This window comes from Brachyistius frenatus, unplaced genomic scaffold (assembly GCF_029030835.1).
Source record: "Brachyistius frenatus isolate BFR_SWC_R1_liver_20210118 unplaced genomic scaffold, ASM2903083v1 Contig_67, whole genome shotgun sequence".
NCBI lineage: Eukaryota > Metazoa > Chordata > Actinopteri > Embiotocidae > Brachyistius > Brachyistius frenatus.
The window spans coordinates 1,362,209-1,434,297 of record NW_027210666.1 but is presented as its reverse complement, the minus strand read 5'-3'; the positions used below and the strand labels follow the sequence as shown (position 1 = coordinate 1,434,297).

Genomic DNA, 72,089 nt, shown 5'->3' with positions numbered 1-72,089 from the left:
TATCACTTAACTTCAGTAACTGTCAATGCTGTTTGTCCACACAGCTATATACATAGCTTAAACAGAGAAAACAGAGCTGGTATTTGAATTGCTGAGGAGGACTAGGACTGCGTTTGGCTCTTAGTCAGCGACTAGATGACCTTCATTCACATCCATCTCGACAGCATAGATCCCTGTGAAGAGGAGGAAGGGGGTAGAGGTGGGCGGGGTGGGGTGGGGGATTGTGTTGGTGATGTTTCTGTTCAGTTCACTAGCTGCATTTTGATGTGTTCCTAGCTTGAAACAGATACTCTCACAAACAGGAAGGAGGGGGAGGAGGAGAGAATAAGATACTTCTCAAGGTGAACAAAAAGGGATTCAAGGGGGGGGGGAAGAAGAAAAATGAAAGAGACGAAGCAGATAGAAATGAAAATTAAAAAAGATGCAAAGAATGATAATGAAGCATCCAGCCAGATGGGGAGATGTGCAGAGTTAGGAAGCGGAGAGAAAGTAGACTGAGGTAGACATTTCAGGGAAGAGAGTGGAAATGGCAGATTTATTTCTGTCCAATTCTCAGAACAGAATTCAGACAGATTTACCACACGGAAAGTCCATTAATGCATGAAGTGCCCATGTTTAATGTCTAATTAAGAAATATGATTTATGAGTGTGGAGTGGGGGAAATACAACATACTATTTTGAGGCACACAGATGTAAAAATTTGAGAAGTTACATCAGTGGTGATGTAAATGATGTTACACAAGAGACCACTTGTCATGTCACCTCTGAAGACCTCGAACTGTCTGACAGTGATTAAAGCTTGACACACACAAAGGGCATGTGTGCACAGGTTTGCATTAAAAAAAATATGACGCGTGCATAATCAAACATATAAAAAACAGAGTTAATAAAGGGTCACATGCTACTGTGCCCTCCACAGATATTTTAAATTGCAAATGAAGTTGACCATACATTGATGTGACATAATCCACCCCCTCTACCCCCCTCCTCCCCCAACCACACGCATACAGCGTGAAACATGTAGGACGGATAGGTCACACAAGAGCGTCCCATGTCCCTTTAATCATAGCAGCAGGTGTAGTGAAGTGAGAAACTTCATCACACCGCTAAGGAGCTGAGATGGATTTGATGGAGCAGAGAGGGATTCAGTGACAGGCAGAAAAATAATACAGTGACCAGGAGGGAAGGGATATAATTATGGTTTTTTTTTGGTTAAGACGCTGATAATCATGGTACAGATGAGAAAGCAGAGGAGGTTGCCTTCATCCTGGAAGCTTAATTATCAGGCAGATACTTGTATTGCAAGGTCAGCAGGAGAAACGTCTCTGCAGTGTCAGTGTCACTGGTCAGGCTTCATTATGATAGTTAATGTACACACTCTTTTTTTTACTTTATTTTTTTTAAACAGATTCTGAGTTTTTCTTCCTGAGCCAATATTCCTGTAGTTGTTTCATTTAAAACTGTGTGTGTGTGTGTGTGTGTGTGTGTGTGTGTGTGTGTGTGTGTGTGTGTGTGTGTGTGTGTGTGTGTGTGTACACAGGACCAGGTACTGTAGGCTTGAGTATAAGATGATTGTTCCTCATTAGTTGTGTGGATTAGATCAGGACTATAAACCTACTCAAGGACTCTCTGACCCTCTACTTGTAGCTTTCTACTTTAAAATATCGTGTGGCAACAGTTGTTGGGTTCATGTATCCATCTCACTGTCCCCTGCCCTCACCCTGTCACACCTGCTTCTGATTGTTTGCGTGGATCATCTTCACTCGGTTGTTCTTTGTTCTAATGTCCTTGTCAACACCAAGGTTGTAGATACAAACACACAGTCAGCAGGTTTAACTGTTTTATCTTAACGATGTCTGCTGTATCCTTGAGCAAGGCACTTAATCCAACATGTCTCTGTTGACCTGTAATGCTGCTACAGTCTAACTATCTTAATTATTTTTTTAAAATAATAGCACGAAAACTATGTCGTTTTTAATAATAGGATGAATTTTTAATTCTCCAGTGCAACAAATAAGTGAAACCCTCTTAACCTTTCCCTACATTAATTATTTGATCAACTTTACTCACTAATATTTGTTTTCTCTTTCATTCATATATATATATTGCCATTCAACTTACACATTTCTGACAAACTTATTGTAGTTGATTGTCCGAATGCTGGAAGTGAAAAAACTTCATGAACAGTCACTGATATACCTGTTGAACAGATCATCTTTGTTCTGCGTCAAAAGCACAATGTTTCATTACACAATTTGCTGTTGTGTTTGGCGCAATTCTTTGAGGATGGTCTCACCTTCTGTTATTGGTAGTACGGCTCCCCACATGTACTTCTGAACAACTTCTGCAATTGTGTCTGGGTTGGGTTCAGTAGCCTGCTTTTGTAGCCTTTCTCATCGTTTTATAATCTGGTTTCATACAGGTTCAGGCAACAGTTCAGGGCACATAGAGCCATGTTGTATTAGACACAACTCAAGAAAGGTGTGGTAATTTGGAAATTACATAGGTGTACTTACTTTAGTTGCATTGAGGTTGTACATTGTGGCCTGTGTTTTCAATGTAGTCTGTAAACTGTTAAATTTAATATATAGGTAAGATCAAATAACCTTCAGTTTTAGTTTTCAAATTCATTTAATGAAATTGAGCATTGAAATCCTCCAAAAGTCAATATTTTTAAAGGAGACAAAGTGTTTCTTAAGAGAAAGAAAGAGTAGTAAAGGGATAAATAAGTAACATATACTGGCAAATACGGTACAGCGCATTTACAAAACAAAGTGGTTTAGGAAGGCACATTATTGCTCAAGAAGTTAACAGGTTAAAACTAAATTAAATAAACCAATGTATGTCAAGTGTTTCCAATTATGTCTATTTGAACCCTTGTTGTTGGTTTGATTTAGATGAGCATGAAGGTCAGGGAAGAATCATCTGATTCAGATATGATGTAATCCTGCTCCCCAAGCTGATAAAGCAGGGGAAAGACAGGCTTTATGTGCCGATAGTGACTAATGTCCCTGTGAGCACTAAGCTGTGGGGGTCATTGGTTTTGAGATGCGTGACATCCAAGGAAAAGACTCCAATCCCCCAGAAACATTTAGCAATGGTCCCCGCTGTCACATCCCTCATCAGACCAGCTGCTTTTTAAGATTGTTAGTTGGACAGACACTGACACCAATCATAACGATTTATAATGTAAAACAGATCGTGGAAATACAAGCATGAGTTGAAATTTATTTTGTCATCACGAGAGAGAGGGAGAGAATGAAGTGATGGAAACCAGAGATGAAGCAGGATTGAAAGGGACTTTGGTTTTGCCTTCAGGTTACACTCTGACTTCAGCTCTGCTTGACGTTGGGTCCCTATGACAGCCTCCGTTTCAGCTGCAAGACGCTCAACACTGACAGCTGTGTGTATGTGTTTATCAGCTTAATATAACTGGAGTGACTACCCATTCTCCCAACCACACACACACACACACACACACACACACTTAAACGCACACAATTACTACACTTTAATGCATTTATATGTGCAGAAAAGGGAGAATAAAGCCACAGACTACAGGCAAGAGAAGACATGTAACTTCTTAAAGAAACGGCCAACATGTATTTTGACAAGTTTACACTGATGAAGAGAAGGAATTAGTCAAATCAAACATTTGTCCACCCATTTTCTATGCCAGCAAAGCTTAATTACTCACTGAATCACACTCTGCCAGATTCGAGGCTCTCTCACGATTACTGTAACTCAGAGGAGCTTTTGATGTGTCACTTTGTTGGCTGTGCACATGCCTTCACCACAAATATATGCTCAGCTCCTGGCACCACAAAGTAAAAAAAATAAAACCATAGAAAGAAATATGTTGGATGAACTGCTTAAATTACATCCTGGAAATTTGTTCTAAATTTGGCTGTTTGGCCCAGAACTTATCAAGTAGGTCGATAGTATAACAAGATTATTTTACTTGATAAGAGAAAATGACAGCCTCATGGCGGCATTAGAGGAAACGTCAGATTACCAAAGACATCGGGATTCATCATCTGGGAAAGCATGAATGTCTGTACAACAGTTTTTGCCAAACCACCCAATAGTTGGTTAGGCATTTTACTAAAAGCCTCATCGTGGTGTGAGCAGATAAGTCAGTCATTCAACAAAATCAATCGGGTTCATCCTCTGGACAACATGAATGTTCTTGTTGAGATATGTCTCTCAGGTGGGTGACCAAACGTTGCCGTACCTACAGCTGTTAAAAAGTGTAATAGAAAGGATTGTTGACACTAGATAAAACATGATGAGTCAAGCCCTTGTTTTACCAAACCCTTAGCCCGCATGTTTCTGCTGTAATCCTTGTTACCGTAGTTATTAACCAAAATCTGCTTGTATTAATACGGAGACATAGTTTCATTTTAAACCCATTTAATTGTAGCTGCTGACCCTTATATCTGTCAGATGAGCGAGATTTAGGATCTGTGATGAAGAATAATTACTGTCATGCCCTGCAGCTGATGGCTGATGCAATGGGTGTTTTGGATGATCTGGTCTTTTTTTTTTTTGCCATGGCGGCATATTGGTTTGTAGATTTAGCTCTACACAGGCGTCTGCCTGTCTGCCCCTCTCCCCCTTTGATTGGCCATCGGTCAAATATAATGACGAGTCATTTAGACCTAATCTGTCACAGCGCTATGACTGCTCTGCATGTCTCTCAATTCACAAAGAGGAGAGAAAGAGAGAGAGACAGGGAGGGAGCTAGACAGAAGAAAGCAAGTGGGGAGAGACAGAAAGTGAGAGATGCATTTTGATGGTTTTAATGTGTGTATCACTTGGAACCTATAAGCCGCTGTCAGCCCTGATTCTCCAGAGAAATGAAATCCCTGGCTTTAATCCAGAAACCTTTTAAATCTCTCCAGAGGAGCTTGACCAGCTCTCCCCAACTTCTCACCCTCACAGAGGTAATGAGTGCTGGAGCAGGTTACAGGTTCTGGCCCAAACAACCACTATTGTCACTGTCTTCAACACACGAGTGAGTGAAGTGTTGTATGTGTAGATGAGTATGAATGTGCATATCCAAGCTTGCGGTCATGTGAATGTATGCATATTGACACATACAATGTGTGTTTGGGTGTACAGTATGTGCATTTTCAGTGTTCTTTAGGCTTATACGGCCACACACACACGTACTAAAACTGCTTGTTGTGCATTCATGTAAAAGCTATTGATTTTCCTCCTCTTCATTTCTCAGTGGATGAATACCTGTCCAGGACAATGTATGTGAACACACAGCTGAAAATCAGGGAACAAGCCCTTTGATGTCCTTTTTTTTTCTTGGTTTCACGAGAAAAAGACACTAATTGGCGTCTCACATTAAGCGCATTGTCTTGTATTGGCTTCTGTGTTTTCAATGGAAAGATACCATCTCCGTGAAGCGTTAGCATAGTTTAGTCATCAAGAGCTCCTTCACTAACCAGCACAGGGTTTTAGCATACCGATAATGTGTTTACCATCCACTTTTTATTGGTGTTTACTGCAGTTTAGGAATGTAATTAGTGAGCAAATTTATGATAAGAACTCTACATCATGTTTTAAATCCCTCCACCGTTATTGCATTGTTATTTTTTGCCAAGTTTTAATGACTCTAGCATTAAAGGGTCTCACATTGCGATGGCCTGCGTGGTTCGATAATTACAGTTTTTACTCTGCATAGTTGTTTAGTCCCAAACTGCTAAATTTACTTTTACACAATGTCATTACATACTGGCATTAAATATTCATATAATCGGAGTGAAAAGCAGTTGAGGGTAATTAGGTGTTTGTTAATGCACCAACTAATCCTTTGTGCAGCATAAAACACTGACAGACAGCTGTCATCTTGATATCGTCTGTTTACTGTTATTCCCCATACAGCTGTTTCACCACAAGTCACGGTCTTTTGTATGTTTAGTATTTATTTACATAAGAACTGTGTAAAACTGATTATGCATCCTGTGTGTTGTGTTTACTTAAAATCACAGCACTGCAGATTATTCAGGCTCAGGCATGTTCGTTTATTTATCGACTGGTACTAAACATGTTACATGTGGTCCAACTGGCTTTCCATTTGCTCGGCCATTATGGTGAAAGCCTGTTTTTCATTGGACGTCACGATCTCATGCATTTTCCAGCTGTCTTGCTTGACTTGAAATAACACTATACAGCTGTTGCTTGATTACATTCAGGATTTCAACTTTGGTGCGTTCTGTGCTTGCTAGTCTTTTCCTTTATTTCATTTTAAGAAATAACTTGAGGACCTATTTTGTTTGAGTTTCTTCACTTTAGTATATTTATTTATAAGTAAAAATTTTTTTTTTTTTTTTAAATACTCTTCAATCACAGATCTTACAAATCTATCTATCCACTGGAGGGTTCCTGCACCTGTAATTTGATATGCATTTTGGTGGAGAGACTAAAAATATTTTAGAAGTGAGGTGTGCAAAGTAGCGAAAAGTGACAAAGACATGGGGAGTATGGAACAATAAAGATGAAGGGGTAGACAGAGGGAACACAATGGGCTGACAGCACCTGCTGCAGTCTGAAAGACCGCTGTCGCCACTCATATCCCATAACCTCCCTCTCCCTGTCAACACCAGAGGAACGCAGCCACATGCAGTAGCAGGTGACGCCTCCATGACTCATGACAGCACTGCACGTCTACAAACACACACATATTCACATCACCAGCTTTGTAGGTACACGCGGATGTCCTTGCGGGTGCAAGTGCATCATGTCTTTGGCAAAAATCAACTCGCATTTCGCATGTGACATAGTATGAATGTACTTGAGTACTTGTCTGTTCATAGAGTTCAAAACTTCTTTGGTGTTTAATGCATGTCACCTTTGCATTTCTGATATCATCTTATTAGTGCCATAGGAAGACATCAGCATCATGTTTAGGCCACATACAGTACCTCAGAAATGTTGCCCTTGACTTCCTGGCATCTTTGCTTCATGTGCTGCAGAGGGAGCACCAGACTGAATCTCTGATGGCTTGAAGACATACCACCATGTGCCTGACTCGTATGTGCATGGACTGAACAGTAAAGAGCTTCCAGAGACTCCGAATATAAATTAAGGACATTAAGTGGCCTTGTACTTCTTGACAGGCACTTGAGAAGCTCCTCTGTTTCCATGCAGCATTAATGATGCTGGTGGACTATCAGCAACTGCAGCATGTGTGTTTAACACAGTTGCTGCTGTCCTCACATGTGTGCAACAAATACTTAGCAGGATGGTGCCTAATGCAGCTTTCAGTAATGAAACTTTGAAGGAAATAACAGATATTCAGATCAGAGATTTACAGGTGGGCAGCATCTCCAACTTTGGTCCTGGAACAATTGATTTCTTTGGAATTTTAGATACATGAATAGAAAATCTCTGACTAGTTAACTTCCTGTTGTCATGCTTCACGATAAGCAAAGAGATAAGCACTGAATGTATAACTGGTGAGTCTACTTTGATCTCATTACTGAACCATGCTAATATGCAATTGTCTCTGTGGCAAAGACTTTTTATCGCAGCAAGGAGATATGAGCATGTACAAATTTGGTGTCAAAAGTCTTTAATAATAATGTAATACAAAAAAAATAAAAAAAATTCAAGTATTATTATTTATTTATTTTTCACGGTTTTGATGATTTTGGCTCTATGGTTGACTATGTTGGCCTGTCAGTTTACCACTTTGGTCCTCAATGAAATATCTCGACCATCAGGTTGATTGCTCTCAGACAAACCCTAATAACCTGCCTGTATACCTGATTTCCCTCTAACGCTACTGTTTGTGATTTCGAATGAAATGTTTCACTTGAATGAACGTTCCATGGACTTTAGCACAGACATTAATATCCCCCTCAGTTTGAATTGTATTGAATTCGACACAAAGAAAGTTCAAATTTGTCCAGAGCTTTTGTTTCTGGGCAAATACCTGAAAAACTAGTGAACTAGTTACCTGCTAAACATTGCATTGTCAGTCCTGTTTTATATTTTTACTTACAAACTAAAGCAATGTTATGTTGAATGAATTGAGCATTTGTACAGACCATGTGAAACAACCCTGCTTTATGAATGGCCCAATGATAGAGAGAGACGAGGAAACGTAATAAGATGCTTAATTATTGTAAAACGGGACGGACAAGCTAGTCAGTGTTTAAATCTTAGAAACTTGGCAAATATGTAGAGAAATTATTTTAGCCCTCATAAAATGTTGACACTGAAACGTGCCCGTATACAAATCTAAGTGGGCCAAGGTCCAGCCATCCTGTCAGCTTTGCACACACACACCCACCCACCCACCCACCCACACACACACACACACACACCCACCACACACACACACACACACACACACACACACACACACACACACACACACACACACACACACACACACACACACACACACACACACACACACACACACACACACACACACACAAAGAAAGCTGTCCAAAGCTGACAAGCTCAGCAGGACAGGGCCTTCTTCCTCTTCATCATTTATTCACCAACACAGCACACTGTGGCCGGCACATCCTATAGCGCAAACATTTCTTCTCAGCATTCTTCAATTTCCCTCACAAAGCTCTTTTCAAGCTCCATGCTTAGCCTTTTCACTATGCAATGTGCCGGCCATATTGGTTTTGGTTGCTGTTATATTGTGATCTGTTCAGATACTGCTGAGAGGGTATATTGGTGTAACTGAATACATGCAGGCATGGACAGTATTGTGTATGAATGGACAGGATTCATGTATTTAGTCATGTATTTCACAATGTGTCCCCTGAAGGTCTTAATTTGGTCAGCCTCAGACAAAGAGCACTGACCCATGGTAGTTCTGGGAATTGATACTTCTCGCCTGACGGGTTCAATTTGAACCAAAATCAAATAAAAAATGCAGCTTTTTTAAAGGCTGTATTTCAAAAAAAAATTACACTTTAAAAAAATGTTGGCTGAAATTTAACTTGCATCCACACATATTTACCATTTATGAACCTCTGTCTTTTTGTCTTGTTGTTGTCGATATATCTCACCTTTTTGCCACCTTTTACTGTTACACAATGGCTATTTCTATTCTTTAGTAACGCCGTTGCCAAAATTAGGCACCAAAAATGTAAGATTGCACACGCTCCTCCATCTACCAAACTTATTCTGTCCAGAATTTCCTTTCACGGTTGTGATTCATGAATTGCAACCTAATGGTATTCATGCTTTCGTGCCTGCTAGATAATTTGCAAATGGAATTAAAGCAATAGCAACATCATCAGCAACGGCCCATTGGCACTGTGGTGTGTGTGTGTGTGTGTGTGTGTGTGTGTGTGTGTGTGTGTGTGTGGGGGAGTGGGGGGAAGGAGGCAATATCAAGGTTGATGATTTCCTTCATGTGGTTTGGTCATGAATTTTTCATCCGCCTTGTATATTATGAACTGGGACAATAATGTAATTATGTGGAATGACTTAAATTAGCTGCGTTTAATTAGGCTCACCATGACAACCATATCAGAGCCGCAGAAACATTTTTTAAAAACCCCTTACGACATGTCATGTTTTTACATCGAGAGGCAGATGCTGGTAATGTGGGGGGAAATGCATAGTAGGTTATGAATGATTCAATAAAAAAAAAAATGATGTGAGGCAATTACAAGCCTCCATTGTGTGTCTCTTATGTTGGTATTTTCAGAAACCTAAAGAAAAAATATCAATCTCCAAAATGTGTCATCCTTTTTCCCTCAAATGGTCATAGTGAAGGAGTAAGAGACAAGATTTTTTTTTTTTTTTTAAAGGGCTCAACATTTTATTTTGAACACTCATTTGGAAACATTTTGCAAGGTTAGATACAGAATATGCCATAAACAATTTTTCTTTCTTTTTTCTGGGGTTAAAACCACCAGGCTAGTCCATTGGAAGGCAGTAAAGCTGTGCAGGTTTTGTACAAGGCACAATATAATTCAGCCCCACTCAGCCATGTTCATGTAAGCTGGGAGAGTAATGACCAAATTTATGGTTTTCTATTGAAGTATCAATTCTAGCTGAGATGCACTATAAATCAAAAAGGTGGGCAACGTAATGAAAATACAGGAAATGGCTACAGTACTCGATGAACGGCAAAGGAAGCAGACTTGTACGGGATAGTAAGAGAGGACATGCGAGTGCATTTTTATAGGGTGAGAAAAGAAGCCAGCGATATTTGTTGCCTGCTGTCGGTCATTACCTCCACGTGTTTCTACAGATTAAGTATTTCTTCTGTTTTGACAGCTGAACATCTTTATTTTATTCTCAACCCTGAATTATTTTACTATAAGATATCGTCATTGAAGTGATAGCTCCGGCCACTTGAATGGAGGCTTTATAATAAAGAACAGATGATGATCTCTCTTTATGAAAGTCAAAGATTGAGACAAATGGAAACGCCAGGTGTGACTCACAGATTGACGGTCACAGGAGATGCTCCAGAGCAACGTGAGTAAGTTCATGAAATGAAGCGCCTCCATCTGCAGGGAGTTTCATAAGCTCTGCGTCATTCACCCACCCAGTGCCTGTCCACTCCTCAGGGGAGAGCAGGAAGTCCCTTACCCCGAGCTCAAATCTCCCTGCCTGGATACAGTCATGACATTTTCCCCCGACTTGAATACTGCTGCTTATCCTGCTAACTTCTAACCTTGAGCAGCTCAGTTATGTACAAAGGTCACAAAGTTGTATTGGGGGAGGGGGAGGGGGGGATGCTGATGCTGAAGACTTTTGCTCACAGCTCGACTGAAAACTTTGCTGCCTAAGTCACTGTGTACCAGGCGGGCATGTGTGGCAAATGCTGAGAAGGACCACGTTTTGGAAGATTAGTCATTTGAGTTGCAGAAGGATGAAACAGGCTCAAGGCTGCAGTTCTGACATAAGCAAAATAAAGTTGTAAGATGGAGAGAGGCTGGAGCCGGTGGGGGCAAAGGTCATTAGGCTTGACATACTTTAATTTTCTGCCATAGCCAATCCACCATCCTCTGATTCAAATATGCACCCATTATCTATGATTTGATACCAAATCTGGCATTTCAGGGAGTAATATAAAGTTGCTGCACTGGAATCTACACTCATAGTCTAGCAGCAACATAATTACCTTTCAGTGGGATGATAATCTATCAAAGAGAGATACCTATGTTGAAACCCTTTGTTAACTTGTACCAGGTTATCAAACCGTGGTACCTCTATAGAAGAATACTTTAAATAATCCTGCATACTGTTTTGCAGGGTGTGTCACTGTTTCCAGTGAAGATCCCTTGTCCTGATGTGGTTCTGCATCAGGTTGGGTGTGGCACCCCGGGGCTTTGCTGCACGGCTGCTCGACGGTATACCCCCTCTTAAACAGGACAGACGGATATATTGTCAGAAGCCACACACAAACACAAAACCCTCCTCTTATACTGGAGCTGTTCGTGCATACAGCTCACCAGCAGCAGCTTAACTCCTTGTCGACCTTGAGGGATCGATGCAGAGGTGGTACAGCAGCGCTGAGTGGCCATGTGAAAGCTCATAAATAAGAATGAAGGATGGCCCCAGGAGCCCAGGGCAAGGAGGGTGTGCGGGCCAGCACGAAACACCCCAGTACAGAGAGGCGCAACGTAGACACTCGGTTGCCCAGCGCCCCCTCACCCATCTGGAGATTAATTACGCCTGTTTCCACATTACCATCTAGTCCCCTCTCTGGGGAACCTTGACTCCTTCAACCCCATATGCACTCGTCTTCCTCCACCCACCACACCACCCACCCACACTGTAAGCCAGATCAGGGAAACGGCAGGTCACCGTAACTCAATCTACTCTTTTACAGCTCCATGAAAAACCACCAGGCTACAGATTACAGTATGTATACTGCTGAGGCGATGCATCATAGCCCGAGAATTCGTATTCTTGTCTTCAACTGTCATTCAACACAACCTCTCTTCCCACCGCATATCTGTAATCATATATGCAATGCAGGAGCAGGCGCTGGAACCGTCTTCGCATTAGCCTTCCCTGCCTGATGACAGCGCTGCGCTCATCACTCACCACTCTGCCCTCAGACCTTATACTGCCATTGGATATTGATAGGGCCCTTGAAAAATCACCCTCATAGAAAGTATTCTGCCAACAAGACCCATAAAGTAACCTGTGGATCTATACAGAGGGTCAATGGTGCTTAAAACCTGCCGCACTGTACACCCTAATATATATATATTGTTGTTTTTTTTCCCCAGAGATTTCCTCAGAAACATTTTGTAACTTCCAAATTATGTTTATTTTATTGCAGGTTGTGTTGCTCATACCAACCTTGCTTGACTTCTTAAATTAGTTAAATCTAAACCATTAAATTATTCCCATGGAGCTTTTACTTGATTATTATCATCTGTAATAGACATAAAGCAAAGTTATAAACTTCTTTTTATTTATTTCACATATTCCTCCATTCTTGAGTCTTTGAAGATAAAATACTAAGTTCCTTCCATTTCTTGGGAAGCGACATTTTGTGTGCAAAGTACAGTGCAGCTATAAAACTGAATGCAGCGGCTGCGAAAACAGCTGACATTTCGGCTAACCTTGTAATAAAGTATGATGTGACAAAAGTGCTGACAAAGTATCTATCATTCTGTTTACAGCAGGGTAATACGAGAATCATGTGTTCCAGTAGGGGGACATTCCTTGAATCAGGAAGTATTTAGCAGCCTGGTCCTTGAGTTGACCTGGTAAAAGGTCACCGTCATTCCACCCAAAATCCCCACAGGCTCCTTTCGTTCATGAGGATTGAATGTGGTTTGGGAGCTATTCATTTTAGTCCAATGTAAAGCTCTGCTTACACAAAAGTGGAAAGCTTACTGAAGACATAATGAAATCCAAACACACTCCTCGCTGTTACTACGTCTCAGCAGCTATTGGTCAAGCCCCAAATCACAATTAATTGGACACATTTATGAGTATGCCTCACAAGTCAATAGAAATATCTTCTGGTTTATAGAAGGAGAGAAACAATTTGCCACTATATCAAGAGTTAACTGGATAGGTAACACATGAAAACAGCGTTACAACTTGAAAAATGTATCTTCTTTTTTCCATTGTGTGTCACTCTGTTTAATTATAAGAGGTGATATACATTAATCAACTGACCTTTCAAAAACATCAATGGGTTAGCCCATAAACTAATATGCAACAAATCAATGGGAGTATGAAAAAAGCTTGTCCAGATAATAAATAAACAATAAAATCAGACTGTTAAATATAATGTCAAATATCAGGAAAACATTAGCATTAATCTGGTTATGCTCTAAGATCAGTACTCTTTTATTATTTCCTGTATTATCTGTCAAGTGTCAGCAGCTGCAGAGACAGAACGCTGTTATTTCCAGCAAGCCTAATTATATGCTTGATAATTGTTAAACTCATTATATCTTTTTATCTCATTAGCTTAATTATTAAGTGTTATGTAGTCCACAGGTGTTTACTCGAAGGAGCTGGGATAACAAAACAAACAAAAAAATCAAATTAAACCCAAGTTTTTACTCCTCCCATTGTCTAAAGTTGGTAGAAAATATAAAACTGCTGAAGAAAGAAAACAGGCTCTTACAGGCTTTCATTATGCACATAGTAATGTAACTCAGTTTGTAATGCAAACTTCAGTTTGACGTGTGAAATAATTGAGGTTTGACGAGAGGATTGAATCGGATCCTTTTCTTGAGCTCTCAAATCCACCAGAACCACCACAAACTTGAAATGATCAGGAGCTATCTTGTCCTCCCACCCAAGCCCAAAGAGATAGTGCTTATTAATTGCTGCTACAACAAAAATTCTTAACTTTGTACTTGTGCTGATGCTTGTACATTTACTGGCTTATCTACCCACTCTTGCATGACTCAGATGTTTTTAAAAAAAATTATTTTATTCTCTTTTTTCCTTTGCTCACACCCCTCAGTTACTGTCTTCGCCTTTGTATCTATGTTTCCATCTCTCTGTGTCTTGCCCTCTCTGTCTGTCTCGCTCGCGCTCTCCTTTTTCTGACTGTAAGCCTCTGAAGCCTATATGGGGAAGATAGCTGACAGGCCCAGCGAGGTTCTCAGTAAGAGCATGACAGACATCCTCTATCCTCGCCTCTGTGTGCATGTCGAGTCTGACTGTGAGCCGATGCCGTTGTTGAAAACGAGTTGCGCCTGCTGTAAAAAAAAAAGACACCTCTCCATCATCTTTATTTTTTCCTCAGGAAAACACGTTTCAGTGTTACTTAACTCTCACCTTCGCTCTCTGAGATTGAATAAAGTTTGGAGGGAAAGGAGACAACAAACAAAACTCTCATCTTGTTTATTTAAAATGAAAGCCTCTGCCTGACTTAGCTCTCTCCATCTTGCCAAACCTGGAAACCTCTCTGCAACGGGGAGCAGTCTTGAACAGCATGTCCCAGAACACGGTGGAGTTCGCGCAGCATTTACTTGCCCCCTCTGCACTGCAGTAGGAAGGGTATATGTTCAGTACTCACTGTTTGCTAGAGGTATGTATTGATCTAGCCACGGGCCTGCTGCTCTTGAAATAGCATCACAAGAGACACAGAGAGTCACAGGAGGGACAAATACCTTTCCGGAGCCGAGTGGCAAACGGCAAGATGTTATGTCATTCTGGACTCTTCCCCCTTCCTCTCTCTCTTCGTTTGTGTTTGTGTCCCTGTCCATCTCCCGATCCAGAACAAGATGACCTCTCTAAAAACAAACCTTGACCTTGCACACCGGGGACTGTGGTTTACTCGCTGCTGGTCGGGCCTGTGTGTTGTGAAACTCTGGATTCGCTCTTAAGTACAGAGAGTCCGCCATAAATCAAAAGGAGTAATGCTTGTTCTTCTCTGAGGTTATTAATGATGTGTGCTGAGAGAGCTGTGCTGGACAAAGCCGAAAGCCTACTGCTGCTACTGCTGGGATCTACCCTCTCAAATCCCAGTGTGGGCCATGCCTTGTGTTTAAAACCCCTAATTCGGTGCAGCTGTGTGTGTGTGTGTGTGTGTGTGTGTGTGTGTGTGTGTGTGTGTGTGTGTGTGTGTGTGTGTGTGTGTGTGTGTGTGTGTGTGTGTGTGTGTGTGTGTGTCTGAGTTGGAGTTTCTGAGAGAGAGAGTAATTTCAGTATGCATGGGTATGCATGTTTTTTTTGTTTTGAACAAAGCGATCACGTTGACACATCTATAAAGAATAGCCCCCCGGTCTGCTTCATGTGGAAACAATGCAAATCTCCTAATCCTCATATTTTTGACATGGCATGATTAAAATGGGAGCTGGGAGCAAAAGGGAAAGAAAGAAAGAAAAGTGCTGTGATATGCAAATACTTTGTAAAGTTTTAGTTGGGTGAAAGTGAATGACAGCGGAGGGGTTGAAGCATGATAGCACTTACTGCTGGGGACAGCTGGAGGATGGATTCTCCTGCAAACATTTGTATCTGTGTAGAAAGAAGGGTTTTAGAGTATATATAAGAGTTTGACCCTTCATCCCACAGCTTGGTCAGAAAAGAATGAGGGGGGGAAAGCAATGATCAGTGGCTAGTGAGAAAAAGCAGATCGTGCCTGAGGCCGGGCTACAAGTTCAGACACAGTGGGGGCCAATAAGATATCCTGGATACAGTTTATTGTGTTTATCTTCAGTTTCAATCTTTAGTCAGTCATTTCTTTGAGTAGATAAGTTCGAAAATACAGAATCTAGAAATTCCTTCTAACAAGCCCATCCAGCAATCGTTGCTGAGACCAGTAAGGTCACTACCGACTGTAAATGAGTTGTGAGAAAAGATGCCTTCATTTGCGCATTTTTACAGTAGTTTTGTAATCAAAGTGCAACGACAATGTGCTCAAATGAATAATGTATTTACATGATCATGTAGATATCAGCAGTTTTATTTGTAATTTATGTGAGTTAGGATTGCAGTAATTATCAAAGTACAGGAATGTTGGTTTTCCTGAAAAGGTCATGCATGTCATTTAATTATTGATTCATGGCTTTGACTCACAAGTATAAATCATTTTGATATTTTAGCGCCTTAAGAAGACCAAGAAAAAAGGAGCGAGAGGCTGAGAAGTAAATAGAAAATGTTGTGGCACTTACCAGCAATGTTTATATAAATGCTGAAATAGATGAGCCGACCTAATAGAATGAACACAGCGGCTGTATGACTGTAGGGAGATGTACTGTGTATGTCATGAACCACTGAATGTTTAATGTGGACATTTTCAGCATAGACAAGTCAAGTTTTAAGGTGTCATATATTTACATTGCATTCATTTAGCAGATCTTTTTTTCTTTTTGTGACTGACTATAGCAAGTGCATTCAATCTCCATAGAAGCACACTCTATTTATTGTGTGCAGGCTAAAACAAGCAACTAGTTTACACATCAGAAGGAAAAGTGTTTATACCCGTTTAAACAGTCACACTCAAAGGTAAAGTGAAAAGCGATTTGTCACAGAAGGTGCAATCATTATAAAATATAAAACAAATATGCGGATGACGGTGCATACTTTTGGATGAAAAAAGACTACAGGGAGAGATGATCAGACCATAACTGTGCCCTCGGAGCTACTGTGGTAGTATCCAGTTAAATTGGAAAACTTTAGCTATTTGTTAGGTAAAATATGTTCTAAACTGTGAGAGCACAGAAGTGACTGAGGAAAAATGCTTGCATCGCCCATGTGGCTCTCCTGTCTGTTGATATAAACTGTTGGAGTTGCTGTCTAAACCCCAGTGCTCTGATGGTATTGATGGGAGCTGGTGACCCATGTCCACTCAATGACAAGCATTATACTGAGGACTCAGAAAAATCTGAAAAGTGTCTCATCCTCAAGAAGAGGACCAAAAGATATAGATGCACGAATAGAAAATAAATGACAAATGATAAGCTAGCGTTTGAAAAACATCTTCATTTCTTTAACTTTGGCCCAGTGTCACACTTCTTTTTTTTATTCGAAAATCTAAAGTAAAGAAAGAGGAAGACAGAAAAGGATAGCGAAGAACAAAGTACAGCAGGCAAAACAGGTGACGCTGGAAGACTGTCCAATGAAAATGACTTTGCTGATGTCTGCTGCGTAATAGAAGTTGACATTTGCAGGTGTCAGCAGAATTTTTTATGGAATGTCCCTCGTCTCAACAGAGTGTCACAGCAGATATTTCATGTCAAGTAGTGGATGCAGAGAATCTTCCCAGTCCTGTCATGCTGTAACCTCTAAAAAAAAAGGCCGATATCAGCAGGGTAACCTTCTGTCCCACATGGATAGACACTGACCTGGCCTGTGCTTTCAGGAGCAGGACGCAGTCACAAAACCATCCACATCTAGAAACACTACAGCAAAATAAGAAACACATTTTCCCTCAAATTTGCACCACATCCACATTTGGCTTTATGCTAATATGTTGAAACATCTCTCTGAGAGTGTGTTTGTATAAACTCTCCAGTATGCTCTAATTAATGTAATTCTGTCTTCTCCCAGATTGTTCAACATGGTACTTACTAAGAAAGTACAAAACAAAAACAAAGACAGACAGATAGACAGGCTCTATTGTCCCAGAGGGGGTGGGGGGTGTAATTATGCACAGAAACATACACACAACAATAACAACACAAAACATTCACGTTTCTGTACGAACCGAGTTGGGTCTGAATCTGTACATCGTTGTTAGTGCAGGTTGTGTAGGGGTTCAATAGCAGAAGGGACAAAACGTCTGGCAACGTGTCCTCTTTGCCATTTTAAAGTATCTGCTCCCAGACGAGAAGATGATTCAGGGGGTGATCACTCAGTGTCATTTTCTTTTGTAAGTGTGGCTCGTGTGGTATATGGGCAAGAATACGTAGACAAGGGGTGACGAGGAGTGATGGCTGTGGCTGTAATGGGTCGTGGTGAAATTAGAGCTAATAACACAGAAGGACGAGGATAATGTAATCCAGCAGCTCTCATGTCTGTGTTTAAATATGTCTGATAGGAGGCTTGTTATCAGCTCCTTTGACATGGAAGTATTCAGTGAGGGAAAATGGGACATTTACGATGTAGCTCCTTCTTTTGCTTTGAAATATATTCTTAACTTTAGACAAAAGATTGATTATCTTTGAATTAAACCAAACTCTTTTTGTCATCTATGCATCGTGTAGCAATTAATATATTGTAATTACAATTCAGTTATTCATCTTTTTTTTTGTGTTTTTTTTTACCACGTACTTAATGAGAAATGCATTAAAAATTGCCAAATAGATTGTGTTACCGTTAATGTTGTATCTTATTTGGTGTACCCGCCAGTGGTGGCAAATTTTCAGCCAGTTAGCCAACAGTTTGTTGACAACTCCATAGTTCTTTTCACTGCGTGGGTCCATCGTTGGTGTCTGAAGTTTTCTTATATGGCTGTTTCAGAATTCCAAATCGGAGGCAAAAGCGAAAGGTTTGTTCACTCGACTCCTTGTAATTACAATTTAATCGATATAACGCGAGTACGGTATTAATCCAAATATCGATTCATTCAGGTGCTTAAAGGCGGCCTGGAGCACCTTCACGGCTACACCTCTTCTCACTCATCTTCCTGTCTGCTCTGTACATCTGTCGTGTGAATCCTTGTACAGTGTGTGAGTGTGTAAGCTTTGATCTTTCCCCTCATGCCTCCTGGTGTGCGGCTGGGAAGCTCATTAGCTGTGCCTTTCACCTGTCTGCGGTAGACAACAGGACAAACCAATCACTGATTAAGTCACGCATGAATACCATGTTGTGCAGGTGGTATATTTAATGTGTTTCCACTGTTCCACTTACATGCATGTATAAAGTACTTAGAGTTTGATGGTTAACTGATAATAATATAGCCCTCATTAGCTTAATCACAGGGCTAATTGTGACCGTCTATACGACAGTGAAATGAAGCCAAACTGTCATCCAGAATAGCAACAATTATGTATCACATGTTGTAAATATATCTGTTTTTTTCTTGGCTTTGGATGGATATTGTAATATAACAATTAACATGGGTTCTACCCTGCCGGACGCTCATAACAAAGGTTTCTGAAACTGGATCTATTTTTTTTTTTATGTTAACAGGAGTAGGAGATCATTTTTGGTTTGATATCTAGTTTTACCGGTTGATTCTGCAAACGTATTACATGTCTCTCCGATCAACAGCTCCAGAAACTTGCTGCTAATCAATCACAGTTAATGCTTCACATGCCAGCTGTAGCCACTGTAGGCTGGACGTGTTCCATTTTCCCCGATCAGCCACGTAGATACGCCATTAATCCTTATTTTACAAGCTCCAGCTTCAGGAATATGTGGCATAATAGTCCCTTCTCTCTGGGTTTTTACACTTATTGTGGCACGCAAAATGCTCTCCCTTTTCTTAATTTACAACTCTGCAGAATGGAGCACAATAGGTAAAGTGGAGGTTTGATGTGAGTTTGCATTCGCTGTGGCTCTTCTGGGTCAGTATATTGTTTCCACAGTGTGTGCAGCTCTGCATAAATGAGGGGAAGTGCGTAGAAAGAAGCTTTCCAGGGCACTGAAGTGACATCCCACTGTATTTATCACCTGCTCGTCCTTCCTCTGCTCTCCTACTGAGCTGAGTGAGTCACACACTCTAGCTCAAAGATTGCCTTTGCTTGCTTTTCCTTGTACCTGAGAGTCTCTTCATTTTCTTTTATATACATTCTCCTTACATTTATCTATTTCTTTCCATTTTCCTCCTTGGATTCCAGAGGAGTGTCGGTTAACTCATTGGAGCAAATTGGCGTACTTTTAGAGGTTTGTCCAGCCCCCTAGGAAGTAGAAAACCAGGCCTTAAAGAAGACAGAGGGAGTGGAACAAAAATGAAGGGAGTCAGAAGTGAAGAGACAAAAAAAAAAAAAAGAATGAGAGGCAGACCAAGAGAGAGTGTACATGAGGGGACCCTTTGTACTTTATTAGGTCTATATCTCAATCTCAGTGTCTGCGATGCAGTTCTGTCATGCTTTATCAGCCTCTTCTCCCTTTCCACAGAGAAAAGCCCTCAGAAAACCATTTACTCTTCCTCTTTGATGTGAAGAGCTTAATGTCATTCTGAGGCCTTTCTCTCCACATTAAAATAGAGATTCCTGAGCTTTCAGATAGCTGTGATAGTAGTGGAATTGTTACTGAGAGCTGATGCAGAAATTGTCCTGCGGCTACTAAAGTGAACTTGAGTGCAGTCCTATTAACTTTTTTTTTTTTTTTTTCTGTGCCGTAACAAAAGGTCAAGTGAGGGGAATTACCTGGGAGAGATGTGCTTTATCCTTGAGGAAAGAGACAAAGAAAGAAAGATTAATTCCACTAACTGTATTTGTGATGATCTCCACAAGCAGCTAATTAATTACAGCCATAACGAGCAGAGAGAGAGAGCACACATTTCCCCTGTAGCCATTGGTCACGTGTTGGGGGATTTGATCTTGTCACTGTTTGTTTTAGCTGTAATTCATTTTCTACCATGTGCAAATAAGTCCAACTGGAACTTCTGGTTGTTGAGAGTCCAGATTTAGAGCATACGTTTGGGCCTTTTTAATATATGCATTGCTCAATAGATTTGTAAACATGAGCAGTATTGAGCACAAATGCACACGTTTGCCTTTTTCCAATTGAAACGATTTTGTGCACCTATATCAGACTTTGTGGCCCAAAGTCTAAATCCCTCTTTCTTATCCTTTGCCAATTGGTAATGTCACAATTATGGATTAAAGAATTGTGGCACTGACTGAGTCTCTTCTCTGATGAAGGAATTGGGCTTTAAGCCAGGACAGAGATTATGGACATCAAACACATAGCGGGGATGAAACGTGTCGTATCAGAATAGTTACCCTAAAGATGGGTGATACTTCACTGAGCGTCTTGTCTGCTGCAAAGCGAATAAGTAGATATTTATCCAGTACGGCATTATTTTGCTTCAGAACCTTCTATATAAGTATATCACAAAGGACATATAAATTAATTTTGTCACCTCTGCCAGTTTTTTCACTCCTTTCTTTGAATAATTGAATGTGCTCTGACTGTCAAGGTGGAGTTCCTCCAAGCAGCAGGTAAAGATGTTTGAAAGACTGTATCTTTACTTCTGACATCGTCAGAAAGCATTTGAAATGCTACACCACAGTGATGACAGACGTCGTGGCTGCCAGAGAAGAATTTGAATTAAATCCAGTATGCTTCAAATCAAGTAATTCTCACAACAAACTGTTTGACCACGAATACCTCCATCTCACTCCCCCACATATCTCTCGGAGACGGCTATGTCTTTGATGTGTGTTTTTTGCAGTCTCAATGCAATAAATTGTACAAATAACGGCACACACCTTCAGGCAATTTCTTTTCAAAAGCATTCATGGTGTGGTACTCATATCTACACCCAATAAGTGCTTTAAGTAGTTATGTAAAGAATGAACTGAGAGACGGGAAGTTCAAACCTCAACCGCTTTTAATCCCCGATTCAAGTGGGTGTGATTGTTTGTTGTTTATCTCTTTCAGAAAGTTCAGAAATGGGGGACTTGGAAAAGGCATCCTTCCTATGTTAATACATACATTTTGACTTTTTTGTCTGAATAAATGCCCTGATTTGAGTTGACTTCAATCCTTTTAGTGCTCCAGTTTTCATGAGCTCCAAATTAAATATTAAATGACAGACAATGAGAAGAAAGCCTCAGTAAAATTAAAAACTCAGTGTCAAATGTCAATGGGGCAAATGACTCACAAAGAAGGAGCTCAGCTCTTTTCTTGACAAAAGCTAGTTTGCAACATAGCTGATATTTTTACTGTCCTTGTTGGCAGTTATTACACATTCTCCAAATTAAATTAAGTTTTGAGCATATCACTGACACAAGGGTCACAAGAGTGACTCCTGCAAATTTTAGACATCCAGGAAGCTGAATGCAAAAATGGTTGTCTTTATTTAAATTACTGCATTTACTTTCTATGTTTTTACCTATGTGCGTTTTGCAGAAGGAATAAAACCTTTAACCTCGTAGTATTATCACCTATTTTTCCCTTTTTCCCCAAGACCTTTGACACACTTCTGTGCCAAAAGAGTGTGTGATTTCCAGTGTGAGGGATGAGAATGTGGCCCGGTTATGAATCTTCAACGGCGCTGATTTAGTAACCATGACTCCTGCAGTCCTCTGACAGCTGGGATTTGTTGATTCAATCAATCTTTTCCTTGTAGACAAACAGGCACAGTTGAACTGTTTGATATTCAGCATCCCTGTGCAGTCAGAGTCCCTTCTCGACATCTTTCAGTGATTACAATCTAAGATTATTTGTAATTTTCCTTGTAATAAAAGTATTTTTTTAATGCTCATATATTCCCCAATTTTAAGGCTCTGACACTTTGTACCATAATATATAAGGGTTGACTCTGCCTGCCAAGGGGATGCTTTTTCTTTCCTTGGTTGTGCTTTAGATGTTTTCTGGCTAGATTTGTTGATTTTTGTTAAGTGCTATATTGAAATATGGTCCTCCTGGTCTCTAGTGTTGATGCATCTTTGTTCAACAGTAGTTTAGATGGCTCGCCAAATAGGTTCTAAACAGTGACTGGGCGTTAAAGACCTTCCACGCCCTGCTTTTCAGTTCAAATGGGAGCAGGTCGGCTGGTGTCCAGCCACAGGATTGATGGAGCACCCAGATCCAAAGTCCCATCACCATGGCTCATCCCAGTGTCACAATCCAATGAATTAAGATCTTGACTGCCCTTTCAGTTTCTATTTTCTTATTGATCGCAGATTTTCATCAGTCTTAAGTATTGAAGTATTGCTTAGAGGAGGGTCATGAATCTCGTGCCAAATAGCACCACAAGCTATAAGTTATAGCCCAGAACAGGGGGTTCTTGCCCAGTCGAAGCCTCGCCTTAACCTGTCAGACTGGGGCTAAGCATTGTAAATCCAGGCCCGAAGCCTGTGATGGATATGTGGGGATTGAAGTGATGGTCGTAATACCACCGGTCTCACCTGCAGGTTAATCACAATGTGCTGTTTAAGCAGTCCAGCACCAAAAGCAACACACCTAAAATCACCCACCCACCCACCTCTGTCACACATACACCACACCTCGCAAGATTGCCACGGGCACATGCGCTCTCTCGCACGCGCACACACACAAACAAACTACACTTCCTCTGTAGTTTTCACTGCACGTGTGTGTGTGACTAATGGCACAACGGTACATCATGTCACAAGCACACAGCATGCACTAGCCCACACTGTCATGGTGTTCCCAGGAGAAGGGGAGGGTCTCTGTCACACTGACCTTTCAGTGTGCTGAATTAGCATGTCAGTCGTTGTCCACTCTCCCGGGAGAACTACGTATAACACTGGGGATCACCCATGATGTTATGGATACTGCACCGTGAGTATCTGTAAGGTTGCCGTCATATTCATTTCAAAGTAGTAATATAGTGTCTTCTGTCTCCTTTTTCTCATAGATTTTTACACTTGCTGCTTCACATATTTTCCCAAAATGCATTTCTGTGCAGAGTGCATGTGTCTAAGTGGCCCCTGACATGTTAAATCACCGTCAGAAAAAGATGAAAAACAGTTATTCTTTTGTTTGAATTAGAATCATTCATAGTTAGCCTTCATACATGTGTCTTGTACATAATCTCTTAAACTGCGTTGACTGCACATGCAAAACAGGCCTTCCATGTGAGCAGGCTTTTGCTGCATTCCCATTATCTGGAACGAATATGCTGACTGGACATGCATAATACATGAGAAAATGGGTGCTATTTCAATGCGCGTCTCTCAGTGGCAGTCCCCTCTGCCTCTCCATGAAGTCAAAACGGACACTTATATGCACTAAAAGGGACATCACAACACTGGAGGCCCATGGCCCTTCGATGCAATGCCAGGGAGGGAGGAAGGAGGAAAAAGAAAGAGGAGAATAAACTCAGATGCCCAGAGCTGCTACTCATTATTGTTGGCCTTTCTCTCTCATTCTCCCTCTGTTTTCGCTGCCTCTCCCATCCTTTCTTCTGTCAGTCAGCCTGTGGCCCTTTAGCAAGCATCCTCCTCTCTCCCATTGGGTTCCCACCAGTCAGTGGATATGGCCTGGATGCTGGCACTAAGCGCTAATTACACCGTCTATCTCACCACAGTGACAGCCATGGCCAAGGAGATCTCCGCTCCCTTGTTTGCTAATCCACAGCTGGGGAAACAACACTTCAGTGAATACTTGGTGCTGACTGATGAGTTTAACTTGACATTTAGCAGCATACAACAGCTGATGGGAATTCTTGGACCTCAACAAAGCATCCGTTGCATCCATTGACGCGATTCCCCGGAATGACATGCATTCAGTGGAATTATGACATGCTTATTGTCATCTGTATGTAAGATAGATACCGCTGATGATTTGATTTGATGTGGTGTCTTGTGTGGTATGTATAATGTGAGTGATGCAAGGCTGAAATCCAGCAAGCACATTAGGCAACCATGCAGTCAATTCACATGCACCCTTTGTTTCCCCGTGTTGCATAATACTGACGCATGCAAATCAAGTTGCAGATGTCTAACAGGGTTGCTGGTAAAAGATCTTAAATCATTTACATTGTAATCCACTTTGTTATCCCTTCCTCAGATGGTAAACTCCCCCAATCGTGTTACTTTAAGCCTTCTTTTCCAACCTAAGGCTGAAAGTTGGCAAGCTTACTGCCAGTTAGACAAGTAGTGCACCCCGTGTGTCTGAGAAGGAACCATATCTCGAGAGAAAATCACTTCCTTAGTCATGCTTCCTCATTCCCTGCTTTAACCAGGATAAAGGATAAGCTGCAAACAAACCAAAGCAATGTGAGCGTGCTCACCATTGAACTATTTTTTGTTCTTTTAAAGACAATTTTCTACAGTGTTTGTTCTTTATTCAGTGAGTGGTATGGGAGACAAAAACAAGCCAGATTCCAGCCCACAGTGCATGAACACATTGAGTCTGCCTTGGCCCATCTAATCAAAAAAGGTATTCCTGTTTACTCAAACAATGAAACTACAATTTGAGCTTTGATCATGGGTTTATTATGCTCATGCATAAAGCAAAGAAAAGTTACACATAATTATGGCCATTAACTCCAGTTCTTCCTCAGATTTTTTTTTTGTTTTTGTTTCATAGCATGAAAAATGACTCATAATTATTCCATCAGGGGTATATTTAAATTTTTAGTATTCTAAATAAAAAAAATCTTGAGCTAAATATGAAATTTTGGTCAAGGTTAGAATAATATTTTAGTCATGGTTCCATAGATATTAAGGCTACATGAATAATTTTTTTGCCACTTGGGCCCAGCACAACAAGCTGAACACAACAATGACAAGTTATCTTCTTAAAGAGATGGTCTAATGTTGCCCGCTTAATCATCCAGCAGATGTGACAAAATTTGCAGCCATTTAGAGTTGCGATTTTGGCCACTGGGCAAATGTGATTTCCAATGTTCGTTCTACTTTTAGCGCTGTTTTGGTCTGAATGCTATAACAATGATGATGGGCGTTGCCTTTTTCCTCTCCGTTTGGTGCTGGGCAGGTAGCATCCTGTGGGTTTTTCAGAGCTTTTTAGTGCTGCTCTAATGAAAAACACTTTGATTATGCAACGTGTTGAATCCATGGTGCCTATTTTTTTGTGCATGGCAGAATAGAATTTTCCTGTACATCAGGGTTCAGGTGAACCCTCAAAGATAAAGTATGATTTGGTCAGCAACTGGTCATTCTTATCTCTTCTACAAATTGTATTCAGTTCCAACACTAAGGTCATCGGTGTTTTCTGGTTCTTGAGTTGACTTGCCACCGTTTTTCAGGGTAACCTGACATGTTGAGGTCAGTCCAATAAAGGAGCTTTAATTAGATCCTGGCACTGTACTGTATATGTGACTACAGTGAACCCTCGTTTATCGCGGGGGTTACGTTCCAAATAGAGACCGTGATAGGTGAAATCCGTGAAGTAGTAACCTTTTTTTTTTTTACAATTATTATACAATGAAATACTCCATAATACATTGAAACCAAAGAACAAAACCTTTTTACAGGCCCAAGCATTTGTTTAACAAATAAAAGTACTGTATAGATGTTTTTTTTTACAAATAACTACTGTACTGTAAAATAATAATTTTAATCATCAATACGAACTGAAGGCTTCAAATTGCTGAGATCGGCACCGCCCCACTGCGACCCGAGTCATTGGATTAGAACGGGAGAAAATGAAAAATGATTATGAAAACAAATACAAAGTACAGTAGGACAAATAGTGACTCACGTGTATTTCACGGCTCTTCTGACTGAGCCGCTGCATCCTGACTCCGCTCTGCAGCGGTTCTTTCTTCTAAAGCCGGCGGTGCAGGTGTGGTTTTTCGAGAGAAGAACATAGTTATCGGTAGTTGTTGTCGCTCTTTTTTCTTCTGGGCAAAAAGATTCTTATAAACCGACATGCCACCATCGATTATTTTTAATTTGGCAAGCTGTTTTACGTACGTGTACATATTAAACCGCAACGTTATTGACAAACAGGTAGAGAAGAAGCGGAGAGACTGTTCAGCCAATCAGAATGCAGAACACAATGCACGATGCAAATCCGTGAAGTAGCGAGACCGTGAAAGGTGAACCGCGTTATAGCGAGGGTTCACTGTATATCTACACAACGCACACAAAGTTATTTAGGATGTGCTTAAACACAATCTGCCCTGCAACAGGTTCTGTTATTCTTTTATGTGAATCCACACTGAGGCATTCTAAAGTTCTTGTAATAACATTTGGCAACCAGAAAATCTTTGACGCTGACAAGGTTTTATATTTATATTCAGAAACGTTATTATGTTATTGTGAGAATTTGACAACTCGCGATAAGATAAAGGCAGAAACAATATTGCATTATTTTACATGGTACAGCACAGTGAAGGCTCAGGGTCAACGGATGTAACAACCAGTCGCCTCACCACCTCCTGTGACGAGTTGCCTGTGTGTGTGAATGATATGTTCTGTATATTACTTCCCCTAGAAAGAGATATACCATCACATTGACGAGAGTGCTGATCTGCAAATAGAGATGAGATAAATGCATATGTCATTTACAACCGCATGGGATCCCTTCTTCACATGCTAGAGGACGGAAAATGACAAACAGTCAGACCGTGACGGTCGACAGCACAAGGCAGGTTAGATATTGCTGGGGATACTGGAAGCCATTTAGAGCTGTAGCCCTTTAAAACAGTTGCTGACCTGTACTGTATATTACAGTGCCACGACTGTGGAAAAGATTGGATTGGGTCAGCTCCATCTCCTAAGTCAAGGTGATGTAAAAGAATCCGAGTCCTGTCTAAGTGAAGCCCTGCTGACTGCTGACCTTTGTGTCTTTTCCCATCTATCATGTCGTGCAGAGTATGTGTGTGCGTCGGTGGTGAAGGGTGCTTGTATGCGTGCCAGTTAGTGCATTTGGATGTGTATGTGCAAGTGAGGGACTCTGAAGGATTTGTCTTTGTCGTTGTGTTGCGTGAATGAGCAATCTGTCCTGCTCATATTCAGCCAAGCATATCCAGCCCTGGCCCCAGCCCTGCCTGTGGTGACAGGAAAGCCGTGGCAGTTTTAAATCAGTTGACATTGTTTTGGCAGTGGAAAGTACTTATGCTGAGGATATATCTGTTTGTTTTCTGCCATCTGCAGCAATAAGAGTAGCAGTAGCCCTGAAAAATGCAAATCCAGGTTCAGTCTAAAAGGCAACAGGAGCTGAGGAAAGCGAATTCACAGACCTCAGTGACACAAATGATAATAGTTTTACAAAACATAAATACAGTGATACTTCATCTCCTTTTATAGTAATACTACTGCATATTATGTTCACTCGATATTATCATTGTGCCATCTTACTGTCCTCTAGCCTATTACTTAATGAGCAAATTACATGATAAAGCTTTGAATGTGTAACACACTTTTAAATTAAATAATCACTTAAATAAATCCTTCAATATTTTCACTTTCTTACCAAGAGTTACAAGATCGATGACACTCTCATCTGTATGATGAAAATAAGGCAATAGCCTGTAGGTGATGAGCTTAAAGACTGGAAAGTGGGAGAAATAGATAGTTTGGCTCTACCCAGAAGTGTTATAAACATCAGCCTAAAGTACCAGCACCTCCAGAACTCATCTTAACATTTCATGTATTGTTTGTTTAGTCCATAAAAAAGATGAGGTGTCAAAACTACACAACGTGGGTTCTTGCTTTCCTAAACTATCCAGCTGCTGACTGTTGTGTCATATCTACAGTGGAATTTCTTTTTTCTTCTGTACCTCTCCATGTATTTTCTTAACATGTCAAACTATTCCTTTAAATATTTCTTTAACATTCCTCTGATTCAGCTGACAGGAATGCAAATAAACCACGAATAGTTGTGGTCATCTAATAAAAGGACGTCTTAAAATAAACCGTCATAGATTGCGTGTGTGTGAAGCATCTCCAGTAACGAATGCACAGAAAAAAAATAGTAATAGCAGGGATCAGCATTCCAACATCTGGGTAATGCTGAGGTGCAAGTGTCACCTCCGGGGCAGATTAATGGTGTTCCTGTCTCCAGCAGGGATAACAATGGTGTATACACTGCAGTGCAACAGATAACAGAGCTCAGACAGACACTCGGATGTGTTTATCAGTACCAGAGGCGTTCCCTAAGGCTCCATATTGATGGCAGGCTTACTCTGCATTATTATACTGCAGATTTTGGAGAGTGGCCAGTTCATTTCTTTTCCCACCTACCTTCTTGTCTCTCCATCCAACTTGATATCCGTCTTCCTCCCCCCTTCTGTCTTTTCTTCCTCTTCTTCGACTATCTCCACCCTCTCCTCTGTCCCCCTGCCTTTTCTCTTTTGTCCTTCTTTACTAGCGCCTCCTCATTCTGCTGCATGGTGTGGTGTATCCTGTTCGTGTGTGTGTGTCAAGCCAATCACTCTCGGCTGATTTACTACACTGTGGGGAAGACAAAGGTGCAGGAAATGGAGGTCAGAACTCATCGTTAGTGGCCAATGAATTCTTAATTAGGGCAACAAATGGTGCAGTGCTTCCAGTGTGGCTGGAGCGCTCCCAAAGCACCAGAGATCGGAGGCCAGTCACCTACACCCCTCTGTTTTAGATGATTATGTGCCAGACTGCGGCAAACATGGGTAATCATTCCACTTTGTGATGGTTTTCTGCCCCATACACCAGACACACACGCATCGGATGATGTGTCTAATGTGACAACTGCTGGGAATTTAAATAGATTTCAGCTTTAAAATATAGAGAAAAAAAACTTCTTGTTCTTGATTGATTTAGCATTTTTTTTTTACAATGGCAGGCACTCTGGATAAATGAGAGAACAGCAGAAGACCTATCATAAAGAGGCTCTCAGCAGGGGGTGGATGTGATTTTCTATGTGCTGTAAGTGATAATGGGAAATACAGCTGTGCGAGGCTGACTATTTATGTACATTTAATGAGGACACCAAGAAAGAAGGCATTTTAAAGTGACAAGAGACCATTATTTTTTTCTTGCTTTCATGTAATTGAAACAGATCTGACAATACCCTCTCTGAAAAGAGTCAAGACAAGAGCAGCAAAAAGGAACAACTTCCCTTAATTTCCCCAAATTCTTTTAAAATCTAGGACATGATTAGTCTTTAAGAGTTTGAGCATGTTGTAATTTTACTGCATAACACAGTCTGATTACAAATTCCTTTGTCACTCTTAGGGTGCACTTAAAATAGAAATAATAATGCCATTATACTGGAATATGGCAAGTTTTACTATTTCCTTGCACCCAGTGGGATTTGGCTACTGTGCCTTCTTGCGATCACAAAGCCTGGCTTGGAAAAAGACCTTATTAAAGTTTGCAGGATTGTCTATGTCCCCATTGTCTGTAGTTTGTGACATTGTCGGCTTTGATTGGGGGAAATCTTTAGCTTTTCTAGCTTTCTAACCCCAAGGCTATGCAGTAAACTCCGATTGACGTCAATACTTTGCTAATTAGCAACCCCTGTCCTGCCTGCTTGTCTTGCCATATACTCTAAAGACAAGGCAGTTTCTTCTGGTCACGATGTTTATCAAGCCCTCTGACATTTCCGCCCTGCTACTGTTACAATTCACCACCTGTCACACGTAAAAATCTTGGGATTAAAGGGAAAAACAAACCGTAGAAGTGTTGTACCTATACTTTCTCTCCCTTGGTACAAGTGTTATTTTCACCTGTTTTTACCTTCTTCCCTATCCACTCCCATCCGTCTATTTCTGCCTCCCATCTGTCCACTCATCCTCATGCGGTACATCAAATGTCCCCGGCCTGGCTGTGTGCTGACAGGCAGCCCACTGACAAGCTCCCAGGCCATTCTGAGGGGAGCCGAGCCTCCCTTCATGAGGCCCTCGAAGAGACAGTGTCACAGCAAATCCACTCTGGAGGCTGGCCAGCCCAGTCAGGCATGTTCAGAGAACACACAGGAAACAAACCATAGGAATTCTAGTTTGTGCATCTGTAATGTGTGTAAAAAAAAATCACAGCTAACTGCAGTGGCAGTGCAAGTGTTGTATGACAGTGAACAAGAGACAGAGATCATGTGAAGGTGAATCTTCAAGTAGTACAAACAATAAGTTGCTGTAGTTTTTTTCAAGCAGGCTTTGCACCAACATAACCTTGAGTTAACTCTGTAAACCCCTCCCTCGAGCAACAATTGTCCAATCGCAGCTTACCAATCATAATCAGGCACCATAGCCGTGTCAAGATTTGGCTTTCTCCATGTTGAAGTGGTCTGCATGAGGCTCTCAGAACAATGATACTCAAACCATAGTATGTGCTCTTTTTAGTTTCAGTCAGTCACTGTTTCCAACAAACTCATTGAGCTAAAATTATCTGAATTTACTAGCGACCTGAAATTAATGCTCAGTGAGAAGCCTGCTTTTGTTTACCAGTGTCTGAAATCAAGGACAAACTGTTTCAAAAGTTATCTCAGATTTGGAATTTAACAGAAAACATGTATTGGTAGAATAGAATTAGCTTTAAACATGTTTATTGATATTCATTTTTGTTATATTTTTAGAAATATGACGTATGCCATTAAATAGGCATATGACTGAATACATTAATGTAATAACTAGAAAACTTACAGCCAAGCAAGTAACCAATTCATCAACACTTACTGCAGACATAATTGGTCAAAATCCCAAAGAATTAAAAGAAAAAGAAGAATGATTGATAGGTGAGTTGTATTGCTCTCTCAGTCTCTCTCTGCAGATTGCTAGATTACCTCAGTTGACTGAGCCAGGGGACTGGTTAGAATAACAGTAGCTCCCAGGAGCCTTTATGTAATTTCATCCCATGTTGGTGAGGGTAGAAACTGAGTGGTTGTTTCCATTCCCTTTAATCTTTTCCAACAGCTGGCATGATGGCGTGCACGTTTTGTATTGTGTGTGTGTGTGTGTGTGTGTACATGTGTGAGTCACATGACTTCTCTCCCAATCTATTATTGAATATTGTGCCACACTCTGACAGAGTCGCAGCTGATTAATAAGTAAAGACAAGACCCCAGAGGTTTAGACGAGCCCTGAGCAAATGACAAAGAACTAAATTCATCACAAACAGAATTAAATCTTGCAAACTAAACCAACTTCTGGTAGTGTGAGCTCTGGCTTTCAATTGTCTCATTTGTTGCCATTTGTTTCATTTGTCAGCATCTCTGTAGTGCTATCACTGCTGCCCTTTGGCCGAGGCTGCTATAATATCATCCGAAACCGATCCATCTCACTTAACTTTCCTCAGAAGCTTCTCTTTGTTTGCCCTAGAGGGAGGGGCTGGGTGTTGTGTTGCATGTACATTTATATATGTGTGTGTGTGTGTGTGTGTGTGTGTGTGTGTGTGTGTGTGTGTGTGTGTGTGTGTGTGTGTGTGTGTGTGTGAGAGAGTAAGACGGTGGCATTGAAATAAGTGCACTCTCTACTACTCCAATATCTCTGCTTGTTTATGAAAGATGTGGGACTGAACTTCAAGATACAACTAAAAACACAGAGCTGTCCCACCATATCTGATTATATCTGATTATCCTCACACACACTTTCCGAAACGTCCACCCACTGGCCTACATACACGAGGACACACAGACAGACGTGCAATATACACACAGTGACACGCACACACGGTGTCATCTTCAAAGGCACCCAGGGGCAGCATGGCCGACGTGACAACAGCCCTAATGAGCTCGCGTGAGTGGGTGACCCTGGCGCCTGGCGAGAGGAGTGGTGTCGCCATGGAGATGCGGAGGCGAAGGGTCTGAGTCATGGTGTCATGCAGGTGTTTTTGGGGGCAGATTAAACACCCTAATGTTGTTTTACCATTCTTACATGTATGAAAATATCCACATAGATAGATCATTAATATGGTAAGCCATTGGTGTGAGGAACTACCTTTTTAAGAAAACTGTGTTTGCATTTGAACTACATTTAATATCAGATTATATCATTTTATTTCCAGCGTGGCCTTGTTTCTGCTCCTTTCCATGTTACTGTAACACAACATGGCTTTAGCAGTCTGAGTAAGTGTCCATTATTCTGCCTGACACGCCCAACCATGACACCCTTAGGGGTTTGAGGTGTATAATGATGATTATGTGCTCCCCAGTCTTTCATAATCTTCAGCAACAGTGAGAGAATGAAGGAGAGACAGTGAGACTGAGATAGTGAGAGGAATGCAGAGAGCTCCGGGGTCCTCAGTGTGTTCAGTGATGATATGCGGGGTAATGAACTTCCAGACTTTATGCATCAGGAGCGTGACGCTGTGCGTCGCCTTGACTGTCAGCAATTTCTGCACTGTATTGGTGAGACGAGGCCCCCTATAATCTCCTTCCATCCACTCCATACTAGCTTTTGAGGCTCGCTCTGCCAACTTAAAGCCTGCATTTCATTTGTCAGAGTAATGGTGAAATTTGTAAGGAGTTTAAATTCGTGCCTCTCCTGGATGTGTCATGTGCAGTTGTCAGGGGTGTCAGTGGGGGAAAGAAGCGAGTTTGCTGCTTGGTGTGAAAAGTAATCACTTTAAAGTTGGACAAGTTAGAGGGTCTTAACAGAGGTATGGCATTCACCAACCGCTGTGTATGATTCAGTATTAATGATACACTTAATAAAACTCAAATGCAGTTAAAATCATGCGTCAAATAGCACATTTTACATCATCCAGTAAGTTAACCTACCCACACTTTAAGGATAGTTCTGGTTTATTAAGACTGTTTTGGCAGCTTGGCTATTTTTCTTGGTTATAATAATATTGTCCTAACCAGAAATCAAACAATCAGACAAGCCAAAGTAAGTCATATTATCTAAAGCACTTAATTTTGAGGTAAAAACAATATCATAATCATTGTCTAATGCATAGTCAATATTCTCTAGTTGCATACATACATTTTGGGTAACAATTTGACTGTTTGCCTCTGTCTCCTTTCTTAATTTACTTTTACTAAACGGAGATCTGTTTCAAATCTTGAAACTTTAAATGAAAACAGGCCCACTGGCACATACAGTAGGTACACACACACACACACACACACACACACACACACACACACACACACACACACACACACACACACACACACACACACACACACACACACACACACACACACACACATTTTCTGTAGAAGCACTATTTTCTTGGCTTGCAGTGGGGAGAAGCCGTAGTCTCTCATCACACATGAATAATTAAAACCGAAATAATGCCTTTGGTTTGTTTTGCAGGGTCAGCGCACATTCAGTTGGAAAGGTCGAAACGGTGGACACTGTTTTGAAGGAGGTGGGGAATGAAAACAAGCCTGTGCCGCGGCACACAGATGAAAGAGGTGTGGCGGAGATTGGGTGACAGCGGGGCGAATGGGGGAGGGGGCGTGTAATCTCGGGCAAAGGTTGAGAATGGAATGAAATGGATTTAGAGGGGGCGGATGGATCTTTGGTGTTGTTACAAAATAGGATTGATATTTTGCTTTGGGTGATTGAACTGAGAAATCGATCATGACTTTGAGGGTGCCCGATAAGACTTTGTTTCTGCCGTGGCATTACCGCTATGTCTGTCCTTGTTGTGTCTTGAAGAAGATATGCTGTGTGTCAGACTTTCTGTCAGATTACAAACTCAGAGATGTTTCTCCATTTGAATGCATCAATGTTTACATGCCCCTTTACATGAAGGAAACTCTGAAGATCGAGGGGAGGAGTATTTGTGTGGGTGAGCATGTTGAATCTGCATATAAGTGAAAATGATGGCAATGTGAGAGACAGTCTGTGCATATACATGTATAATAGCTTGTGTTGTCAGTGTCGAGCAGCAACCAGTGTGTTGTAGGAGATTAAACTCCGTATAAGCTTTGATGCTTTTAGGCTTTGTAAGCAGACGACTGAAACATGGTATTCACTCTTCTCGCTAGCTTGTTCACTCTAGTATGAATTTGTAGATCAATTACTATCCACTTATTCTCAACCTAAGCACCTGTGTTTATTTCCCTAAAAATGATAAGCATGAATAGCAGTTATTTATTGAAGTAATTCAAAATGTTATGATTAAGTTTGGTGTCTAAACTCAAATACTGTGATGCCTTTGTCCTGTGGTTCCCAACCTTTTTGGCATGTGACACCTTTGTTAATAAATCAGTCACTACTTGTGACCTATCATCACTAGTTGCCACTATTCTTAGTTATCAAGTCAACCAATGAGTAATTATTTACACAAGCTTTTTAATCATTTGTAGAGATATAAAGAGGAAAAACGATTCAGTTATTGACCCGTCACTCGACCCATCTTCCTCTGTTACTGTTTACTATGTATGCCAAGTACATAGTGGACAAGTTTTTTTGAATGGTGTGTCTGCAGTTTCTCACAGAAGCAGACAAAAGCAACGTTCTTTTTTCTAGCTGTAAACAATCAATTCTGTAAGCTAAATTGATATCTGTTGCTGGCAAATTTTATAAACTGTAACTACTTGCTGATTAATACTATCTCCATGCTTTGGTTAAAACTGTGTTCAGCTGAAGAAACTCTTGATTACTACTTTAGTTAGGCAAACATTCTAATATTGGTCGAAAAACAACTCCCTTCCCTACAATTCTGCTCTGTTTCATTTCTCGGAAATGTTTGGGGAAAAAAAGGCAACTTCCAAACTCTTGAGATACTAATTATTTGCAGGAACCACTTTGAAGCCCTTGCAATAAAAAAGTTATTTTCACAACTAGCCTGAAACTATAATAAACATTGATTTTCTATAGGAATATACGGGGGGGAAAGAAAAAAAAAAGTACATTTACCACATGTAAATGAAGAACTTTTAGCGGAAGCTGCATTCACTAAAATCTTCCTCCCCGGCAGAAAAACAGACTTTCACATGACCTCGGATTGGTACCAGTCCATGTGTCCATTCTGCCCACTCTAATCATCAATCTGCAGCCTGGTTCACCAGCCGCTGGCACCTGTCAGGATGAAAGACATGGATTAGAGACAGAGAGAGAACGTGAAAAGGTTGGGCATACAATGCTAGCATCACGTGTCCCGTTGCTAGGGAGGCTGTGTGCGTGTGTGCGCGTGTGCGCGCGTGTGTGTGTGTGTGTGTGTGTGTGTGTGTGTGTGTGTGTGTGTGTGTGTGTGTGTGTGTGTGTGTGTGTGTGTGTGTGTGCGTGCGCGTGCGCGTGTGTGTGTGAGAGAGAGTGATTTACGTCCAACACCACTGTCAGGCCTAGCTGCAGGCACAATAGGACGATATCCAGATTTGTGCGTGTGCGTGTATGTGTGTGTTTTTCTTCAGGACTCGTGTGTGGCTTACGTGATCGTGTGTGAAATCTAGCTTGTGCCTCTTTTTCAATGTTGTCTTGGAAAAGACTTTCACTACGCATCATTCTCACCCATAGAATCAAACACCCTTACACACACACACACACACACACACACACACACACACACACACACACACACACACACACACACACACACACATATATATATATGTACACACGCCTTGACATGCACATCCCTCATGCTTATCTCCTCCCCATTTCATATCTAAAAATAGACCTTTTTCTCAATGATCTCTCTGCTCCTCAAAGCAGGAGGCTGTAAGACAGGCATGTGCACGGGGTTAACTGCAGCCCATGCTCTGAAGAGCTCTCTCGTTCTCACCCCCCCCCCTCACACACACACACACACACACACACACACACACACACACACACACACACACACACACACACACACACACACACACACAGAGAGAGAGAGAGACACGCATCCTCAGAGCAGCCCATTCAGGGTGCAGATGGCAGCCAGTGTGTGTGAGACAAGAGACCCCGCACGCTCAGTTGGTTAACAGGGAATTGGGCTCATTGACATGCAGGCAGCGCTTCTCCTCCAGTCCAGGAGAGTAAGCGTCACTGGAGCGAGCGAGGGGGGCGGTTAGCTCACAAGCTATGATGGCCATATGTTCATTACACCCTAACTTCCTATCACCCCTCTCTGCCCTTGGAGAGGATAATATTAGGCGTATAGTTAACACACCACGGTCTAATACATCAGACCTTATTAGAAGTTGAGCAAAGTCCGGTTGAAAAGCTATTTTCTTCATTTTATTGGCCATTCAGTCTAATGCAAAGAGCAACATATTGCTTTTCCACCCAACAACAATAATTATGTTGCATTTATTCCACTATACTTCCAGCAACATCATGTATATCTGTATAGCTACTCAACTGGACATTTACCTCCGTCTGCACCATCACCACCACTCCTTGCCATTATCTTACATGTAGTCCATCCAGTCATTCGCCTAACCAGCCTGTTAACCCTGCGTACAATTATGAATGAGAATCAAACTGGATTTACATGTAGTCAAATTCTGATGTTTTCTCATTTCACACATAATTATCAGTCGATTGTCGCTTTTAGTTTCAATAAAAAACAATAAATGTAGTATATAAGTAGTATCTGGCAGGCAATACAAAGCAATTTGTAAATGCTGTATAACTCATTGAAAACCCACACTTTTGCTTATGAATTTACATTTTTTTATTAGGATCAATTGTCATTTGTATTATTTCTCTTTTTATCCCCCCCAAAATGATGTGTTTCTCTGACCATGGCTGACTGAAAGCTGAAAATGTAGTTCATATTAGGCTTGACTAGTCACAAAACTGTCTCACTAGCAATTTAAAATATTACCATTAGCACTTTTAGGCCTTTTCAGCCATATTAAAGGTTGAGTTTGATACACAGAAGTTTAGAAAATGGTCTCAAGTTAAACATCCTACTCGAGTTTTCCACCATATTGACAACAGTTTAAAATACAGTTGCAAATTTGCTTTTAAATTAATTGAACAGAACATCTTCAAAATGTGACATTTTAAGAATTTGATGTGTTTTTAGACAACAATGGGTGCAGACATAAGCTACAAAAATTGTTAGTAGAGTAAATTCAATGTTGATTTTGGTCTTTCTGTTGGATTTAGTGATAAATAATGACACACCAGCCTCGTACTTTACATCGCAAAGTACGATCTACAAGACTTTGCTCTCCTCAAACCATTTCACGTTGATCCACTGTAGGAGTGACAGTACAGAAACCACATAGCGCGACAGTTGCAAACATGCAAGTATCTGACGTCCTCATTAGGCGAGACATTGTAACAGTGAGCTTGTTAGTGTGACTGGTGAAGAGAAGGTCATTGTAGTGTGATTCAAGTCTGTTTGAGTCTAACAAGCAGACAGGATCATCCAGTGGGATTAGTCCAGCCAAGCAATCTCGTAAACATGTGCGGTGTGTCCATAAGCGGTTCAGAGAAATCTGCTGATTAAAGGTACCTGTCAGAGTTTAGGCTGGAGATATAGGACGCTTTCCCCTATAAATATGTCAGGTTGTTGACAGGAATGTGCTGATTTGTGCCCCTGTAACTTTTGCACATAAATTCTCTCCAGTTGCACCTTGTCTTTGGTCCCTTTTGTGTTGTGACTTATGAGCCATTTCGAAACAAAGCACACACAATGAAACACGAACCCTCCGTCACACTCACTCACCAATTAGTCACACCGTTCATGTTCACATCTTTTTATATTGCCTCATACGACCAAAGTTAATTAATGGAATTGTCATCCCTCATAAATTAGATCATTTCTGTGCTGTGTATGTGGTGTGTGTGCACCGAATCTTTTCCTCTATGCTTAACAAGTCAGAGCAGTATGGTGTGTGCGCAAACGCTGTGCTCTAAGAAAGTGCCATCTATCACTCTGCTCAGTCAAGCTTCAATAATAATTGGGTTAGAATAAATGGGCCATGATTTTAGAGCAGAGAGAGAGGGGGGGGAAAGAGGAGAGATTGCCAGCCAAAACAAAGCCATAGACAATTCAATAACCAGGCCCCACCCAGAGAGGCAAGAAGCAGAGCGGGAAGGCACAGGGAGAGGCTGCAAACACAAAGCGGATTGATGTCCTGCCCCCGGACAGGGCCAGTTTTGAATAAAGATATATCTGCTGCTGAGGCAGGGAGGAGGCTGTGGCCCTGAAGAAGTGAGACAGAGTGATGCAGCAGAACGCTGCAGTATTTTATCAGATAGTGGAATTCAGGGCATTTGACATTTTGTCATTGAAACGATGTAGATGCTGTTAGTTTTGAAATCAGTACACTCAAGGTAAAAGACCAAATCAAAGAACAGATTGAGAGATATTGCAAACCTAGGTTAATTATATTGTATAAAACGTTGAGCCCAAAACGTATAGCTATGGGAACTTTAATCTGTGGACATTAGGAGACATATAGTCAAATTTGCAGCATATCATAGTTTGAGACTGATTGTGATTCGAAAAAATTGTCCAAGGAAAATATCACAAGGAGTAACTTCTGCTCTCCCCATGTGTGCGGCATATACTCTAAACAAACAAATTAAACAATAAGAAACATTTAATAAGATAACAACTGTGTTGTAAAAATGAATTTAAGGTTGGTGCAGTAACATTAAAGTCTAGAATAGCTGTCAAATAGTTTTTTTTTCATTGTACTTCATGCCAGGGAGAGACAAAGTATTATCAGTGAGGGATTGATATTATGTTAATTACAATGTATGCTGTTTTTTTTTTTTTCTTCTTTAAATTGTCACAAATTTGCATATGCCATTTGAATGAGGACGATTTCTTAACGACATGGGGAAATGACTCGCCACACCCCCAGTGGTATCAGTGTTATCATAGTTTCTTTCAATTCGGCAGAGAAGTCTTTTGTCAAATGGAACAAAATGGCGGACGATAGAAGAGAGGGCTATTTTTTGCAATGAGCACAGCAAATCCTCAATTTTACCTAAGAGGACGGAGGAAATGAGAGCAGTGCAAACAACAGGAGAGAAACTTTACATGAGAACAAATAAATAGGAAGGAAGTACCAAAGAGGTCTGACAGGTGACAAAGGGACCAAGCATATCCAAGATACCAGTGGGCATCTTGTTTGTCACACACGACAGCACACATATTCACACCCACATACGTTCACATTCTGGTGGCAATACGCTGAATCCACTGCTCCTTTGACACGGACTAAATGACAAGGCAGATTCTCTTCCACTTAGATGCCCTCGTGCTTGTACACATGTTACTCACCTACAGACACTGTTTAATGTATACAAGAATGAAGCCAGATAGAGAGAGAGAGAGAGTATGCGTTACTGCACATCATTCACTAAAACAAAACAGGCGGATTCCACCTTCCTCCCGTGGGTTTGCATCGGGAAAGAGATTAACACTCCTCTTCTTTCAGAATCTTTCATGGTGTGAAACCGAGTAGTGGCTCGGATACAGCACGGCAATGTGTTGCATTGCCTAAAGTGGGGGTTTTGAAGTCACAGATAATCTGCTTTTGAAACAATGAGATAGTGTTGCTTTTCATTCGGCTTGGTTAAGCCATGCTCCGAATGACGGGAGGGAGATAGTGTGGATCAAACGTTTTTGTGTTGAATCCCAACATTTTACAGCTCTTTTAAGTCTCAGCAGCTGCAAATTCTGCGTCTATTGTGCCGACTTCTTTTGGAGACGATGGAATTTAGTATTTTGGTCAAAAATAATCCTCATGAAATACTGATCTCAAACATCAATGGAAAAAGAGTCCACACTCTTTTTAACAGTTGTGTACGGTACGCGGTATTTTAGCTTAATCTATGCATGGGTAGTCCCCAGTAAGAAAATCCCCCAAACTACCAAGTATAAAGAACAAAAGGCGATTCCACAGTGCTCAGAGCTATTATCTCGGTCTGTGTGTAGCCACGTTCAAAGCTGCACATTTCTTTTTTCATCAATATTATTTGTGTAACAATAGTACAGAGGGATGTAAATGAATTAAAATAGGTATTGGTATTGATTAATTTTCACCTCTGTGTTAAGGTCTTATTATGTTTTAATATGATTATAAATTACATTGTAAATGAGACATAATTGCACATAACAAATAAGAATAAGGTCACATAAGGTGAGAGAGGGATGAGATGTGTTGAATTGTACACATTAGAATAAACAGACAGACAGTTCTTTGTCAAAAGCATTAATGGTATTTTGCTTGGTTCTGCCAAAAAAAAAGAAAGAAAAGTTATTCAGTTTATTACTATGAAAGTAAAGTAAACAAATGGTATTCACATTTATGAAGCTGGAATCAGAAAACTTTTGCAATTTCTCATTACAAAATGACTCAAAACAACTAATTGATGATTAAAATAGTTGTCGAATTCATCTCTGTTGATCAGATAATTAATTAATTAATCGACCAATCTTTGCAGCCGTAATGCTTTATTGACAGTGCAGTACTTTGACAGAAAATTTCAGATTGTGACTCTTGCTTCTTTTTGCCTCAGTCTGCATTGGCACCCTCACTGCACCAAAATGAGTGGCCTCATTAAAATGAATGAGAGGACTGCGTATTTTCACTCAACGCTCTTCTTTGTCTATATATGACCATCATCAACTCCATCAGCAAGGCGGGGGGGGAGGGGAGTGGGGGAGACATTGTTAGACAACCCAACAAGCACTTTGTTCGAAGCCATTCCTGAGGTGAACTCTTGAACCTGCAAGATAAACAGAGCCTGAAAAAAAAAAAAACATGCTACGTGCAGCAGTCCAGTAATGTATATTTAATTCCCTTACTGGATGTGCTTACCAATGAAAGAGAATTATTTATTAGGTCAATTTAGTCCAATCCATATCTTGCATCTTAGTAATGACAGATTTTTATTACTTTTATTATTATTATCGCTGGGGTTGTGATGCATGAAGCTCGCTCAAGCTATAATTTATATTTATGCTGAACATAAATTTTTGTATCCTTTGTTCTCCTGCCTTTATTTGTATGGTAATGTTTGAGAAAGAGGCATGAAGCCGAATGACATTTCTGTATTACACCAAGTCTGAGCCGTGCTGCGCAGAATACCAACTACTGAATTAGGATGTGAGGGCAGAAAAGGACAAAGCAGGAGACTGCAGAATGTGTCAGACCCAAGATCAAAATGAGATGTTTCTCTTTTGAAATTTCCCTAAGGGAAATTGCGTCAAGAAACAAACAGCATTCACAGTAATTTGTACATGGGAATAAATTGCAATTTTTGTGTTCATATATTGGTTAATGCTTGCCCTGTAGTCCAGCAGAGAAGTCGGGGGTCTAAAATGGGAGGAAAAACTGAAAGAGGCAGAGAACACAGAGTCCTGAGCACACATATCCAGGTCTGCTAATGGAAACAGGCTGCTTCTCGGCCCTGCCACTTTGAAAAGAGCCCTGGACCATCGACCAGGCTTTAATCTTTAGCAGGTGCACAAACACAGGCACACACAGAAAACAGAGATGAGGAAGGGGGGAAACAAAGGTTAAGTGGAAAGAACGCTTTATAAAATGGAAACCATGGCAACTTACTGCAGGTAGAAAGTGACTGCCTTCTACATAATGCAGCTAAATTGGCGACCACTCCTTCTCACAGGGCTCCATTAATAAGCAGTATTTTAACTTTATGGGTGTAATTCAACAGAGCTATTCATTATTACTCTGTCATGAAACACCTCACTCTTTCAGCCAAGCCAACACTTTATTTGGAGGCAAAGGTGTCAATGTCATTTTGGCAATTTATTAAATAATTTCTATACTGAGCCTGCTCAGCCTCTTTTGAGATTTGAGATTACTTGAATTTTGAAATCTTTTGAAACTTTTAAGCCAAAAGTGTACATCACAAACTATCTGGTGAACATAGAATGGATCATTCAGCTCCTAAAGCGCCAAATATTCATCATTGAGGTTGGTGAAGATCGAAACAGTGAAACAATGAAAGTGAACATTGGACTCCAAACACCACTCATGTCTGTTGTTTCTTTGTATGCGCAGGGTGTGCGAGCAGTTAACGGTATACTTTAGTGTCTTTTGGTAGGTTATAATGATAAATTGGAGAACACACTTTAAACATGGTTAAGAATGCAGATTGTACTTTTAATTGACTGCATTGACTTGTGTTCATTCTGTGCATACCAGAGGGGTGGACAAGGATTGTCTGCCTAATGTATTTCACCCATAAGTGAAAATAACAATATTTGTACGTCTGTGTGTGCACACTGAATGCTTTCTTGTTTATGTTGTGAAGTATGTTTTGGAGTCTGAATAGCCTCTGGCAGCTTTCAGAAACAGAGTCCGGGACAAGATATGAGGAAGGCGCACTAGCCGCAGCTGAGCTCTGGCGCTGATGAGCAAACAAGTAATCAAAGAGACATGAAGAAGAGGAGATGCTCCAGATTTGTGATAGGAAGGAATTAACGAAGGATGGAGAAAGGACGGTAGGCTGTGGTGTTTTCACAGCAGTGCGTTAGTTGAATGTCCTCCTTATGATGGTGACAGTGGTGGGTAACAGGCATGATGTGTTACTATACAACCGTCTGGCTTGGTGTGACTGTGTGTTAGTGTTCTCACATTTCCTATGTTTTTGTGATGCGAAAGGACATCTCAGATTCTTCATCAGTCAGCTGGTGTAGTGTTATAAAGCTGCCCAGCAGTTCTCATTTCCCTCCTATAATTGGCAGGCTGGTCACTCTATGGCAGCTTACCCTCCTCACACGAGCAACAAGCTGAGCCGCTTGCAGTTTGTAACCCATCATGCAAGTGTGACATGTGTTGCTTGCTCTTACTCAGATGTGTGGAGCCCTGAACGATGACGTAGGTGTTAAAAGCCTTTGGAATGAGCTAAGAAACTGCTCATACCTTTATCGTCTTGCAGCTGCTGATGTCTATAGGTACTCGCAGTGAAGTGTAGTCCATACACATAGTATGCATCTTAGACTGACAGGCAAAATAATCATGTTGACATTTCAGTGGACTACATTTTTTGTATGCTGTCGTCTGTTATATTAACAGGCATAGAAATAGACCAGGAAAGGTGCTGATTATTTATGGCGGCTGTGCAATGTGCGTGAGGATGTCTTGGAGAAATTCATTGAGATAATGCAGCGCAGGTAATTGCTCTTTAATTTTGAAAAACTTCTCTCTATATATGTCGTGGCATACTTATAGATAGCTTTCTGTCCCTGCCTAACCTCTCTGGTAGAGAATATTCAAATGAAATTCAAAATAAAAAAATAAAAAAAAGATTCCCCTTGTGTGCTGCCAATACAACTCACTATTTTTAAATTATTACTTGGCTGCAATATAAAACAGAAAAGAAATGAATAGAAACTGTGTCACCAGCTGAGCGTGTAGTTGCAGACTCTCAGGTGAGCAATGAAATGCCTTAGGAGTGGCCCCCATAAGACCCCGATTGAAAACGTCCAGGAATCATCAGTAATGTGTTTTTTGTATTGTGTGTTTGTTTTTGTTTCATATAATTCTCATCATTCTGTCCTACCTGAATCCAGCTCTCTGGAGATGGACCTTAGGACATCCTGCGTCACCAGTTGTCTGTCAACATCAGCAAACTTCACTTTTTATCACAAACTTTTTTTTGTTGTTGTCTCCTGTCACTGGAGAGGCCATAGTGGGACATGAACACTGGGACATCGGGCAGGAGAGAGGGGAAACTGGTTGGCCGATCGGAGATGTCAGTCCTGGGGGAATGCTCTCAGCCTTTTGACAGAAAAAATGACTGACAGTGAGTGTTTGCTTGGTTGGCAGACATGGCTACCCAGAGGTGTGCGAGTAGAGAGGGCCAGAGTGGCAAAAGATGTGCCAGAATGAGGACAACAAACAAGGTCATGCAAACTGTGTCACCATCAAAACTATGGAGGGGCAAAAGGGCTTTTGAGGTGATGGTAGCTGTTTCTAGCAGACTGATATATAAATACACACAGACACAAAGTTAATTTAAGAATGTAAGAAAGAGATGGTGGAAAAATACAGAATCACTGAAGCACATTCTTTAAATTGTTAATTCTTCTCATGGGTCTAGTTCATAACAGTTTTGTTGTATAGTTGCCGAGATCTGTAAACAGAGCGTTTCACTCCAACAAAGGCAGATCAGGAAAGAAACACAAGCAGCTTGATTACAGGTTAATTTTATATATTTGGAGGAGAAAATGTATTGGAATCAGTTTTGTTTTCTTTTGTTGTGTTATTATGATCCTTAACGTCAGGAATTTGTTGTGTGCGATGATGTTTTAGCCAACAGATATGAAGAAAAAAAAAACTATAGAAATAAGACTAAATTTAAAATGAAACTGAATTATCCTTTAGGTTTGAAGGTGAAAAGACGGGATTGCAGTATGGCATAGTATAATGAATACTAATTCTTTGCATCACCTTTACGAACTATGTAAAACATGACCTAGAAACAACACTGTAAAAGAAAACAAGGCTCAGCTCTGAAAGTGTAAAGATAGGTACCTTGAGCCAGACATCTTCATGCTAGAGCCCGGTTGCACCTCAGCTCTGATGAATTATGCAGTCGAGGATCATCCCAAACGTTTTTGGGGATTTGGGTTCCTCCGCTGTAGCCTGTGTAGTAGTAAACACTGCATGATTTATCAAAGGCTGGAAACAGCTTGCATTGCTGCTGCAGGTTCCCGCAGAGGATGAGAGCAACTTGCATAAAATCTGCTTCTTGCTAATGCTGGATGGCATAGGCTCTGTCTGCATGAGTGAGATCATATCTGCAAACAAGGAAGCTGTGGTGAAGTCATGTCTGGCTAGCTGGAAGAGACAGCAGTCTAAGAGAAACACGCATGTGGCCTCATCCACTGCTCCCCCTGTTTCCCATTCTCCCCTTTCTCTTTCTCCTTCTATAGCTTCATTGTTCAAGTGTAATTTTCTTTTCTACTTACCCTTCCTTGCATCTCCTTTGTTCTGGCCTGGCTCTGATTCATAGCACCCATGATGGGGTGCAGAGGTGATGTAATGCAGGTCTGCACTCATGAATGTTTGAGCAGAAATTTCACACTCTATTTCAGTCATGTGAGAAGCCAGTGTGAAGTGGGGATTGACTGAGCGTTTTAATGAAGGAGAGTGTGTGTATGTGGTCGTGTCCACTGCCTCCATCCCAGTGAAGAAAACACATATTTTAAAAGTGGTATATCTGAGTGCAAACAACCTGAGATACATGAGGAGTAAAAAAAACACTGTGTTGAATAGATTATAATTGCTCCATAATGACTGCTTTTAGAAGACATGTGAAGGCAGCCATTAATCTGTACTTTCATATTAGCTGGCCTGTTCTATGTAAAGCATTAATTTGCATAAGTTTGAATATCTTGACTATTATAATATGTGCAGTGCTGAAGTGATTATTCAGTGAATGTCATTTGTGAAGCAAAAAATTCAATTTACAGGTTTTTTTTCAAATATTATATAAAATAGATACAGTGTGTTGGGATTAGGGAATGAAATCACTTTAGGCTTCATTAAAATTACAATGTGCTAAATTTTTCCACACAAAACAATTAATGTTATCAATGATGCCTAATGATAATCAAAAGGATTATTCATTAGCAGCCTAAATTAGTAGAAAAATGGTAATTGAGCAGGAGAAGAGCAGACAGGCTTAAGGAAATTGGTATCAGCTTTAAATGACGACAGTCAACAGAAACTGTACCCGTGAATGCATGCGTGTTTTATGTGGACCTCCTAGATAGGGAAGGAGACAAAGAGGGGAGCTTTAGTAACCCAGAGTGAGGGCGATGATAGCAGCACGGTCTTTGCCAGATGTGTGACGTCTCCCCAGGGGGAACCCTGGTGCACTGTGCTTCAGGATTAATCATTTGAATAAAAGAAAACATAATTAAAACCCTCCCTCATGACCGGGCAATCAAACAGATAGAGAAAGAGATAGAGAGGCTGGAGAGACAGCTTTGATGGATAACCAATTCCAGCACCGTTCCCCTTAGTCACACCGTACACACACGCACACACGCACACGTGCACACACGCACACACGGAACGTGCCTTTAGCTGAGATGACATACTGTACACAAACACGGGGAGCACAATTGATGGCTCCTGCCTCTCAAATGCAGACAGCGTACATTTTTCCTGTGTGGCAATACAACGGCTATGAGGCGGGACGGCAGCTGAAGTTTTGATTGCCACATGAATCAGCCATGCAGCAGAAGTCAGGGGGAGTGCAAACGATTTTGTCTGCTAGGCACACTCCAAAAAAACAGTTTTAGGGTGTTTAAGGAGTATGCCCTCCCATGAATACAGTAAACTGCACACAGTTGTGGCATGCGTGTTCACTGTTTGCAGACAAACATGGGGCCAGCGTGGGCTTGCTCAAATATATGTGATTCATTTCCTTTATGTGCACAGATTCCCAGTTGTTCCACTAGCCAATAATCCAGTAAATTATAAGGGGTTTCAATCTTTAAACAGTGGTGAAGAAAACCCTACAATTCTGAGATGTTCGTATTTACGCTGAAAATTTCATCCAAGCAGAACAGATTACTCCACAAAATATTATTTCATACGGATGGATTCAGTTTGTATGCCTTCTGGGTGTTTAAAAAGCTTCTACTGCAATCTTTGTAATGACTTGGCAAGCCACAAACCAGCACTTGCTCAATATTGATGAGGAGTTTCTATAGTCCTGTATGTCAACACACAGGAGCTACGCAGCATTCTGTTCGTGTTGGCTCGCCACAATTTGATTGTCTGCGTGTAAAAAGAGAGAGAATAACTCTTCCCTCTGCTTTGTTCATACATACCGTCGCCTGCACATGAACATGTACGCATGCATGAGTATGTAAAGATCCCTGAGATGACTTATGATATGATTTGGCGCAATGTAAATAAAAGTGAATTGCATGTTTAGAGCTTCTGCACAGAGGACATTCCCAGTCTGCAGTGTGTGGGGCTGCAGGGGAGGACTGTGGGGGACAGCTGCTCGCTCGGGTCATGTGAACCCAAATCTGGGTTTGGAGGGAGACCAGCTTGTCTCCAGTTGTGCCCCTAAAGGCCACGGGAGGACCGGGCTGAGCATGATCAGCTATTGCTAGAAATGCACTGTGTAAGTGCACTGTGTAAGCTAGAAAAGACAGTGGAAAGAAAAAGGAAATATAGTAAGAGGAAATACTTAAGTACAACCTGGAATCAGTTTTGATCAGCTGATTTTTTTCAGATATTTTAAAATTAATTATAAAAAAAGGAGCTTTTTGTTATTCTATTATTACATGCACATGATTGTGAGGCAGTAAAGCCCAATTTAAAAGTGCAGTACTTGCATGTAGATGCATGTAAGTTATGCAAAAGCATGACCATTCATTTAAACTAATTGTTTGTGCAGTTGGATAAATAATGCATGCCACATCATAATATAATACATGTACAAATAGATGATATGTTGTGAACATCAGTACTGATTGATGAAGTCAATATTTATTTATCTGACTACTCAATGCTCAATGGATCATCATGTTAAGATTGGATCACTGTTGAGTCATACATTTTAGAAATGTGATTTCATGTGTAGTCAACTCAAGCATTAAATTCCGCATCATGTGCTATACTAACCGGGAGGGCTGAGATTTCCCGTTTCCCAGAGCTGTCTCTCCCCTTGCAGCACCTAATTCAACAAAAAAATGACAAGCAGCGATACGATATTGTTTGGAGAGACCTTAAAAGAGTCTGCCTGACCAGATGTAATGAGATATGGGGATTTTTTTATTTTTTTATTTAGAGACATTGCACTTGTCCTGTGCAAGTCAGCATGATCAAACTGCCTTCGAGATTTTCTGTATTACCAGACCAACCTCCAAAGTTGCAATTTTTCAAGATAACAACATTCTCCATAAGAAGTTGTAGTGGACAAAAAAGGAATTATCTCATCTCACTGGCAGAAAATGAGGTTTTAAGACTGGTAAAGACAGACATCTATTTGCAGTGTGATAGCATGAATCAGCTGAAGTCAGGAGAAACAGACCTTCATCAGGTAGAGCCCATCTGTTTGCTGCTGCTGTATTGATCCTGGAATACCATTAAGCCATTTCTTTAAGTATTCCACTGCATCAGCAGCCTGAAGCTACAGTTCCGATCTGCCCTCAATGTCCTATTGCAGGTCCTCATTGGTCCTACCACCTCCGTCATTATTTTTGGTTTGCAACTACTCCAGTCGTATTGGTCTGCTATCATTATCGTGTGCATTACTTAAAAGTGTTATTTATTGATCTGTCTTGGCAATGGTTTTGGTTTTAATGTATTATATTCAAGTCTTCCTTTATTTAATTTGAATTGTATCAACACTGTTTTGTTGTTGCAGCTTCCAAATACAGCTTTTTAATTATGCTATGAAATCTTGGTGGTGTTATCTTTTGCTGTGAAGACAAGTTGGCAAGAGAAAGCAGGGAATCATTAGCACCATCAACACCTGCTTCATGTCAAGGCTTGGCTTCCACGATCCAAGTCCCAAATGTACACAAGCTTCGCCCGAGACATGTATGACTCAGATTACGATTAATCTCTCATGATAAAGTGTAATTTCATGCTCGCATTTCAAGTGGCTTCACGCTCCTGCATCTTCTGGGCACGCAGAGCTGAGTTTCTGGTGTGTGGGGCGAAGGTGTTTTGTGTGTGTGTGTGTGTGTGTGTGTGTGTGTGTGTGTGTGTGTGTGTGTGTGTGTGTGTGTGTGTGTGTGTGTGTGTGTGTGTGTGTGTGTGTGTGTGTGTGTGTGTGTGTGTGTGTGTGTGTGTGTGTGTGTGTGTGTGTGTGTGAAACTGGACGTCTTGGAAGGAGGGTAGAAGACAAGATTTCTCAGTCTAATTAACACCTCAGCTACAACAGCAGCATACGTTTCAGCACAAATTTACCACCAGCCCTGTTTTCATTTGAAAAACTGTGAGCAGCGCAGCATGTGTTTCAAAGCTTATGGGAAATGGGAGTGGAGTATCTGTGAGGGTTATTTTTCATAGGTCGTTTTGGGCAAATGCTGCATTTTGATACAATAGTGAGAGAATTTGTGGTTCATGGGCGATGGGCAACTTGGGCTTTATTTTGGCATCATATTGCCAAAATGCTGAAAGATCAGAGATTTCAATTTGATGTTTAGAGGCAAACAGACAGATGCAGGGGGCTGGTATTTCTGAGCGAGTTGATGATGAGTATGTGACAGATTCAAACTTTTGACTCCTCTCTTGGCTGCCTCCAGAGCTCTCAGGCAATTTAAGATAAAAAAAAAAAAATAATAAAAAAAAAGGCATGTTAACAAAATCAGGCTGTTGTGCAATCCAATACAACGTTCCTGTCAAAAGTACCTCTGAAACAAAAGCAGTGGGTAGCTGTCACTTTGTTTCAAGTTAGGTCACAGTTTTAGTTCAGTGTTGGCAAAGGTGTGTGTTCAACTCTATGGGAATTTTGAAAGTGGTAGTTTGTGCTGCAGTTTCTAAGGTGTTTCTTATTTTGAAATGGGAGGAACAAAGAGGCTGATTCAGGTCAGCTGTCAGTTTGTGTTCATTAGCAGTTTCTTCAGGTATCTAACAACAATTTTTTTTTCAGATTAGCGTACAGCATTAGTTATTCTGGCGATGTGACACTTTTTGTGGTATTGTAAGGAGTTTAAAATAATTTTGCTTGCGGTATGTAAATCCGTTATTAGAAATACTTTCTGACACAACGCATTATGCAACATCACAAAGTACATCATCAAACAGTACCACAGGATTGTCAACATACAAACAAAAGCTAAATATCTTGACTAGTTTACAATAGAACAGAGGTAAATAGCCAGCATAGTCTTACTTGTAATCAACTTGATTGTAAAGACAATATGAAATATAGGAATCTTTTAAAATGTTAAAACTATATTTCTCTTTTTTAAAGATGTGTAATATTGTTCAATAAAATATCAAATACATTATTTCGGCTTTACATTGTTGCAGATTTTACAAATCCTGCTTCAGTCTGTACCATTTCTAAGCCAACCACAGTATCCTCTGAACAATGCTGCGTCAAAAAAAAAATACACTCTGATAGCTACACTGCAAAGTGTGTAGTGTGATCTCATACCTTTTCTTTTAGGGCTCTGTAAAACGACAGCCACGTGATTCACAGCAAAGTGGCATCACATCACAGCGGGAGTGGGGGGATGGATGAGAGAACTGAAACACACTAAGAAGGGAGAGAGAGAAGGAGATTTGAGGTAGCGAAACAGTGAGGGCTGATGAAGGAAGCGAGTTGGAGAAACAAAGATATAGATTGTTTTGCAGGAAGGAGAGGACACGACAGAGAAAAAGCAGACAGCAGTGTCTGGTTCATGCAGAGTCTAAAGGTAAAACACAGTGAGGTAGAATAGAGGATGTCAGTGAGTCACTGAGTCCAACCCACATGGTGTAATCTTACACTTCCTCTGGGATTACAATCATATGAATTTCTCCATCAAAGTAATGATATTTGTGTAATTTCTTTGTTTCTCTTTGTTTGCATTTCATAACTGGTCTTTTTTTATAGCACCAGCTTCACTACTCATCTGGTTGCTAAGCAGACAAGGTAAAAGGTAGTTCTTTTATTCTGCTCTCACAAATCTCACCAGATGGACATTATCTTCTGTCCCTGTGTGCCTGTGTAATACACAGTAGTGATTCATAGTCTTCTCTATGTGGGACTGCATTTCAGTGCGGGTCGCTGTAAATTAATATCTCTCTGCCTCTGCCTTCTCCATCTTGCACTGTTCTGTTCAGCACCTCCTATATCAGTGCGAGTCCAATTGCCCGCCGAACGGCTCCGTGCCCGATTAAGAGTTGCCAGCCACTGATTTTTATTGGCTGTGTAATGGTGCAGAACCTAAACATTTATCAGGGTCGATGGGGTGTGTGTAGTACAAGCTATTAGGGAATGCAGAGGAGGCAAGTGGGTGTAGAAAGTTCGAACAAGCAGTAGATGTCAGAATGAACTGTCACCTCAGGAGGGACATTAAAGATGTCACAAGCAAGAAATTGTTTAGGGTTTGTTTTTGCTGCGGTTTGGCCTTGGCCCAGTCTGATTTGCATTAATGACAAACTACTTAACCAGAGGAATGTGGTGCAGTGTGGCAAAAAGTTGGAGTAAGCTGCGGCTTATAAATGCTCGATCCTTACAATGGAAACTTGCTGTACACAAAGAAAATAATTAGTTAAATGTAAATGAGGAAAGTCACCCTGACCAACTTCATTGTAACCTGGTTTACTTTGGCTAAAAAGAGGAGAAATTCATCAGGTTTTGGGTGCATTGTGTCCTCTCCCAGGTGCCGACTGTCCCACTGTGAACCTCTGGTTGACAAATCTGAGTATAATCCGCTAATGTTCTTAATCCTGGGGTCACGTTAAAAAATGGATGAGAAATTAATCTGCTGTCAGGTCTGTCAGGTATATTTTGTCACTGCCAGTACTTATTTTCAACCAAATCCGTCTATATGGGCCAGTACGACCTAACCAACGACCAAACCAGCCGGCCAAATCCGTCAGTGCAGACCTCAAATGTTCTCTGTCCTTTTGTCCTTGCACTCGGAAGATTTCATTATAGCGGGGAAGTTTAAAAACAAGACCACCAAAGCACCGATCACGCAACGAAAAGTTTGCTGTTCTGCTTCTTTGAACTGCTACAAAGCACAGTGGTGAGGAGGGAGAGAAACAATTGGGGCTGGAGACAGAGAAACCTACTTTACAGCCAGAAGAGAGTGGATGCTTTTGCTCCCCTGGCAGAGAGAAAGTTAGAAACTTGGTCACACTGTGCAAATGCATTACTGCTTCCTCTCCCACATAGATGCAAACATCCAGTGCATTTTGTTTTAATGTTTGCCATATCTGCCTATGCCATGCTATGCTGTGCATATGTGCTGCCGTAACTGGGCTAATTTCATTGCTTCTGGCTGAGTGGATCAAAAAGACCCACATTCACTGTTTCTCTGCTTTTTGCTCTCCCCTTTTCATGCAGTAATCTGCGCAAAAGGCAGAATTAAAGCAGGGCTCCCCGGAGCCGGCCGTCTCTTTTCAGATTGGTAGAAGAGTAGAAATTGGGAGGACATGCTTGTTCTGGGGCAGAGGGATTGCAGGATTCACTTACAGGTGAAAGTTTTGGATTAGTCTGTCACATTTTTTTGAAAGGCAACAAACCCGAGGTCATGCTGCAAGAAATACACTCGTGTGTCCTCAGAATCATATTTCTATCTGGGACAACAGTTCAAAAACAAAAAAGTAGATAAATAAATAGCAAATGTGGTTAAATTGAAGAAATATAGTACACAAAGACAAACACACGGCCAAATAGATACCAAATAGTATGAAGAGTTTCAGTTTGAGAGTGGTCAGTATGATGTACATCGGTCATGTGATCTGATCTTCATCTAACTCACGACTCCAGTCAAACGCAATGTGTTTCAGCTAATAGCAAACAGGCCATTATAATAATATTATAATCTTTAGTGTCTATTTACCACACCTAAATATTCCCAGTGCTGGTGACAATTCTTTATTACAGAAATACTTCAGCTCAGCTATATTCTTCAGATGTTTGGTGTGAACGACTCTTGGTGTCATTCTACAGCATCTCTATTGGGTTAAGGTCTGGACTTTGTTTGAAGCCATTCCATAGTAGGTTTCCTTTGATGTTTAGGTCATTGTCCTGCTGTAATTTATTTCTGCTTAAGATGGAAAGCCACCCTGACTATATCCTGTATGAACATTGATTAACTTGGGAATTCATTTTTCCCTTGTTCATGTCAAGTTGTCCAGACTCAGTGGCAGAAAAGCTCCTTCCACTGTCATTCACAGGTGGGATGGTATTTTCATGCCCTTTCATCAGTTCACAAAACATTTTCCTTGTATCATGGTGGAGTGTCAATGTGTTCTTTGGCAAACTTCAGGCAAGCAGTGATGTTGTGTGGAGAGCAGTGGTTCCCCCATTGTGTCCTGCCATTCAGTGATTTACATACTGTAGACTCATGAACAGATGTTAGTCAGATCTAAAGGTTCCTTTCTGTTACTCTGGGGTTCTTTTTTTTCTTCGTTGAAATGACATTTTGAAATCGGCCCGAAATGAACATTTCTGCTGATATGACAGGCATACTCAATGCATCATTTTATCAGCCTAAGTGTGCTGCTGTGGTCGAACATGAAAGAGGGTGCAACCATATGTCTGCAGTGTGGAGATTGTTTTTTTAAAGGTCCCAAATGGATCAGAAAGTTGCTATTTGCAATACTTGTCTCAGGGACAGCATGTCCAGCCTCTTTAAGTAGGATGAATCTTACAGTTTTGTTTGAAAGAAAATGTCACACAAACACAAATATGCTGTGTTTAATATTGCCTAAATTGACATAGTTTTCTTATTTTGCCTGTGAATGTGTTCTTATTAAAGGCATTGTGTTTTATGTCTGCATCTGCCACTGGGCAATCACAATAAGAGTTGGCATACTAATATGTTTATTCCACTAGAGACTTGTTGTTTTCTGTGATTTGGGAATCACCCATAAGAGTTGGAAAATATCAAATATCATCATAGCGGAGCACCACAATATTAAATGAGTATGCTACTAAATCCTCTGCATTTCTAGGCAGTTTGTCTAAATGTGGGCTGATATATATATCTAAATGCCTTAACATCACTTTGTATCCAGCTCTATGCAAATCAACAATCCTTCTGTAGTTTTTTTTTTTTTAGGTCTGTTTGCATGGTACATCAGCAGATGCTTAGTTTGAATAGCAAATCAAATGTATGAGTGTTTTTCTTTTATAAGTCAATGTAGGTCAGTGCGGCTCCAACCACACCTCTCATCTTTATTTATTGATTGAACCCCAGGTTTGCTGAATACCAAAATAGCTTTTGTTGATATATTTACCATTGAGGTTCACATACTGTTTTTTTAACACTGTGAATGTTTGTTTTCTATATTAATATGACTGTATTAAGTATGGGAGCAAGAGCAACGCAATGATTTGTGTAGTTAAAATAGTTTGTGTCCATTTATTATTGTATCTGATCTGACCACATTCTAAGATGTATTTATACATAAATGCAGAAAATTCCAAAGAGTTCACTTTCTTTTTCTTGCCACTGTGAAGAGGCTGCCACGGTTGTTAATAAAGATGCCATTGCCATCACTCATGTCTGCCAGTCTGGGCTTGTCCCTCCAATAAAACACTCTGGTCAGGATATATCACATCTCCAACTCCAAACCACAAAAACAGAATCTTCTTTTTTTTGTCTTTTTCAAAAGGAAACAGCCAAGAGACACTAGTTGAGTGGATTAGCTCAGTGAACCTCAAACTACTCACTCAGTCTTCTCAGCTCTTTTGAACAGACTCAGGCCTGGAGCTACACTGTGGCTAAAAACAAAATGCTATATACTTGTGACTATAATCCTATGAAATTTAATGGTTGATGTGAAATATAGAAAACATTTCTGAATACCAGATGCAGGTGTAATCCCACATCGTCATTTTAACTGGTCGTCTTGAGTACTGTTGAAATGCTACAAATTCCGCTGCTTCAGCCACTTTGAATCTACACCAGTCAGCTGATGTTGTTGAGATTTTCATGCCACACATTCTACTTTTAGTTTTAATACTGTTAGCAAGTGGAGCTGCATGCCTGGTGACCTGAGAATAGCCTTATACCTAAATGAAATTTTACGTCAATCATGAGACCTTTTTTTTTAGTGCTTACATGTCCTGAATATACATGCTGTTACATTTACGGTACGTTCTAGATGATTAGATTGGACTTTATTAATCCCACAGTGGGAAAATTCGGTAGTCACAGCAGCAAAGAAAACCAAAAAGTGCACACGATATGAAAACATTGACAAATACGTATAAGAAATAATAGAATAAATACACACACAGACTACATACACAAAAAACAAATAAAATAAAATAGTGTGTGGTAGTTGTGTGTCATTGTGATGAGTATTTATCTTTATCTATAAAATTCCCCAATTACACAAATAGCAGATACAAGAAAATACATCTTCTATTTGTATGCGTGGGAAATTGTATTCAAAATAACATAACCAATATAAAAAAATTCTTTCAGAATTATTCTTGCACAACACCCCTAGAAATCTGGAGATTATTGACAAATATTAATTTACCTCTCTGACTTTGTTGCAGCATATGATTTATTTTGTATCTTGAATAAAGGTGGAAAGAATTATGATGAAGAGGCTCATATACAAGTTGTTTGTTTATGAGCCAAGTAGCCGCATACCCCATGGTGCACAGCCAGGGAGAAGACCTTTCCTTTCTTTTGTCTGTGACTCACATTAAAGGCGGAAATATGACTCTAGAACTCCCTACCTTCACTCTGAGCACCTGCAATCACATGAAATCGGAGGTGTTCCTGCAGTGTTTTGCCTTGCAGTCTAATAATAGATCACACACAGCCTTGTTGTGTTCTCGTGCAGTCGTCAAGGTGGCTAAGGCCACAGGATAAATGAGCAGGTCCTTGAGATTACCTGATCTCTGTATGCAGTTCATCTACATCGTCTTGGATGTGTAAATTTGCCACAAAGTTATTTGTCATGTATGTGTGTCATAATGGCAGCCCAAAGCTCTCAATGTGGCTGGTAACGTGGCTGCCGTGACCACGAAAAATGCAGACACACGGGTACAGTGTAATCTCTTCTGAGCTCTGCAACACTCACATGATGTTAATGCATGACAGCATGCATAAAATGACATTCAAACATATCCAATAATTTAGCTATTTTGAAACCACAATAAATAAATAATTCAAAGCATCAAAGTGTATGACAATTATCTTTAAACACTGTGTGCTGAATGCAGGAGAAACAACAGCATTTCGTTATATATTTTTCCTGTTTTATTAGCGCCGTTTGCGTCATAATTTGACTTTATTTTGTGAAAATGAATCCATAACATTTTTGCAGTAGGACATTTAATGAGTAATTGAATGCAGAAAAAAGACAGGGAGGCAAACGTGCACAGAGCTGCCAACTGCACTGCATCAGAGTGAAGTTGTCAAACGACTTTTCATTTTTTTCCAAGTTCATGATTTCGGGAGAAATCTCGAGTCCCTGCTGAGCTGGAGATGGATGCACAGGTGCCATTGCTCTTCAACTTCTCCCGGCTTTGCAGAGTCATCCTGGCAGGGGAATCATGAGGAGACTAGCCCTTCCCAGGTGAGCTGCAACGGTCAGCTTCAAATAATTCATTTTAATCTTTATTTCTTTCTCACTCTCCTTCTCTGTCTTCTGTGGTCATACAGTTGAACGCTTTGTCTTTGTTTCTTTTTTTTCTCTCCCCATCTTTTGTTTTCACTCTGACCTTCACGAGGAGCACACAACCCTCCCCTTAGTTCAACCTGCTTCTTTTCTTAAATAAGAGAGGAAAGGATGGGTAGAGCACCAGAAAGGGCAGTTCCTTCAGTGTTCAGAATCATGATCAGCTTTTTGTCATCCTTGCAAAGTGCAAGCAAAGTCACATGTTAAGCTCAAAGTGAAGCTCTGTAAATGCACAGCTCACTATGCGGGGTGAGGCCAGAGTCTGATTTGATGTATATGTGGACTAAAAGTTCCCTTAGGCCGCTTGGTTATGAGCACAAGTATCGATGAGTCTCATGGAAGCAGCATCAGTATTGCAACACATTGCAGAGTGGTGAGATCCTGTACAAGGTGTGTCCTGCAGTATAGGGATTTTTTTTTTTTTTTGTACAGAGTGGGTGTGGCTTACATCTTCACTGCACCAAGGCAAAACTTCCACTTGATATCTGTGTGATAGGTCAGTCAAAATGAGCTCCTAGGACACAAAGTACTGCACCTCACACATTTCTGGTGTACATGAATCCCACTTTTATTTTCCACAGAAAAAAAAGATGTTTTTGTTTTTTTCTGGTCTGTTTCGGTTACATTTAAAACCATTCTATGAAAAACTGTAGCACCAGAGCAGATTTCTATTGCCCATTCTTTGATAAAAACGTCAATTTGTGCTGTTTTTCAGTTTTGATCAGCTTTGATTGGGGAGAGACATTTCTTTCTTGTATATATATATATATTTATATATATATATATATATATAAAAGACTAGCACTTCATTTCTTTTTCCAGTCATTTGCAAAATAAAACAGAGAAAACTGTATATCTTATTTTCTTCATTTAAATCACAACAAATACATTTAAAGCAAATAAAAAAAAATCGGGCGGTATTTAGCATAATCCAAGCAGGGAATCAGCTTTCATGATGATTATTATATATTTATATATTCATATGTATACATATATATTTATATATTATGTTTATATACAAGTATGGCACTTGATTACACAAAAAGCAAGAAAACACTTCACAAATAGAAGCAGTGGGCGCTTTGGTGTGTCATAAATTAAGGAAGTCACAGACGTTAGCGTTTGCAGCAAATTCACCAGATACTGTTTTGCAAGTTAGCTATTAAGCAATGGAATGGTTACATATGTTAAGGTCAATGGTGCAACACAGGCGACAAAAAAAAACATGAATTAAGCTGATGTATTTCAACTACGTCGAACCATTGTCAGTAAGAATTTATATATATATGCATATATAAATCTGGATGGTAGATTTTTTTTTTTTTTTTTTTCATTTGTATGGTGCCATTTCATTAGGTTGGTGCCAAAAAAAAAAAAAATAGGTGGAAAGAAAATGTCTTAAAAACACCGTCAGGTCAGTAGCACATTTGGATAAATTCAGGCTCTCAAGTGTTCACCTCTTAGTGCAATTTTTGCATTTACTCTCTTCAAGTACAGCAGAACAGCCCACAAAGAGTAAATATGTGAACACGTTGACATTGTCTCCATTTAGCATCTTACAGAGTATAAATGTTACTAAAAAGTTGCATCAGTGCAATCATAAATAAGTAAACAAACGTGTAATCCACGCTTGCCATGAAGTCCAAGAAATCAAAAGAAATCTGCCCACTCTTTAAGTCATGACACGAATTAGGCGTGCGGAGCTGTCCATCATGTCCATCATGGTTTTTACATGTTTTTTTTCCCCCCTCCTTTCCTCCCCATGTGTTACACATAAGCAGAGTCACTGGACTGAGTGCGGCCAAAATTAGGCACACTCATCCTCGGCAAGTCCTTATTTCTGATTTCATAAATCGACTTCCGCCGAGCCTGCACACCTCGCACGGCCGTCTTGATTTTCCTCCAGCCCAAATGATTGAGTTCAGCCAGGTTCAACACCACACAAAACCCACTGACGGCGAACATGAAGACCAGGAACACTGTTTTCTCCGTGGGTCTGGAGACGTAGCACTCGACATCTTTTATGCAGGGGTAGCGATCACATTCGTACACCGACGGGACGTTGAATCCGTACAAGAAATACTGACCCACCAAAAAGCCTATTTCCAGCGCGTTTCTGAAAACCACCTGGATGATGTAAAACCTGGAGATGCCCTCCTGTCGCCTCATTTTGGACTTTGTAGTTCTCATGGCCGAATTAGGGATCTCTTTGACTTCTAAACAGTCCGGCTCGGCTTCTTTGGTGGAGTTCTCCGTGTTCTGAAGTACTCCATTAACAATGGTGTTCTTTATCTTTTTGCTCTCGTCTCGCTTCAGTGAATCTTGATCCTTATCTAGTGTCAGATAGACTGTTGAGTAGCGCCGCTCCTTCTGCTTGGCCGACTGATGCACCGAGTATGTGATAAAACAAAGACTCGGAGTGCACACCATGATGATTTGAAAAACCCAATATCTAATGTGTGAAATGGGAAATGCCTTGTCGTAGCATGCCTGGTTGCAGCCCGGTTGTAAGGTGTTACAAACAAACATGGTCTGCTCGTCATCATAGACAGTCTCTCCAACTATTGCTACGATTAGAATCCGGAAGATGACCACCACTGTTAGTAGGATCCTAAAAAGCAAGCAAACAAACAAACAAACAATGTGAAAATAAGTGTAAATATACGTGTTTACTGTAAGTGTGGTTGAGTTGTGCGCTGCCTCGGTGGCTGAAGCGCTTAGAGCCCAATTCTGATGTGTGGATTTGGGGAACTGTCCAGTGCTGAAAAACAGGACGCTCTTGGATATGTTGTGCGTTTCTTACAATGTTCTTTTTATGTATATGTCAGTACGTGTACAGCTTGTATTTTGTGTTTTATGGTAATGACATGTAAGCAATCGGCGTTGCTTGGACTGTACCTGTGTGAGCCTTGTTAATGGAAAGAGGTGAAAACGCCGACTCTCGCTCAATCTTTCTGCCACCCCTGAGTGCACAACCACCACTCAAACTCACCAACAAACATCAAATGGATAAGTGGATGGATGAATACATGAAACGACACATGAATTTTTGTTTAGGCTGTTTGACTTTGCAGCACCATCCCAGGTTCTGGAAAGACAGCTGTCAACTGATTTACTTAGCTGTCTCGTTTTGAAGGAGGACAAAAAAGGAAATCTGTGAAACAAGACAGAAAAATCCACAACACAGACACGGAGGACTGGGCACCATGCTACAGAAGATCCTGGAGTCACAACACAGAAACGGGGGACTGGGAACCATGCTAAAGACGATCCTGGAGGCTGCTGCGTTTCTTCGGTTGTTCTTGGTTTTTGCTGATCATCTTACCTTCCTATCATAGTAGAGTGCTGCTGGACAGCAGCCTCCAGGAGCCTCTCTAGTATAGTCCATTCCCCCATTTCTGAGCATCCGGAGAAGACGAAAGCACAACGGCACTGTGTTCAAATCCCTCCCCAAAAAAAGGCGTTTATTTCCCGTCTGGCTTCTCAGTGTCTTGCGTTGTTGTCAGTTTCCAAAGCGTCCGATTTTAGCTTAAAAAATGCATCCGTCACGGGATGCTGCTACCGTCCCCGTTTCTCACTGCCTCTCTGCGCGCTGTCTGGTTGGTTATGCGCTGGGCGCGCAGCCCCAGTAAGCGTCCTGCTGTGTGTGCCGAGCGCTCCCACAACGTTGCCACACTTTTCCTTGTCATGAGAGTCTGAGGGCTGATTACTATAAGCCCTCCTATTTTCGATCTTCAGATCAGGTTGATGGGCTGCGCGCTGCGTCTGGATGGAGGGAGGTTGGATTTAATGTCTTGCCAGCGTTAATCCGCCTTTAAGTAGTCTCCCCCCTCCCATGCGTCACATACGCAAAGACAGGTTGGTGGAGCGCAGCCAGGAGTACCCGGGCTTCTGATTTCCAATATTTTAGTTTTGTATATAGCTTGCGCCATGCAGTGGATACAACTGTAGTCTATTGTGTCCACAAGGTTACAGCCTATATAGTACCAGGAGTTTATGCATTTTTGGATGGGTGTTACCCCATGGGAATCAAACACCTAACAACACAGTGCTGCTCCATAGTCAACAAACGGAACAACAGTACTACATGTGCACCATATAACAGCATCTATTGTTCCGGTACAGGGCTTATGGATGCACTGGGAACACGGGTCAAGGTGACTTTCCTGTGTTTTAAATAACCAGTGATGCACAGAGAATATAATACTGTAGCTTATATTCTGCATAGTTCATCATCTTAGCAAAACCTATTGTTCCAGCTTCATCCGGAATCATACTGCCAACAGCTTTTTAAAATGGACCCAATACTGCTTTCCTGGAGCAGACAGCCTCGCATGCCCGGAGGGATCCCTCCCCGTGTCGCAGGCTGCTGGCCCGGATGGTTGAGCTGTTGTTTCCACCTCGGGCATAGATGACGGTCTGGATACAGTGACAGAGTGAAAGTACCATCCGAGTTGCTAATCGCTTTACAAGGCAGCCTGCTTGCCTGCCTGACTGCCTGACTGTCTGCCTCTCTCAGTCCTTGTGGAAGTTTAAAAATAAAAGCGAAATATGTGACCCCGCCCTGTATGCTGCTCTGACATTTCAATTTATGGCGCGGAATTGTATGTACACTAGAATGTTAGATTATTATACCATGTTAAGTCGTAGTTATTAATGTGGTTAACTTTTTAAACCAGACTGTATGGCTTCATTATGAATCCAAAGCGCATATGTATACACTAAAAAAAAAAATGGTTTAAATAAATGTTATCCCTCAATCAATGAGTTTAATCATATGGTGCTCTTACTAAATAAATATGTGATCATGAACTTATCACTTCACAGGCTAATGTATCGATTATTATCATTACTCTCCTTGCCCAATCAAGGAAGCCAAGCTAACTGGTCACGTGAAAGGAGTGTTTTCACTCAATTAAACTTTGTGGGGTTAATTTCTCATGAGGTGGCTTATCCTCTAGCTCACGGTAATCTTTTCTAATTCAAATCTTTAATAACCTTTACTCATCCATCACGTAATGAAAGGGCAGAGCTTTGCTGCTTTCCAGAGACTGAGAGGGAATGAAGAAGGAAGGCAGGAAGGTCGTAAGAAAGGTGGGAGGACAGAAAGAGGCTCGGCATTTGTTTATTTATAAACCTATACATATCCACATATAAATTGCACTTGTGTAAAAACAAAGAATTTGACAACAACACTTGAATTGCTGCTTTTGAGCCATGGCTTCAGTTGTTGTCACAGACAGGAGGAGGTAACGGAGGGTGAAGACAATGAGGAAGAGGGCAGAGTTTGGCGCTTAGAAACACTTCCTGTGGACGATGGAGGGTCCAGCCTCATCATACTCCTGCTTGCTGATCCACATCTGCTGAAAGGTGGATAGAGAGGCGAGGATGGAGCCACCTATCCATACGGAGTACTTCCTCTCAGGGGGGGCGATAATCTAAACACAAACACATGGTTAATCAGGGAAATTAGGAAACCGCTATTGTAATATTTAACAGTGAGTCAAGTTACTTTAATCTTCATGGTGCTGGGGGCCAGTGCTGTGATCTCCTTCTGCATGCGGTCAGCGATACCAGGGTACATGGTGGTGCCGCCGGACAGGACGTTGTTGGCGTAAAGGTCCTTACGGATGTCGATGTCACATTTCATGATGCTGTTGTATGTGGTTTCGTGAATGCCAGCAGATTCCATTCCTGTGCAAACACGGTGGACAATTTAGTGAGTTTTACCTCCCACAGCACATCTGACACGGTCGTCAGCTGTCGTAACAGGTGCTGAAACGGACAGCTCCTCCAACAGCTGTGCAATGTGCAGCAAATGTGAACTCTAAGCCCCTGCTTTAGATTAATCACGTCTATTTATCGGCCATGATGCGGTCAATCTGAGGTGAATAAACTGCGACCTCCAGTTGGTCGTCATAATTAGTCAATAATATGAGCAATAAACACATCTGTGTTTAGAAAACCATTCATTCAAAGGTTTGCCCTGATACTATTCTATAAATAGGCCTAAAATTGAAGTCAGATTTACAAGCAAGAGGCAGTTATTCAGACCCTCCACACATATTTCAGTTTTCTATTTAAAAAGTAAAATGACCTTGTTTAGAAATTCTTAAAATGACACTCCTCGCTCATTGAAAAATTCATTATCTTTGAATTTGCATATATTTTTCATATCAAAAGTTTTATTGCATGGATGCAGGATGCCTCACTGAAATTCTATTCTCAGTGTTTGTGCAATGCAGGCTTCAGAAATTCATCTCACACTTGTGTAAGTTGCTTATTGGGCCATGACTGGCTCCAAATTAGTTGTGTTGCAACAAATCCTCCTTACAGGTAGTTTCAGTGAGCTCATGAGCTTCCCACTTTCAGCAGAAGAATGTACAGTGAAGCATAACAAATGACCCAAACACATTTTTGAGTGGAGGGCGGCTGTAAATGAAAGTAATTAGTCACAATAGATATACTCTCTTTCAAGTAAAGATTCCTCCTTCAAACTCTTACTTAAGCACAGACGTGTTATCAGCTCACAGCCCCACTTCTGATACCAAAAGGGAAAACATGTATTATGCAAAGTGTCTTCTTTGAAACAATCTCATTATATATAACCCGATTAATTACTGATGCAATAATGTGAAAACAGCATTTAAATAATTGTTGTGGATGTAAAGCTACCATGTAGTTTAATCAAAAACAGTACACCATATCTTACATGCTGATAACATATTTGCATGTTAATCCTTGTGACTAACTAAAGCCGTCATATAGAATTAAAGGCTGCAGAATTTGCTGTTGAATTGTAGTGAGTCTGAGCTGTGACGTATACGAGAATACTTGAAGTACCTCAAACCTGTTCATATTATTAGAGTAAATGTACTTAGTTACTTATACTCTATAATGTACTCTGACAAGGGATATTCGATTCGGTTTTTAAAGTTAAGATGTAGAACATGATTACTTCCCCCAAAACTTGATTTAAATATAACATTTTAAAACTACAGGCTCATTTCAATACTTAAATGATGAGACTTACAGTTAAATCACGGTCTTCAGTGTGACATTGGGACAATCTCATTGCAACTAAATTAGTGCTTGGATGTCTGCGCTCGCCTTTACGCACCGATGAATGAGGGCTGGAAGACGGTCTCTGGGCAGCGGAAACGCTCATTGCCGATGGTGATGACCTGACCGTCGGGCAACTCGTAGCTCTTCTCCAGGGAGGAGGACGAGGCGGCGGTGGCCATCTCATTCTCAAAGTCCAGAGCGACGTAGCACAACTTCTCCTTGATATCACGTACGATCTCACGCTCAGCTGAAAGGAATCAGACACGGATATTTTTAAAGTTAGTGATATCTAACACCCTCGTAAAATATAGTATGTTGAGATTATGAAAAGTTTTTCTCCCACTGGTTTGAAGTTTATTTCCATTTTATAATAAAGTGTAAGAAAGTTTACAGGAGGGCAAGTTGTTATAATCTTTTTCTGCTAAGAAATGGTTGCCTCATTGTTATTAAATATATCAGTTATTCTGCTTTCCCCCCCAAAAAAAATGTGTTCGGGGTTGAAATGGAAGAATGTGCAGCACATTGCAGTATTAAAAGAATGATGATTTAATATGTTATGATCCACCCGAGTTTGTCAGAGGTTTGTGATTATGAGTTCGCACTCACCGGTTGTGACAAAAGAATATCCACGCTCAGTCAGGATCTTCATGAGGTAATCTGTGAGGTCACGGCCGGCTAAATCCAGACGCATGATAGCGTGTGGAAGAGCGTAACCTTCATAGATGGGCACATTGTGGGTCACACCGTCACCGGAGTCCAGGACAATACCTGGAGGCCCCAATGAATATGTGAACATTTCATTTATTTATCTGCTCACTGGAAGAATAGGTTATCTAACGCACACCTGGGGACTCGGTCTTACCTGTGGTACGCCCAGATGCATACAGGGACAACACAGCCTGGATGGCCACATACATAGCAGGGACGTTAAAAGTCTCAAACATGATTTGGGTCATCTTCTCTCTGTTGGCCTTTGGGTTGAGGGGGGCCTCTGTCAGCAGGGTGGGGTGCTCCTCTGGGGCCACGCGCAGCTCGTTGTAAAAGGTGTGGTGCCAGATCTTCTCCATGTCGTCCCAGTTGGTGATGATGCCGTGCTCGATGGGGTACTTCAGGGTCAGGATGCCTCTTTTGCTCTGGGCCTCATCTCCAACGTAGGAGTCCTTCTGACCCATACCAACCATGACGCCCTGAGAACAGCAAGGATCAGGAATCAGTGATTTGGGGGGAGGGGGGTTGGCGGACTGTTACTGATCAGCAACAGAACTATCACTATATGCAGGATTCAACTGAGTTTTCAGAAGAAGAAGAAAAAAAAAAAACGCGGACGGTCCGTTTTACTCAGTTACATTTTGTGCGCAGTATTGCGCGGATGAGCTGGCCCTCACACCGAGCAACACAGTTCCTGTGGGATGTCAACATTTTAAAACGATATTCCACTCGTCCTCACCGCACCTCTGTTGTGTTTACGAATAGTGTATTTTACCTGGTGACGGGGGCGACCAACGATGGAGGGAAACACTGCGCGAGGTGCGTCATCGCCGGCGAACCCAGCCTTCACCAGGCCGGAGCCGTTATCACACACCAGGGCGGTTGTCTCTTCGTCGTCGCACATGATGTCAGCTCTGCAACACACAGACGTGCACGGTTAGAAGTCCAGTCAAGAAATTCCCTGTTTGTTTGGATTGAAGTGATCGCCTTTCTTTTCATAGACAGGCGGCACACACACACACACACACACACACACACACACGGTCGTTTTTGGTGGACAAGCAACCCTGTAATTAGCGGTTCGGATTAGTAGCCTATTTTCTTTTTTTGGGAAACATTGAGAAAGTTCATTTGGTTAGTATCAGCATCAGATATAATCCAACAGAAGAAAAAAAAAATGAAAAGAAGCCGATGGCCCACGGGTCGATGATCGGGATCTGTTAGATGATGACTTTTGGTTAGTCAAAGTCGCAAGTCACCGCCATTTATCTTAAAATCCCGTATCCATCCTATGTAATAAATCCACTGTGGTACTCAGTCCTGCTGCGGTCAGCCCTGTGGGTGTACTCACCAGATCAGCACCAGTGTGTGAACCGGAGGTGTCGAAATGTTACGTCGGGCCATTTTATACTCCGACAAGTGTTCGTGAGAGGAGGCCAAGCAGTGCGACCCCTTCTCCATATTTGGTAGCCTATTGCCCCATTGACAACAGCCACTCCATGAAGGGCATGACAAGGAGAGTGAAATCCCGAGCTGACATCTGTGGCAGCCGAGAGACAATGACAGGCTTCCCTTTGATCTTTTACCTCCGGCATGATCACTGTTTTATTACTGAAAAACCTCACCGTGTATGTCTCCTCACACATTTCACATTTGATCTAACGTCAGTGTAATATTCCTGGAATATTAGTATTTAAACCGAGACAAACTAAATACAACTTTCCAATTGAAGGACACAGGGGCAAAATAGATTCAAACCTGAGAAACGCATTCCTTCTTTTTAACACTTTAATCTTAAGGACCTTTTGGGATCACAACACGTCTTGGGCTATTCTTATAAAACTTGTATTTGTTTCTGAATATCCAAACATAGCTGACTTGTTAGTAAATATCCATCGTATTTATTTGTTGTGTGGACAGGCAGGACACATCTAGGTCGACAAATGGAACCACTTGTGCCACTCAGCTAGTGTCAGCAGCTGTTTGACTTATTAAAAGCCCACATTTCAAATTCCTTAGGCCATGCAGCAGACAAAACATCCCCACTGGAGTGCAATGTGAGTGAGCTCCCCCATTCAGAACAGTTTTATTAGATTTTATGATAAGTGTGCACATATATTTAGCATGCTAGACTCACCTTTAAGGCAAATTAATTTTTGCAGATGCCTTCATAGATTTAATTTGCATAAAATCAATAGATTTCCATAATTTGAATGGGCGGCTTGGATGTTATTGATGTGGTGGGCAGGCAACATGCTGTGCATCCACATGTGAAAAATTCTGAAATTACTGTAATTCATAGTCAGGTCCCCTTTTCTTGGTTTTGCATTTCAATTCAGTGTGTTCAGCAATTTTTTTTTTTTACAGTTTTCAAACAGAGAGAAATACTTAGCCGAGGTCAATATCAAAGGTTATTGTAGTACATTCGGGTTATTCTACTTTGCATATTTCTCTTCCTGTGTCTCAACACAAAATAGTACCTCAAACACCAGCTGCTGGTCTAATAATTACCTTTCTATGTAATGAAACTCAAAGTACTATATTCTTTCTAAATAGAAACTTTGCAGATAAATCAAAAGTAATGCTGATACTGCTGTATTTATTGTTCCCAACATCAAAACAATAAGGAAAAAGGAACATCTCATGTTGTGACGTATGCCATATTCTTTCCTTATTCCTGCACTGAGGAAAGAACAAGACATATGAAATGACATTGCCGTTTTACTTGAAACAGACAAAGGCCAAGCTCTGAAGGCTGTAGAATAACATTGGCTAAGAGCAGTGGATGGTCCCACCACAAGGAGGACAAGACAAAAGGGCACAGCAAGCCATGAATCATATGCTGCTGTCACCCGACCCCGAGCCATAACCCTTCACTGTGTGACTCTTTGTTTTGGTCTTATGTAATGAATGGTAGGCTGTGGTCTGCTTTAAGCATCCTTTTGCCCCAGTATTCAAATAGTCACTAAAAATGTTGACCATAGCTTTGTTAAGTCTGTCTAAGGAAAATAGTGCTGTCAAGAAGAGGGAAAGGTGGACAACATCTTTCTACCCGAGTTTGCTCTTGTGGCAAAATATTAAATAGTTTGAAAATGGCACGCCAGTGTTTCCTGCTGTTCTTTTTTTTTTTTACTGTATGTGCTGGTAATGTAACTGGCAGGACAGGGACTCAGGATATGTATTGTGCAATGGTACTGGTAACTGTGAACTATTTGTTTTGCTTGTTCTCCGAGCGTCCGTGGGTGTGAAAGGCTCATGCCAGTGCCTGGATTAGACAGGGAGACACTTGGAGGCTGCTCGAATAGTCCTGTAGTGTGACTTTCACTTTAGCGCTTGCTATTGAGATTAAATCATTGTGGCACGATCATTCTCCTCCTACTCACAACCCCTCTGGAGATCGGCCTCATTACTCAGCAGTAGAGATGAGATAATAAGGACAAAACTGTCCAGAACAAAAAACATATTGATTTTCGATGGGCATTTCACATCATAAACAGTGTACAAACCCTTTTAAAGAACCCTGAGGGGAAGTCATTTGCTTGATGCAGGCAAGGTTTTGCACCTAACTCAATAAGGTGCAGATATATTGGAATGTCCCTGTGCAGGATTGTAGCATTTGATCTGTTCATCAAAAACTCGCTCAATACAAATGGTCTGAAAGGACTTTGTTCTTTGCAACATGTCGCATTCATGTATGTTGAGTGTCAGGGGCCATTTAAAGGTCACAGCAGAAAGAAGACGTGAAACATATTGCTCAGTGAAAATTGGGTGTCCTCGTTCTGGCCCGTGCTCTGAATGCTGAGTGACAAGCTGTTGGCTTATGTTAAACTCTTCTACTGGATACCTCAAAGGAGCACAGGGCCTAGATCACTGTCACTATGGCTAAAGTTCTTCTGCAAACATTTGCTCTTTCATTATCACTGACGCTTTGGACAGTAAGTCGCACTTTCCTAAAATGCATAGTTTAAATTTTTTTTTGTATATACTTTATGAGCATCTGTTACATAATACGCTCGCAGGCAACTCATGTTAGGCCTACACTGAAAAGACTCTTGGAAAATAAGTTCTGATTTTGGAAAAGAGAGTTACAGATTCATTAGCTGCTATAAGCCAAAATAAAAGTTCATGTTCTTTATGTAACTGCAATATGATGAAATCAATTCAAATAAAATGCAATAGCACACATATTCAAGTGTACCAAGCTGTCAGATTTTGAAAGAAAATATGACATATATTATGAATTATTATATTCTTTTATTAGTTGTTTAGTCTAAAGAATATCATAAAAAGGTGACAAACGCTAATCACAACTTCTCACTGCTGTAATTGATGTCTTAAAATTGTTTTTTTTTCTGACAAAATATTACATTTTACAGTTATACAAAAATGTCACATTTGAGAGCCTGAGAAAGTATTTGCATAATGACTAAAAATTAATTAGTTTGTAAAAGTATTAATGATTAATTCAACTCACTAATCAACTTAATCAACTACTTGTATCGGCTCTAAAAAAAAAAAAAAAAAAAGGTGCAGGGATTCACTGTATTTAATAAACCTTCGCCAAACAAAATTTTGCTCGAATCTAATTATTCATACTTTTCATATATTATCTATTAAGTTACTCTGCGTTTAAAGCTCTATTTTATTGATCTTAGTCTGATGAGTTGACCACTATGATACATTTTATTAAATGGGAAAATAGGTCCAAACATACTGTATAGGCTCATTATGTTCAGACAAAATTTAAAAAAATGACATAACCTCAGTGTCCTTAGTGGTACCCAACACTCACTTTATTAAACCGTAATTGAAACTGTGACCTTCTTTCAACCTCAACCCTCTGTGAAAACAAAAACAAAAAAACTCTCTAAAATCCCTCATTAGGAAACTAGAAACCAGGATTGGTTTCCTGGGCTTCCTCTTGTGGACTGGAGAAGTGGCCCACTTTGAGGCCTGGCAAACGGACATTTCCTCATATAGCCATTTAACAGTGTAGCCACTTCACCTTGTGTGTTTGTGTGTGCATGCATGCACGTGCGTGTATCTGAGGGTGAAATTACAGAGCAGTATGTGGTTAATTGAATGGGGAGGCCTATACTTATCCTCTCTCTCTCTGCCTCCCAGGTCCTCTTGCAGCCAGTAGTAGCAGGCTTTTTCCACAGCCAGTCTCAGACCCCAATGAAAAATTCACCAGCTTGCCCCTCTCTCTCTCTCTCTCTCTCTCTCTCTCTCTCTCTCTCTCTCTCTCTCTCTCTCTCTCTCTCTCTCTCTCTCTCTCTTAGTCTCTCACTGGTAGCTTGGCATCAAGGCCTATTGCCTCCTGTATCCTCTGCCAAAACTTCTGGGAGGAAAAACAGACAAAGTTGAATTAAAATCAGGCAATTTTTTTTGGCAAGTGTCTTCTCTCCTCCGAGAGCAGAACTGGGCAGACAAAAAAGCAATCTAACTAGGTCTCATCTTGCACACATAAATACTGCAATAGGCATTTGGGCGTTGGCCACCTCATTTTTAAAAGACATTCGTCTCAGATTATAGCCTGCGTTTAAGAAAATGGCTGAGGTTTTGTCACATGTTTGTGTCACTCAACAGTGAGGGGTAGAAAATGAGGATAAAAGCAGTTTCAGATTGAAAATGAAATATTCATGAATCGAATTTGAATAAGCTGCAACATACACAGCCACACAGATTTGTAGGTAGGCTGTTCAGCAAGAGTATTTTGGTAAGTATTTATAGGGGTTCCTAAGAATTGAATACAGAGCTATTTTGGTGGCAGCTGAGAATGCATGATGTCAGTCAAAACTGACTGATAGGAAAGAGTTTTTTTGGGTAAAGTGCAGCTCGCCTTGAAGAAGTTCAGCTAAACAGGCTTTTGCATTATGATAGTCCTGCATATATTCAAACTGTTTAATTGAGCCTCTACAGCAAAACCGTATTAGTAATTCTAACATGTTGCTTGTGTTGCAAAATGCATCCACCCTGTTGGCTTCAGGGATGAAAGTAAATGTGCTCCTGCCTTAAAAGAAAAGCCATCCCTCAGGGATGTAAAAAGGATTGCTTAAAGGATTGCACAGTAAATTGTACAATTGTACACTAATGTGCAAATCGCTTGCTGCTCTATTTCATGACCCTGTCAAAAATGTAAGGAAAAGGATGAAAAAAAAGTTGTATGCAAAACCGTTGTTCAAAATAAGAAAAATAAATTCATCCTAAAGCATGTCGTCAAATGAGGCGTAAAAAAAACGTAAGTCATACTATAGCATGTCGTCTATAATATGATCAAAAAGTCATACTACAGCATGTCGTCCGAAAAGTAATCAAAAAGTCATACTATAGCATATCGTTCAAAATGTGACATAAAAGTCATACTGTAGCATGTTGTCCGAAGTATGACAAAAAAGTCATACTTATAGCATATCATCTATAATGTGATCAAAAAGTCATACTATAGCATGTCGTCCGAAAAGTAATCAAATAGTCATACTATAGCATGTTGTCTGAAATATGGTGAAAAAGTCATACTATAGCATGTTGTCTGAAATATGTTGAAAAAGTCACACTATAGCATGTCGCCCAAAATGTGATAACAAAGTCACACTATAGCATGTCGTCTGAAAAGTGATAAAAAATAATCATACTATAGCATGTAGTCCTAAATATGATCAAAAAGTCATACTATAGCATGTCGTCCTAAATATGATCAAAAAGTCATACTATAGCATGTCGTCCAAAATATGATAAAAAAGTCATACTATAGCATGTCGTCCAAAATATGATGAAAAAGTCATACTATAGCATGTCGTCCAAAATATGATGAAAAAGTCATACTATAGCATGTCGTCTAAAATATGATCAAAAAGTCATACTATAGCATGTCGTCCAAAATATGATAAAAAAGTCATACTATAGCATGTCGTCTAAAATATGATAAAAAAGTCATACTATAGCATGTCGTCCAAAATATGATCAAAAAGTCATACTATAGCATGTCGTCCAAAATATGATAAAAAAGTCATACTATAGCATGTCGTCCAAAATATGATCAAAAAGTCATACTATAGCATGTCGTCCAAAATATGATGAAAAAGTCATACTATAGCATGTCGTCTAAAATATGATCAAAAGTCATACTATAGCATGTCGTCCAAAATATGATCAAAAAGTCATACTATAGCATGTCGTCCAAAATATGATGAAAAAGTCATACTATAGCATGTCGTCCAAAATATGATGAAAAAGTCATACTATAGCATGTCGTCCAAAATATGATGAAAAAGTCATACTATAGCATGTCGTCCAAAATATGATCAAAAAGTCATACTATAGCATGTCGTCCAAAATATGATGAAAAAGTCATACTATAGCATGTCGTCCAAAATATGATCAAAAAGTCATACTATATAGCATGTCGTCCAAAATATGATAAAAAAAGTCATACTATAGCATGTCGTCCAAAATATGATGAAAAAGTCATACTATAGCATGTCGTCCAAAATATGATCAAAAAGTCATACTATAGCATGTCGTCCAAAATATGATGAAAAAGTCATACTATAGCATGTCGTCCAAAATATGATGAAAAAGTCATACTATAGCATGTCGTCCAAAATATGATAAAAAAGTCATACTATAGCATGTCGTCCAAAATATGATGAAAAAGTCATACTATAGCA

The 72,089-nt window shown here is 40.6% G+C and overlaps 2 protein-coding genes across 3 annotated transcripts; both read right to left on the bottom strand.

The window, feature by feature from the left end:
• Positions 1-55,065: 55,065 nt before the first annotated feature.
• On the bottom strand, positions 55,066-60,424 carry LOC138625892 (gap junction delta-2 protein). Of its 2 annotated transcripts, none has more exons than XM_069707148.1 (2): positions 59,972-60,424; positions 55,066-59,257 (listed from the first exon to the last, which is right to left on the bottom strand). In XM_069707148.1, exons 1-2 carry the CDS (start codon positions 60,040-60,042, stop codon positions 58,414-58,416), a joined length of 915 nt encoding a protein of 304 aa, XP_069563249.1. In that variant the 5' UTR covers positions 60,043-60,424; the 3' UTR covers positions 55,066-58,413. The 2 variants fall into 2 exon arrangements, with proteins under 2 accessions (XP_069563249.1, XP_069563250.1); XM_069707149.1 differs by having other exon boundaries at positions 59,545-60,423.
• Positions 60,425-61,755: 1,331 nt separating this feature from the next.
• Positions 61,756-65,861, bottom strand: LOC138625891 (actin, alpha cardiac muscle 1). The gene is made up of 7 exons (XM_069707147.1): positions 65,771-65,861; positions 65,195-65,333; positions 64,574-64,898; positions 64,318-64,479; positions 63,767-63,958; positions 62,159-62,340; positions 61,756-62,084 (listed from the first exon to the last, which is right to left on the bottom strand). The coding sequence occupies exons 2-7, from the start codon at positions 65,321-65,323 to the stop codon at positions 61,941-61,943; spliced, it is 1,134 nt and encodes a 377-aa protein (XP_069563248.1). The 5' UTR covers positions 65,324-65,333; positions 65,771-65,861; the 3' UTR covers positions 61,756-61,940.
• Between the last annotated feature and the right edge of the window lie 6,228 nt (positions 65,862-72,089).

Coding starts and splice junctions, on each gene's coding strand:
- LOC138625891 (XM_069707147.1), bottom strand. CDS start 65,323: ATGTGCGACGACGAAGAGACAACCGCCCTGGTGTGTGATAACGGCTCC. Junction 62,341..63,766: donor CTTCCAGCCCTCATTCATCG/GTGCGTAAAGGC, acceptor GTGTTTGCACAG/GAATGGAATCTGCTGGCATT. Junction 62,085..62,158: donor CCAGCACCATGAAGATTAAA/GTAACTTGACTC, acceptor GTTTGTGTTTAG/ATTATCGCCCCCCCTGAGAG.
- LOC138625892 (XM_069707148.1), bottom strand. CDS start 60,042: ATGGGGGAATGGACTATACTAGAGAGGCTCCTGGAGGCTGCTGTCCAG. Junction 59,258..59,971: donor CACTCTACTATGATAGGAAG/GTAAGATGATCA, acceptor CTTGCTTTTTAG/GATCCTACTAACAGTGGTGG.